Source organism: Phoca vitulina, unplaced genomic scaffold (genome assembly GCF_004348235.1).
Source record: "Phoca vitulina isolate PV1807 unplaced genomic scaffold, GSC_HSeal_1.0 scaffold40, whole genome shotgun sequence".
NCBI lineage: Eukaryota > Metazoa > Chordata > Mammalia > Carnivora > Phocidae > Phoca > Phoca vitulina.
Window position 1 is genome coordinate 3064624 of NW_022589743.1, and position 52061 is coordinate 3116684.

At 54.0% G+C, this 52061-nt stretch overlaps 4 protein-coding genes across 4 annotated transcripts in view; all 4 read right to left on the reverse strand.

Moving 5' to 3' along the window:
- The window catches only part of HOXB2 (homeobox B2), a 2241-nt gene extending 750 nt beyond the window's left edge, over window positions 1-1491 (reverse strand). The window contains exons 1-2 of the mRNA XM_032428979.1: window positions 1025-1491; window positions 1-255 (exon numbers count right to left, since the gene is read on the reverse strand). The exon at window positions 1-255 is cut by the window's left edge and continues 154 nt beyond it. Of these exons, the coding sequence (XP_032284870.1) occupies window positions 1-255; window positions 1025-1412 (643 nt within the window). The 5' untranslated portion in view covers window positions 1413-1491. The remainder of the gene's footprint in view (window positions 256-1024) is intronic.
- Window positions 1492-6924: 5433 nt separating this feature from the next.
- Window positions 6925-9050, reverse strand: HOXB3 (homeobox B3). The gene is made up of 2 exons (XM_032428907.1): window positions 8603-9050; window positions 6925-7760 (listed from the first exon to the last, which is right to left on the reverse strand). Exons 1-2 carry the CDS (start codon window positions 9048-9050, stop codon window positions 6925-6927), a joined length of 1284 nt encoding a protein of 427 aa, XP_032284798.1.
- A 24011-nt stretch (window positions 9051-33061) lies between these two features.
- HOXB4 (homeobox B4) lies at window positions 33062-34665 on the reverse strand. Its single transcript, XM_032428875.1, has 2 exons — window positions 34205-34665; window positions 33062-33360 (listed from the first exon to the last, which is right to left on the reverse strand). Exons 1-2 carry the CDS (start codon window positions 34659-34661, stop codon window positions 33062-33064), a joined length of 756 nt encoding a protein of 251 aa, XP_032284766.1. The 5' UTR covers window positions 34662-34665.
- A 14034-nt stretch (window positions 34666-48699) lies between these two features.
- Window positions 48700-50208, reverse strand: HOXB5 (homeobox B5). The gene is made up of 2 exons (XM_032429094.1): window positions 49647-50208; window positions 48700-48947 (listed from the first exon to the last, which is right to left on the reverse strand). Exons 1-2 carry the CDS (start codon window positions 50206-50208, stop codon window positions 48700-48702), a joined length of 810 nt encoding a protein of 269 aa, XP_032284985.1.
- Window positions 50209-52061: the final 1853 nt, after the last annotated feature.

The window sequence follows — 52061 nt, forward strand, 5'->3', positions numbered from 1 at the left end:
CTGGGCAGGCGGGCTCCCCGTCGGGCGGCTCTCGGTGCTGCGTCTGCCGCTTGTGCTTCATGCGTCGGTTCTGGAACCACACTTTGACCTGCCTCTCGGTGAGGTCCAGCAAGGCCGCGATCTCGACACGGCGCGGCCGGCACAGGTACTTGTTAAAGTGGAATTCCTTCTCCAACTCCAGCAGTTGCGTGTTGGTGTAAGCAGTGCGCAGCCTGCGCGCCCCGCCGCCTGCGGCCTCCGGCAGTCCCGGGCCATCTGCAGGGAAAGCGGGCTGGGCGTCAGAGCGGGCCGTGTCCCCGGCCCAAGCTCATTCAGCTTCAGTGAAGACCACCCCATCCGCCAAAAACAGTATCAGCAGTACCCCCCCTCCTTCCCCGCCTACCGAAGCGGTTCGCTCCCGCCGCTTTTCCGTTCTTTCCTGTCCCCCTCTCGCCGGCAGCCCCGGCCCGGGTCAGGGCAAAGCATTCAGAGAGCCACCCACGGCCCACGCAGGGGGTAGGGAGCGGCTCCCTTTTGCCCCCAGAACCTCAGAGCCTCCCTCCTGAGTCCTTGGAGTAGACCCCTCAATTCGGCACTTTCGAGCTCAACCCAGAGAGAGGGTTCATTAAGAAAGACTGTTCCTCGCCTCCTTTCCTCCCTTGCTTTCAAATCCCCCTCTTTTAGAGCTGGGGGAGGGGGGAGATGGGGCCGAATCTTTTCTTGCCCCCAGATTCAACAACCCAGCAACACCACTTTAATTCCTCCACACAGATAGAGGTGAAAACCTAAATCAAATCCTTTTCTTCTGGCAGAGAAAAAGCTCTTCCCCAACCAGGTTCCAAAAATCTGCTATAGTGGGGAAAAAAAAAAAAAAATGCTGGCAGCGGCCAGGCCTGAACCCCAGCAGCATATTCCGCTCCCTCACCCCTGGAATCGACGGGGCAAGGATCCCCAACAGGCTCGACACCCTTTCTACCTCCCCCACCGCTCTTTCTCCCCCTCTCTTCTAGCTGCCCCTCACCCCACCCCTACCCCGCTAACCGACCTGCTGGCGATCCGACCCCGGAGGCCGAAACGGAGGAGGCGGCGGCTGGGGGAGACGAGGCGGATTGGCTGGGTTTCTTGGCGGATTTCTTCTCTTTCATCCAGGGGAACTCGGGGACCAAGGGGGCGGCGGGGAGCGGCGGCGGCGGCGGCGGCAGAGCGGGCCCATCTTCGGCTCGCTTTTGGCTCCCGGGTCTCTGAAGGGTGGAGGCGCCGGGCTGGAGGCTGGGGAAGGTTTGCTCGAAAGGAGGAGGAGGAGGAATTAATGTCGACTCCTTGATTGATGAAGTTTGAAATGTCTCCAAGACAGCGGGGAAGGAAGTCAGACACTCGGCGAGCGATGGCTGGCTGTTTATAAACCCAATCTCCCTCTCAAATTCAAAATTCATGGCTTTCAATGGTGGGGGAGGGGGCCTGCTGGGGGGGGCGTCAGGAGGGAGGATCGGAAGGTACCCCCCCTCCTGCCCCCCCCAGGTTTATGTGATGGAGCGATTTTGGGAGGGGGAGATTTCGCTCTTTCTCTCTCTCGCTCTCTCTCTCTCTCTCTTTTTTTTTTTTTTAATTTTGGGCCTTTATAATTGTATATTGCTGATAAATACAAGCGTATGGGGACTCTCTCTATTAAACCCAGGACTCCGGCGAAATTGCAGGGAATTCATGGTCACGGGACTGGCCTCGGCCAATCGCTCGTCTGGGCCTGGTGGAAAACAGAGAGCATTATTTGCTTTAATTGATTCAAAAACTCTAGAGGACCACGACCTGGACACTGTGAGCCCCAAGTCCTACACTCCCTCTCCCCAAAGCCTCCCTTTCTCCAGAAAAGCTGGAGGAAACTTTCTCTCATCCCCTTCAGAGGATGGGAGGTTCCGAAAGCTGGGAAACAAGAGAATCTAAGGGAGAAGTCTTCCTCTTTTCCAAATATTTGTAATAGAATATATTAATAAATTCTTTACAATGCCAGCAGCATTTTCTTCCCCACCCTTTCCCCATTAAAAAAAGAAAAAAGAAGAAAAGAAAGAAAGAAAGAAAACTGAGTAAGGATCTCAATGTGGGAGAAAAAGGTAGTAGAAAGAGGCTTCCATCCTTTGGGAAAGGTCAGTGTTAAGGTGCAATAAGGAAGAGAAGAGATTTACAATCACCAGCACCACCATCCTCATCCCACCCCCCAAAAGCAACAGATAAATCTTGGAAAATCGACAGGCACTCCCAGGCTGACACGGAGGAGTGAGATAGATGGTGAGGGGCCCTTTTGGGCCTCTGGCAGCCATAGCTGTGTGGTCTCAGTTTCCTCCTCTGCCTGGTGTTTGCAGCAGTGCCCCTGCTCCTATGTCCACCTGCCTTCCTTACCTGGAGTCTTCATCTCACTACTTTTTGATACCCCACAATGGACAGGGTCTAAGGTGCATGTGCTCCCATTGGAGCCTCAAGTCTGTATCTACATCTATCTCCAGGGACACGAACAAGAACCGAGGTAGTGCGATTTAACTTAGAGCACTCTCAAACTCAGGTCAATGTGTGGGGGGAGGATTTCCCTCCCAGGACAAAGAGTATCCCCCCTCCCATTTTTGCCAGTGTGCTAGTTTAAAAATAATAATAATAATCCTTGGCAAGAAAGAATTCTCTGAGCATGGAGGGGGTAAAAACAATGAATAAGGAGATGATATTCCATTTCTGGCCCCCGGGGGGGGGGGGGGTTTTTTTTTTTTTTTTTTTGAGGGGATCAAGAGAGTGCTGAACTTTAGGGAGTGCTGTAATTTACTGGAGAGAGGGGACACAAAACTCGGGGCCCCAAGCAATTGGTGGGAAACTAGATCTCAAAGCAGAAAATGAAAAGTCGATCTGGGGGAAGATTTTTAAATAAGTGGGTCAGAGGGACGGAGAGGAGATGAGGCGATCAATCTTAGCCCCCTGACAGCTCCCTCCGATGGCATCAAAGAATTTGGCTCTTTGGGAAAGCAGAGGGAACAGCCGAAATTCCACATCCCTTTAAAAGGCCTGGGGGTGGGGGTGATAGCAAAAGAGAAAGGTGACTCTGGGAGAGCGGGGAAACAGATGGGAAATGGGGACAGAGGGAAGGACGCTGAGTTGGGTGGAAAGTTTGTCTGGAGAACTCCCACGGCTCTGGCCTCCCCTCCCCCTCCTCCTCTCCGCGGGCCCGGCAAGGAGGAGAAGGCTGGTTAGCAGAGAAATGGCAACTCAGCCGGCAGCTGGAACTAGAAACTTTCTGTCAATGTAACAGCCGCGTGGGTGGCGGTGAGTATTCATCCGCGTGGGTGGCGGTGAGTATTTAAAAAGGACAGAGAAGGACAGAGGAGAGCCAGTAGGGAGAAAGGGGATCTGTAGGTGGGGGCTGCAGGGACAGGGGGTGGCCGGCTACGGAGGGTTCAGAACAGGGAGAGCGGCTCTGAACTGCGCAAACTGGCCAGAGACCGTTGTGTCCCACCCCACTCCAAAGAAACCAGTTTTTGCCCTTTGGGGGTGGGGGTGGGGGAGGGGGGGAGGGGCACAGAAGAATCCCGAGTAGAAGTTGTCTGGAAGTTGTGCAGTGAGGCCTGAAAGAGGGTTCTCCGTCCGGCCACCCCCTTGAGAAGCCGGAGAAGTTTTTTCCACGGCCTCTCCAGCTGGCTGCAGGGTCTAGCGCTTCTCTCGGCACCAACTCCGGCCGAGGCTGTCCCTGCAGGAAATACGGCTCTCTTTAACCCTGCTGACAGATTTTACGGCCAGATTAGAGAAGAGCAGAAAAGTTGGGTGTTAAAAGTGGCCAAGAGAGCCCTCCTTCCCAGAGACACCGCGTCCCGCCTCCCGTTGTGCTGTGAATCTTACAGCACAGATATTTCCCCCACGACTTTGGCTGCTTAGCCAGCGCCTGGAATCTCGCAGAAAGAAGGGTAGAGGACACCAAGCCAAGTGGGCCCTTATTTTTCGTTTGCAATTCCAGCTTCAAGCCAAAGCTCTGCTTTTCAAACTCAAGCTAAATTCCTTCTCTTGGCCTGCCTCTCTCCTGCTAGATAAATAATCAATCCACTCCACCCCCAGAGCCAAACATGGCGCTTCATCTAGTCACATCATTCAGAAAATGGTATTCAGGGAAGAGGAAGAGGGAAAGACAGAAAGAAAGAAAAACCCTTGAGCGTTATTTGATCCCAATCAAACTTTGCACGCTCTTATGCCTTTAAATTATAGCCTGACCCGATGCTAAATTGCTTGCTGCTTGGATGAGCCGAGTCCAGTTAAAATCCTACTTGGTGAGGTGGGAGGGGGGAGGGTGTAGAATTCAGGTTGCTTTTTTATTGTTATTTATTGTTGCATAAAGACTGTAATTACTAACCTTGGACTGCCAGGATGCAACATAAAAATGAAAATCAGCCCTCGCTTTAAGGCTGAGGGCCTGGAACGATTCTCACTGACACTGCCCCCCCATCACTACCACCAAATATATGCTCCTAATTAAGCAATGCGGGCGCATCGCTTACAATTAGAATTATGCAACTCTTCAGCGCAGCCATCGCTCCTCTTTCAACGAATTAGCTCCATATTTCAGCCGCCCTGTCTCTTCGCTCTTATCGGCTCCAGCGACGCGGCGGTGACATTTCATCTTTGACAGACCCTCTCTATCCTCGCTCCAATGTGATAAAACTTTTATGGAACCACGACTAAGAAATGAAGTTTTCCCAGGGATCGTGGAAATGGAGCTGCACATTCGCCTGGGGACCATTTTATTTACGCTGGGATCCAACCGCTTCTCCCACCCTCCTTCTCTCCCCTTTCCTTGGCAGGGGAAATCAAAGGCGCCTCCTCTCCCTCCGCCCCGAGTTTTATTTAGTGATTTAATTTCACTTTAGTTTTAAGGTTTGACCTGAGAAGTCTAGGCCTCAGATTTTTTTTTTTAATCATTTTCCTTTGTTTTCATTTTAGACCCAATGGTGGTTGGGCTTCGGGTCACGTGACGACTTCTTTGTGGCTCCGGAAGAGAACTGTGAAGTTTAGGTTGCTTGGAAGAAGCAGTAAATGGCCAGATTTTGTTGTTGTTGTTGTTGTTGTTGTTGGGTAAGGGGTGGCCAGGAAGTTGTGGCCAAAGGAGCAAGAAGACAAAAGGTCAATGAGAAAAACTGAGAGGCAAGTAAGCCAAACAGAAAGGCCTAAAGAGAGCACCCAAGGGTCCTCCTCCCCCAGCCCCGCAACTTGTTACTTAAATCTTAGCTAAAGAAATTGGCAGAACGTTCCAGGCCTGAGGCACGGCAAGGCGGGGGGGGGGGGGGGGGGGGGGGGGGGGGGGCCTGAGCCTTGGGTACAAAATCCAGGATAGGGTCTTCAATGTCCTTCTTTCCTTGGGGGAAATTTGGCAGTCAGCGGCGTTGCTCTGCTATCTAAATTGGACCACCAGGACAAGATAAAATTGATAACAGAAAGTTTATTCAAGAATTGTTTGACAGACAACCCTTTCAAGTAAGGAAAAAAGTAACTACGGAAGAACAAAGAAAGTTCCAAGAGGGAATTAACTCTAATTCTACAAATTCAGGACTATACAGTGACAATAGGAGCTGAGTTCATGCCTTTTAGAACTAATTACAATTGCTCATAAGTACGAGTTTAACATAAATCTACAGCTCTTTTCTAGAGTACAATAATAACTAAAATAGCTGGTTTTACATGACAGGAAACACAATGTCCTTTATAACAAGTAAATACTAAAAAAGTACAGTTTTTCATTTTTTCCCTCATATAAATACATAATGTAGGGGGATAAATAATACAAAAAAGAAAATATTTTAACAGGCTATAACCAATAAATATATATGAAAATGTTCACTAGAACACACACTTTTTGAGCGATGCTGGATTCCTGCAGGCCCAGGCATCTCTCACAGTTGTTTTTATATCCATTAAAATGTAAACTCTAAGTGCAACAAAAGTGTCCTGTCAGGGGGTTGAGCAAGGCGCACAGGCCCAGCTGCAGCCCCTGCCTGGGACAGACAGTTTGTTAAAATATACCCTGTTTTCACGTTAAGTCAAGAGAGCAACAGAAGAAAAGAAAAGTGTAGAACCTCGTGTCGCCGATTGCTTTCTGTGGAGAGAGGGGGATGGTCCTGGAGCTGAGATGGGAGGCAGCAGAATGGGCAAACCTTCAGTCCTGACACCTTGCCTGCTCTGACCACCCAGTTTTCCATAAAAGAAAAAATATATATTTATAATATAGACAGCTCTGACTTTCAGGATCTCTCACCATCCCTGAGCCCTCTGAAAACTGTAATAGATGGGGGCGGGGTAGAGATATTAATGTCCTAAAGCAGAAAATATGGGGCTAGAAATGAAGGGAATGCCCAAGAAACCTCAAATAGATGGGAAGAAACTTGAGGCTTCATGGAAGTGGGAGGGGAGCGTGCTTTGTGCCCTTGGTTTTGAAATGCGCTCTTTTTTTTGTTTTGTTTTGTTTTTTAAAGGAGAATTGCAAGAAAAAAAAGTCAAGATTTGGAGAAATTACCCACAGAGATAGAAGGTAAGTTGGTTGGTGATGGCCTACCCATCTTGTTTGTTTTTTTAAATGTGCTTCTCTGCCTTGTTTCCCTATCTCCTCTTCCTCCACCCCACTCGGGAGCGTGGAATTCCAACTGGGTATTGCTGGAGGCCTAGGGTTGAGGGGGTCATCTCCACAATCTGCTGTGGATTCCTCTCCAACGGGTCGGCAGGCAGATGGAACAAGGACTGGAGGACCTTAAAAAGCAACTTCTCAGGCCTGGGGGAGGGAAAGGAGCTCCAGGCCTGGTCTTCCCAGGAAGCGTGCCTATCACCTCCTGGCCTCCTCTGTCAGACCTCCAGGCTGCCCTCCCAGAGCTCCACGGCCGGGCACCCCTCTGGCTCTCACCCACCCCGTGGCCTCGCCCCTCCGCCCTCCCTCTCCCATCACAGGTGTGTTAATTTGGGCGCTTCTTGGATTCTACCCTGAGGAGGAGGCGCATGGTGAGAGGAGAGGTCTGTGTAGGTAGGGTGGGGATCGCAGGGTCCGTGGTGCTGGTTGGGGGCCATAGGGGGCGCCCCGTTGTAGTCCAGGTTCCCCGAAGGGTGGTGGGAAAGGTGGTTGAGGCCGTAGAGGGAGGGGCCGGCAGGGGGCGGCAGCGGATCCGCGTAGCCGCCCCCGCCCACGTACACGGGGCTGCCCTGCATGGTGGGCGTCCCGTAGGCGCCCCCATTGGCTTGAAGGACGTGAGGCTCGTAATCGGGCGCCGGGGTCGGGGGGTACTTCTGCGGGGCGCCGCAGCCTTTGAGAGGGGGCTGGTAGCTGGAGGGCAGCGCGTAGGCATTCTGGTGGGCTTTGCCGAAGGCGGGCGGGGACGGGCTCTCGTAGCTGGGGGTCATGGAGTGTAAGGCGTTCATGAAGCCGGCCGTGGACTGCATGGGCTGCGGGGGGCTGCCGGCGGGGGAGGGGCCCCCGGACGACGAGGCCAGGCCCTTGGCCTTCTGGTCCTTCTTGTACTTCATGCGCCGGTTCTGGAACCAGATCTTGATCTGCCGCTCGCTGAGGTTCAGCAGGTTGGCCATCTCCACGCGGCGCGGCCGGCACAGGTAGCGGTTGAAGTGGAACTCCTTCTCCAGCTCCACCAGCTGCGCGCTCGTGTACGCCGTCCGCGCGCGCTTGGACGCCGCGGACCCCGGGGGGCTCTTGTCCCCTCCCCCGCCGCCGCCGCCGCCGCCCCCGCCGCCACCACTGCCGCCGCCGCCGCCGCCGCCGCAGCCCTCCGCTGGATCCGAGGGGGAGGGGTGGGAAGGGGACAAAATGAAATAAAAGATAATTACTGAACACGCCGAAATTGAATGCATGGTTTCTTAATAAATCCAGGCCTGGACTCGGAGCCACCGCCGCCCTCCCTTTCTCGTCCCCGCCTCCTCCTAACCGCCCCCCCCCCAACGCCCGTCGCATTAGCGGACACTCTATAATAGTGGCATTTATTAAGAGACCTGTTCTCCTCTTGCTGCCCCAGCTTATGAAAATTTGATCATGTCACGCAGACAGAGCCGCATGGCCATTTATTTAGAGCTGGATTTTCTCGCGCACGCTTTCTCCCCCCATTTCCCAATTCCGGGTTCTGGGAAGACCCCACCCCACCCCCACTCCCTCCCACACACACTTCCTGCCGGGTCCTCTGGACCAGGTGGGCGGCCAAGGAGAAACCCTGGGGGAATCTGGACATTCGGGGACAGGGCGCGGAAGTGTGGCTCGAAGAGGCTGCTTTGCCTGGAGGCCGGGACCCCGGGCCGCCCGAGCGATTGTGATTAATACCCACAGTAATCATACTTAATAATAATCAATCGTTGACGACTCTGCATCTGCTGGCAGCGTCTCGTGGCTCTGCGGCCTTGCCAAGGGCTGAGGCCGAGCAAGCGCCTGGCCTTCTGGAGCGCTCGGCAGCTCAGGTGGAGGTTGGCTGGCGGGACAGGGTGTTGGCGGGGTCAGGGGTCGTCAGGTGGTGGGGGGTACGGGCAAAGCGCCGCCGCCCGGGCGCCTAGGGGCTGGGTGCTAGAATAACAGTGACATTCCTGGCCCTGACAAAAGCTGACGACGGGGAAGGCAGAGAGCTGGTACCTGTGCCGGGGGAGTTGTTTTTCAGCTTGGACGTTTGCCTTGACTCTTTCATCCAGGGGAATATCTGTTTGGTGAGGGTGGAGTTGGAGCCGGGAACGCACTTGGGGGTGCCGCTTTTGCTGGGCCCGCCCCCATTACTGCTGTTGCTGGTGGTACTGGTAGGTGCGGCGCTGGGCGGGGGTGAGCCGGGTGGGGCGGGCAGGGGCTCGGGAGCCAGGCCGGGCCTCATGCAGCTGCCGTTGAGCTCCTTGCTCTTGGCATGCGGGGCGGCGTTGCCCAGGGACTGCAGCGAGCACGCCGAGCGCTGGTAGTCGCCCTCCAGGTGCGTGGCGGCCTGAAAGGGGGGCTGGGGGGGGCCGTCGTAGCCGAAGCCATTGCTGCCAGGGTACGAGGAGTAGCCTCCGAAGAGTGCTGCCGCGGCATTGTCGTAGTAGGTGGCTTTCTGCATCGCTGGGCGAGGCCCGGGCAGTGGGTGGCAACTTGCAAGAGCCTGATACCCTCACGACCGGACATTGGCACCCGCGGGGGTCACGTGAGGCGCCGGACCCCCCCTCCCCTTTCTGCCCCCCTCCTCCCGAGTCCGTTGGGAGCGGCTGACCTGCGGGGTGAGAGAAGAGACACAAGGGGGAGAAGAGGACTGGGGCTCGAATCCATCTTAGGAGCTGAAAAGGGAACTGACATCAATAGGGTTTTTTTTTTCTTCTCCCCCACCCCAACATCTTCAAAGCAGATGCTGAGGCCACTTTCCTGACCTGAAAATGATTTTTTTTATTTCTTATTTTAATTTTAAGGAAAAAGCCCACCAGGTTTTACTTCCACTTCTACTCCTTTGGGGACTGCCTAGGTATAGAATCTTACTACCGCAAAGGCCATGGTTTCTCTCTCCCGCCTGCATGCTAGCCCCTGACCTCTTCCTCCTCCCTCTCCCAATCTCCCCCCCCCACACACACACACCAACTCTGGGATAGGGTGGCTGGGGTGGGGGGGAACTAGGAGACTCCAAAATAAAAGCATCACCAACACCCTCCTCTGAGCTGAGATGCCTCCTGTCTTTGCCTCCCTCCATGTCCCTCTAGGTCTCTCACCCAAGCAGAGTCTAGCCTGAAGGAAAAAAAACAGAGGATCTCCGAAAGAGACAGGAAGGAGAAGCAAGTTGAGCAGGGAACCTTCTCCTGTGAGGAGCCCTCTCTTTCCCCTCCCACCTCACGAAGACAACCACAGCCTGACCTAGAAACTTCCTGAAGATTTTTAACATCCAGAGCCAGCAGAACCGAGCCTCCTCCATGGCCCTGCGGCAGGCAGGTACCACCACCTTCAGTCTGAGTCTCTGCTCAGCTAAGTCTGGGACCCAGCAGCTAGCAGCCCCATGGGGCCCCCAAATGGAGCAGGATTGTTTCCATTTCCCTGGCCCGACTGATTGGTGCAGTGACCATTTGGCCCAAGTCTCTCCCGGCTCCATTTTTTTTCATCAGACCTAATTTTTTCCCCACCCCTTTCCTTGACAGTCTGTTTCCTTTGATTTCTCCAAAAGAAGAAAAGAAGAGAGAAACTGGATAACTGCTGGACTTTTCTACCAAGAGATGCTAAAGTGCTTCCTCAATGAGAACACCTTTTCCCAAGGCAAAAAAGAAAGTCAACAGAGCAATCAGAACAATATTATTCTCTGGGTTGGAAACAGGGTATCTTGTTTACTGAAGTTTTCCAAGTAAAAAAAAAAAAAATCATTATTTTAACGCAGACTTTTAAAACTGTGCAGAAAAAATAAAGCTTCAAGCTGTCATAAGATTTTGTGTATTTCTTCTAAAACTTCTGATTGCATTTTTTTCCTCCCTGTCTTCCCGCATCTCTCACCATCGTATTTCATAAAACCTCCAGAGTGACCCTGTCTTCTGACATGTGAGTTTGGACTACTTAAATCTCATTCAGCCCAGCTGGTCAACTCCAAAGCAAACTAAAAATAGGAAAATAAAATAAAAGGAGGGCAGGTGAAGGAAGTCCCTTCCACACATAAAGCCCCTTCTTAATGGCAGCGATTTACACTCAAAAGGGAGCCAGGGTAGCCCTGAGTTCCGATTGGTTTCTGGGAAGAATTTGTTTCTGGGAAATACACATGGGTCTGTAGAGCAGCAGGTCCTTCCAGGGAGGAGAACTGGAGTTCAATTGACCAGCCTGACCCAATCCCTTTATTATTATTACCATTAGCCTCTGATGATTTAACCAAAATTAGCTTCGGAGCAGCCCTGGATGAAGGGGGAATTAATTAACAGGCATCAGTTGAGTTTGTTATTAATAGATAGAGAAGAGAATGAAATAAAAACGTTGGAAGAGGTTGGCTGGCTGGGCCCTGGCTTTATTTAGTCTAAATGATTGTTACAGCCGTAATGATGATGATGATGATGATGATGATGATGATGATGATAAAGCAATAATCTGACTAGACGCCTGGGGCCAAAATTCCTGTCGTTCCCCCTGCAATAAACCTGCAAACCATCGCAGGACAGAGGCCAGGCGAGTGTGGGAAGCGGAGAAGCCAGAGACGGAACAGGAAAGAATGGAGACACCGCCGGCGGCGAGAGAGGGCTGGGAGGTTTGTGGACGGAGCTAGCCCCTGGCTGCCGCCTCTGGGCTGTCTCGGCCGCTGCTGCCGTGGGGGCTGGTGACTAGCTAGGCTGCCCAAGGAGGCGAAGAGAAAGCGTCCAGAACGCCTAAAGGGCTCACGGCGGCAGGTTCCAAGCACACCGGGCTGAGGGCAGCAAGTTTGGGAGCTGGAGGTAACCGAATTAAAAGGCGCCTTAGCAACTCTGCTCCGGGACTTTGGCAGGCCCTGGATCTGCCAGAGGGACAGTGAGAAGAGGTTAAGGTGTTGAGGGGATCTGAGATCTAGGGGTCCAGGAGAAGAGGGGGTGGGTGCAGCTCTACCAAGCCAAACATGTCTATTTCCCTTGCCTCCATGTTGGAAAAATCCAGGCTCCATATGGCTTCTCGGGAGAGAGGGAGGGAGGGAGACAGTGGCTCCCGGCTTCCCCCCAGGGTCTCATTGGAGAAGGGCGGTGAGCCACCCCAAGAACCCCACCTGTCCAGGCACACCCCTGAAAAGAGCCGGGGCGAGTAACAATAGCTGGGGAAGCCCGGAGACAGGGGATGGGCCACCTTCCAGGACTTAAAAAAAAAAAAAATAGTGGAAGGAAGAAAAATAAAAGAACAAGAAAGGAAAAGGGAGAAAGGTTAGGCTCTTCTTAGCAGCGGGGGGATAATTCAGCCCTGGATCTGTCTGCTGAAAGAAAAGAGAGGAAAAAAAGGAGAGAAGCAAGAAAGGAGAGGGAGAGAGGGAGAGAGAGAGAGAGAGAGAGAGAGAGAGGGGGGGGGGGGGGGGAGGGAGAGAGAGAGAGAGAGAGAGAGGAGAGTCGCTGCGTGGAAGGAAGCTTAAAGCTTGTGAACTCTTCTTGAACCGAGATTGGAGTCATATGGGCCATAAATCATTGAGACATACTCTCCGCCATTCACAAACTGATAGCCTATTTCAGTCCAGCTTACCTTAGCCACCGACGAGGGGAGAACAGGCAGACATAATATATATTCACATCGAGCCCCAGCGCGAGCGGCAGGCGAGAAATCTCCCCTCCTTGAAGGCAAAGGAAAAAAAGACCACTGTTTAAAGCTGCGTCGCCCCCCCCCCCAAATAGCCACCCCGGCTGGGGAGCCCGAGGGGCAGAGCGGCCGAAGGAGCCGCGCGGCGTCTGCTTCAATTCACTCGGCTTGGGAGCGGGGGTGCTCAGGAGGGAGGGGGTGGGGGAGCGGGGAAAAAAATAGAAGAAGACCGAAAGGTGCTCGGGCGGCTCAGCTCGCTGCGAATCCAGCTCCAGGCTCCGGCTCGGCCAAGCCGCCACAGTGTGGTTGCCCTACAAGACTGGTACGCCCTACTCTCCGTAACAATGGCCTCTGCTTTTGCACAGGGAAAAAAACCACACAGACACACACACACACACACACACACACACACTCACTCACACACACACACACAAGCTCACACACACCCCCACCACTCCCCCTTTAGCAAGCTTAGATGCCTGATAAGGAGGGAAGGTGTTGGTGGTGATGGGGGAGGGGGACATTTTTTAAAACCCCCCCTCAAAAAAAAAAAAGTGAGAAAGGAAAGAAAGTAGGGATTTTTGTTTTGGGTTTTTTTTTTTTTTTAAACAGGTAAATTTTTAAATTGAGATTTTGGCGCGGCGGCGGGGGGGGGGGGGGGGGGAGGAAGAGGAAGGCAAGGCAAAGCCAGTGGAGTTCACAGCTCCCCGGCACCCTGCTGGTAAACCATTATGCTAACTGCGAAGTAGGTGGGGAGGCCTAGTCAAAGGCACCCAACGCGCCTGGGGGTGGGGGTGCTGGGTGCCCCTCTGTGTTCATTCGAAGTGGCAACACTAGGGCTTTTTTTTTTTTTTTTTAAGTAGTTTCACTCCTCCGGGACTGGTGGCTGGGTCTCCCGCCCTCTCGCCCTGGCTCCCCCTCTCCAAGTCTCCCAGGCTGTTTCTTCTCTTCCCCCACACCCTCCCTATTTCTTCTCTCTCCCCGCAAATCTCCAGGCTCAGTTTCCAACCGGTAGGGGAGACAGCCAGACCTTTTTTTTTTAAACACCCCCCCTTTTGAGAACAGACAACAAGCGGTGAGTGATTATTTTAAAAATCCAGACCATCTTGCAGGAGGAGGGGGGTTGAGGAGAGGGTGACAAAAGGAGCAGTCTGTTTAGCTCGAGCTCCAGACACGGCTGGCAATAGAGAGGCTGTAAGAACTTCACGGAGAAGTTTCTGTTAAGATTCTCACCTCTGGATAGGGAGAAGGGGCTAAGAGGTGACAAGGACATTTGTACTTCTAAGAAGGTGAGAAGAACTACCAAAATGGCTTCATCTTAAGTGCGCTGGCAGAAGAGAAGGAGGGTAGTTATTATTATTATTCAGAACAAACCTGTTTGTTTCTCTTAGTTCTGCAAGATTTATGACTCTTGGCACAAGTGAGGAGGACTACAAAAGCTAAACTTTTCTTAGGGTGTGTTTGAGAAGGGCAGGAAAAGGCGAGGAGGCCTGTAGGAGGGAGCCAAGAGCCAAGAATGTAGGTGTCTGCAGATTTGGGGCGGGGGTGGGGAAGAGCCACTCCCGGTGGAGGAGAGACAAAAAGAGGACCAGGACATCTCCCAAAGCAGGAGTGCTTGCAACTCTGCCTAACTGCTGACTCAGGGCTTAGGGGATAAAATAGAAGGCAGGGAGTCTCTCTTTTCTACAAAGCCAGCTTGGAAAACTTGTTCTCTTAACTTCGAGTAGACAGAGCCAGCCACTACCCTGTGACCTCCTGGTTAGAATGCTTGGCTTTTGCCTTCTCCCATCTGGATGCACCAGAAGAGATGGGACTGGGAGAACAAAGGTGAGAGATGGTTTCAGCTATTGTCTTCCCTCCAGGAGAGGGTGGCTGTGTCTGGCAAAGCTTCCCTCACACCCCACTCACAAGCTCTGCTTTGGGCTAAGAAAGGGTCCTGCTCTCTTAGCGAGTGTTCCCCGGGCCTCCTCCAGCCCCTACTGCTTTCAGTCCCGCTAAGTCAGTTTTCATGGGCTGGAGCAGCCAGTTTCTTGGGGCCTTGCTGAGCAGGCGGTGGGTGGGACCCATGGCCTCCCTGCTCTCCAGCAACAGGAACTACACGCAGAACCTCCCACTGTGATGTCCCAAGGACCCTACCACCTGGCTAGAGAGCTGGTGGCTGAAGGAAGGGGAGAGTGGTGAGGACAGAGGGTGGGAGCCATTTTTCTGTTTATTAAGTAGTATCAAGAAAAGAAAATGTGCAAGCCCAAGCCTATGTTGCTACTCAAGCCAGGACCCTCAAAGAACACCATTACAGCTGCCTGCGTACGTGGTTGCACGGAGCCTGTCCTGAGATTTCTAGACCCTGGTTAGGGACCTACTATGTTGGTTCCTATGTAGCTTTGGGCCTGGTGGGTTGGGGACTCAGCCCAGGGAGGCTTCTGGAGGCTAAAGGGAATGAGCACCTTTGGGTCTTTTCTCTTACTCCCCAAAATTAAAAGTCAATAATGTACCTCAGACCCTCCAGCTCTCCTAGCTGTTGCTACCACTAGCTACAGAAAGTCATTGCAAAACTGAGGCAAGAGGAGAACCTGGTCGCTATGGGGCTGCACAGCATTACCTCAAGGAATTAAGAAAGCCCAGAGGGCACCCAGCCAGCTGCGGGCCTGTGGGACTGGGCTGCAGGAGGATCTAGCCTGGAGCTGAGCTGAAGGAGGGTGGAGGAGCTTTCCAAAGACAGAGGTGAACCCCTCCCCTCCCAGAGCCTCCTCAACTCATTGTGGTCTCTTCTGGGGACACAAGGAGCTGGGGCATTTGGGGTGGGGGTGAAAAGGAGGACTGGGGATCCAGAAAGCTAACCTGGAGAAAAATTTCAGAGGACACACACCCCCAAATGCGGTAGGAGAAAGAGTGGGGGCTTCTTATTAATTCTGGAGAACAGAGCCCATTTGAACTGCTTGGGAGGCAATCAGATCCCAGTTTGGTTTCTTTCTTCTTCCTTTCTTGGAGATTTCTGGCAGGCTGGTTGGCCCTGGTTTGGGGCTGGGAAGGGGGTAGGTGGATGGGGGAACAGGCAGCTTGGAGGGTACCCGGTTCCTGTGAGCTGTTGCTGCAGGCTGGGACCTTTCAAACTTCAGGAGACAAAGGCCGGGCTCCTACTTGGAGTAGGAGACATCACAGGGGTGTGCGGGAAGACTGGGGTCTGGAAAAAGAGGGGGAAGAGGAGTTTATCACTCCTGACAATGAAGTGGTGATTTAGGGGCAGCCCAGAGAGAGGAGTGAACAATTTCTTCCTGGACTCAAGTAGGGAAATTTGGGCAACCTTACTCTGGGTGTGTGTGTGTGAGAGAGAGAGAGAGAGAGAGATTGAAAAAGAAAAATTGAGAAGAGATCAAGACAGAGACTTTAGGGTAATCTAACAAAGGCAGAAATTAATAATAAAGGTAAAAATTAGAAAAAATGGCCCCCTTCTGGGCATATTTTCCCCTCCCACTCGCTACAGCACTCCCCTCCCCCACTCCTAATCCGCACCCAGTACCAGGGGACAAGGAGCCCGTTAAACCTCTTAGAGCCATTCCTGGCTGCCCACCTTCCAGGCCTTGGAAGGATCATGTCTGTTTCCCTCTCCCCACCAAAAAAAAAATCTACCGAAGAGCAAACGAAAATTCTCCTCTCAATAAGGACAAAATGGCTGGCTGCTTTAAAATCGATTTCTGATATCAGCCTTGGGGTGACCAAAGATCTGGCCCCCAGCTCAACCAACCCACCGGCTCACTGAGAAGCTGGGACCTGGGAGCGGGGGCGAGGCGATTAGAGAGCTGTTTCTTCCTGGTCCTGTCTGGGCTCCGGGGCCCCACACTCTTTTCCAGCTTCACTGCCCAACTTTGTGGCCGCTGCGGAGTCGTGTGGAGTTCACACACGCACAGGAATGTCCATCTCTTCTTGCATATTAATAAAGATTTCAAAGCTGGCGGTTGTAAAATTAAATTGCTAATGAAGATGGCTCTTGGTATCTGGATTCCCAACCCCCACCTCTCTAAGACGCCTGTGCGGGAGGAAACAAAGAGGAAGCGGGAAGAAGATTCCGTGAGGCCGCGGAGGCCGGTGTAGACCCGGCTCAGCGGAAGCGGGGATCGAAAGAACACAGAGGCCGCCACGGTTGGAGGAGAAAAATGCAAGCTCTGCTCTCCCCCCACCCGAAGTGGAGGGGCGCGGGAGGGAAGCAGGGAAACACAGAGCAGCCACGAGGGTTCGCAAAGTGTCTCTCTCGGGGACCAGAGGCGGCCTGGATGCGCTGACCGAGCGGATGGCGGTGCCGCCGCGGGCCAAGTCACGAGTCAGGGACAGGCGGGCGCATCTGAATCTGGGGCCCGCCGCATCTAGACGCTCAGTCCCGGCCTGGCAGACCCAGCCCGGGCGGCCAGTCGAGACAAAGGTGGGCAGACTGGCGAGGGCAAGAGGGGGAAGACCGAATCCTGGCCAGCTTGGGGAGGAGGTGGGTGGCTGGGGAAGGGAGGGAGAAGCAGGCAAGAGAGGAACAGGGGCCCAGCCTGCTGCGAGTGACTGGGCAGGTCTCTCCTGACAGATTGGATGTCTCTCTCCCAGTGACCTCTGTTTAGCAGACAATAACTCACCGGATTAATGACCAATCAGCGGAAGGCCTTCCGAATTGCCTCCAAATATAAAACCCCAGAGTCAGAATGGGATAGGGCCAGAGTTTGGACTTGCCAGCCCTTTGGGTGTTTTTCTTTTTTTTTCCTCCCTCTCTCTCAAAACAGAGACTCTGATTTCCAGAACCCCAAGGATGAAGTTGTGCCCATCTCTTCCTCTCCTCCACCAGAACTCATGTACCTGACCACACTTCCCAAGGCAGTCTGGAAACCTCCGGTCCCCTAGTGGCCTCCCATATCCCTGACCCTACAAGAAATCTCCCTCTCACAACCATGCAACTTCTAAGAAGCCCCCACCTCTTTTGAATTTTATCTACTTCCAGTTGGGAAAAGAGATGAAAACAAGAGCAAAAATAGGGTGGGGGTCATATACCTCATAGGCCTTCTGTCTTGGCTGCCCTGGGAGGACACCTACAGTGCTCTGCTACCCTGTGTGTGTCCTCCCCCAAAAAAGAGAGGGCCCAAAGGGCCTGGGGTCAGGGTGAGGCTGGGGGACAGGCAGTGGACCACCATTACAGAATCCAAATACTGAAACCACAATAGTCCCTGGGCTGGAATAGAAAGAATTTCAAAAACTGAAATTTGGACAATTCCAGCCTCAGTCCAGTGCCTGGCAGGGAAAATGCCTTGCTCTGTGAGGGGGAACCCCCCTTTTCCTTAGTGCCCCCCCTCCAAATGCCAATCCCAGTCCAACCCAGCTAGCTGGCCCCTCTCCACTGACTTCTCACTTCAATTGCTCTCAGCCTGGGCTTCTTTGCTGAGAATAAAGACACCTTCAAGAAGAGGAATGGTCCAGATTCTAATAGATTTCCTAGCCAGTCACAGTAACTATCCACTGCTCTGGGTGCGTACATACTCCCTGGATATTGCAAATAAGCACAGAGTAACTTGTACACCCAGATGCCCTCAGAACTCCAGGACATGCACCAGAGAGTTTCCCAAGGTCAGACCTATGGAGAAACTCAGACACCGTCCTCTTCAACCCCTGCCACTGTTACAGACAGGGAAACTGAGGCTCAGAGCCAGGAAGTGATTGGTCTAAAGTCATACTTGGCACAGGCTCAGCAGTCAGGAGGCCTGGATTCTAGGCATTCCAGATTGGCTGTGTGATCTGAAGCAGTGAACTCCTTGGGCCTCAGTGTCCCTCTGTAAAGCCAGAGCATGTACGTGGAGGGGAGGGGTTGGCCTAAATGATCTCTCAGGTCCCTTTTTGGACTGACAGCTTGTGGTTCTCTGTGTGCTCATGTAAAAGTGAGTGACAGTATGCAGTAATAAACTGAGTTCAGACAATAAAGCGCACCACCTCTGCCAAAAGCAGAATATTTCTTCTTGGGATTTAAATGTGTACACCCCTACTGCTGAAAACCAACCCCACTCCTGGTTCTCCTTGCTCCCACAGAGGCTCATACACTGGTTTCTACCACCCTCTCTCTCTCTCTCTCTCTGTGTGTGTGGGGGGGTGTTCTCTACCTCCATCACCAAATCAAAAGTGCTATTTTTGGACACAGCAACCTGAGCAGTAAATAATTAATTTGTATAATTAGAGGAGGAAGGCTCTGACCTGGCAATTTTTAACTAGGAGTCAATGCACCCATTGTACCGGCCTGGCTTTCTCACCCGACCCCCAACTCTGCCCATACACCTACCAGCCTCTCCAACTGTCTCCCCCCAGTTGGAGACCAGCACTCCCAAGATGGCCAGAAGGGTTCAGAGTCAGACTCTGCTCCCTCCCCAACAAAGTTCCATTCTTTGCCTTGCTCCCCCACAGAAATCGGTTGGCTTGCAGCTGCCCCTCACAGCTTGCTTTCCCTACCCCCTAACGCTGTGCGGGCTCCAGGCCCAGGCTCGCTGCTCTTGGGACACATGAAATCCACCTCCCCAGTTCAAGATGCCCCAACAATGCAGCGAGTTTGCATTTCAAGAAACTCCCATTAATATCAATTTACTTCACTGAAACCTTGGGTTCTTCATCAAGTTGATGATTTATGATAAAATCAATTAAATTACAGCCACTTAGGGCCCAGCCGCTTCCTCTCAGATTTCATTGGTGCGGGGCCCAAGTGTCTGGTGGAAAAATGCAAGTTTAGCTGGAGGCGAGGAAAGACAATTCTGCGGCTGAGAAAATTTAATGCAAAACAATTTCCAGGCAAAGCCAGGCTTCTAGACAGAAATGCAAGAGCCACCAGTTGGCCTGAGGAAATAACTATCTGGGGTCAAAATATTTCTCTCCCCAACCCCCAGCATCCTGCATGGCTCCTTTGCTCTGTTCCCCTTTGTGCTCACTTGCCCCTTCCCAAGCAGAGACTTTGGAGGAAAATTCGAGCAGTAATGGTGGAACCCAAGCCTGCCAAGGCCCAGTGTCAAACCACCGATCTCTGCTACCACCCCAGGCCTTTTTCTGCTCTCCTCCTCCCCTCCCCATGCAGCCATGCTCACTAATTCCTTATCCTCCCATGGCAAAGTTAAAGGTTCAAAGTGAAGATCAGGCAGCGTGGGCAGATGGCACAGAGGGGCCAGGGACCAGGCCAAGTGGACTGTCTGCATGTGGCTATGGGAGGAAAGAAAGCACACTCGGGACCAGCACCACCCCACGGTGAGGGCACAGGGCAGCAAAGTGTGTCTAGAGCTACCATATCAGAGTACCAGGACCAGAGAACTCTTGAGCCTCCCTCCCAGCTCCCTGTGTGCCCACTCACAAAGCGATGCTGCACCCCCACAGACCCCAGCCCAAGCGCATGTGTGCCCCGGTGTGCAAACGGCCTCACACAATACACAAACACATCTCCACGTGTGCATGCTTGCACACTCTCCTTATACATCACACAGACCCACCACATCCTGCGCCCGCAAAGGGACAGTTCCCACCATCTCCCCACATCTGGGAAAATAAATCCCAGCGAATGAACCTGGCATCGCCTCCCACTCCTCGGAGAGGGGCTCCTCCCGCCTCTGCTCTGTTTGGTTTTTGGTTTCCAGAGCAGTCTGGGAGTAAACATTGCTTCTCTGAAGCCATAAATCACCCCCCTCTCCTACCTTCTCAGTTTAACACCCGGCCTCACCGCAGCCCTTGTAGTTTCAGCTTCAAATAACCCGCCAGGTGCTAAAAGGCTCACCATGGTGGCAGCTGGACTGTGGGAGCAGGGCCCCGCTGTCCCCCCAACCCCAGGAGATGCCCCCACATTTCCTTCATGACGCACAGCTTCCAACTCCCCTGGAAAACCCTCCAGAGCCTCCAACACCCTTCCTGGGCCAGAGAGCTCCCCCATCCCCTAAGCGGTTCCCGTCCACACACCGGGGGCCTACAGCCCCACATTCCTCCACGTTGCCCCACACACCCGGATCCCTCTACCCCCGCAGCACCCACCCGCCTCTTTAAGGTGCGCCCATCTTTGTCTTCCACGATTCGGAGCCAGCCTCCTTCCTGACCCAGGAGAGAGACCTGGGGGCTTGAGTCTCGGCCACCCCCCCCCACACACACACACCCCTCGCCGGACCCGGGCCGCTTGGCTCCGCACCCCCACTTACCTGGGCGGACTCCCGCTAGGGCGCAGGCCGCGGGCAGCCAGGAGCAGCGGGCGCGCGGGAGCCGACTGCCAGGCCCGGGTCCCTCGGCCCCAGCGGGGGCGCCCCGGCCGCAGCCCGCCGCATCGCGCTCGCGCAGACCCCAGCGGCCCCGGAGCGGCGGGCGGCGCGGGGAGAGGCCCGGAAGCGCTCGCCCCCTCCCCGCCCCCGCCCCCGCCCCCGGCTTTGTTCGGCCCTCGAGGCCGCGGGGCGGCGAGGCGCGCGCGGAGGCTGCGCTCGGGGCGCGGCCGGGGTCCGGGCCGGAGCAGCCGGAGCGCCCCCTCGGCGAGGGCCCGCGTGGGGCTGCGGGCGGCCGGGCGCGCCTGGCACCCAGCCGGGTCGGGGCCGCGAGAGCGGGCCAAGCTGCCGTGCGGGAGGAGCCGGCGAATGACGGGGGGCACGGCGAGGCGCGGGGAGCGCCGGGGGCGCCATGGCGGAAGGCGGGCGCACGGGCGGCTCTTCAATGTCACCAGCGAAATGGGTTCCATATGTCCGGCCCAGCGGAGAAGGGAGGGGAAGGGAGAGAGTTCTGGGCAGGACGGGACGAGAGGATGGGGGTGGGGGTGCGCAGTGGAGGCAGAGAGCAGGGGCGAGGGCGTAAAGGGACGGATGGGAGAAGCGAGAAGGTTTGCATTTTCCAGGTTCCCTGGAGTTTTCTAAAGCTGCTTAGGCTGGTAGGAACTTTCTTTCCCTTTTTCCTTTTTCCTTTTCTTTCCTGAAAGATGGGGGAGGGAGGAGATTAGTAAGGTTAGCATCCGTTTGTTCATGCTGGGGGTTCAAGGGAGGAGATGTGGATTGGAGGTGAAAGGGAAAGTTCTTAGGCAGCTGGTAGATCAACTTCTTCTCCCCGTCCCTAAAGAGGGAAAGAAGAGACCAAACCCGCCAGGGGGAAGAGAGGCCAAGGAAGGATTCCGGGGTCCAGGTGTGAGCGCCTGACCCCAAATACCACCACCACCCCAGTGGAATTCTGTTTTGGGAGATTCCAGCCATTAAGTTACTGATGGTGGTGGTGGAAGAGGAGACTGACGGGCTAAGACAGTCTTGGCCATTCCCTGACACTTCGGTTCCTACCCTAGCTGCCTCACACCTGATTTAGCACCCCGGAGGGCCTACTCTAGAGGCAGTTGCTTCTGGGACAGCCCTGGCTTTGGGCAGCTGCCTGGAAAGAAAGCACCAAGTCTGGAGGAGCTTCCAGACCCCCTGCAGCCCTCCCCTCTCCCCTTGCCTGGCCTCCCCAAGGGGTTGGGCTCTTTCAACATGTCTCTCTCTTCTGTCTCTCCCTCTCTTTCTCTTTCTCTCTCTCTCCCCCCCTCTGCCTTTTCTAACCATCTCTGTTGTCTCTGTCCCTTTCTCACGGCCTCTTTGTCTTCTCATACTCTGCCTCTCTGTCTTCTGTAAGTTTGAACTGAACCTACGAAAGACTTAGCAGTATCTCCAGAAATCACTTCTGGGCTCACTTATTAGGCTGCTTCTCTCCCGGGGGCAATGTGGAGCTCTTGGCCTCAGGGCCCTTTCATCTGCTGGGAAAACACATCCTTCCATCACAAAGACATTCTCTTCTACAGAGAAGGGGGCAAAGTGAGTGGTTTCTTTTCTAGTTCCCTCCTTCTCACTTAACTCTGTGTGTGTGTGTGTGCCCATCCAAGTTGTGGGGTTCCTTGTCCCAGGACAGCCTCCCTGCCGCTCTGACCGGCCTTCGTCTTTATTTTCCCTGTCATCCTCTCCTTGGGCTCTGCCTTAACTTCTCCCCTCAGAAAAGGATCCTGCTGCTTGTTCTCTCTCTGGGGCCCTCCCTTTTTCCTTCATCCTCTCTCTCCTCATCTTTTTATTCAATTCCTCTGATCGCTAAAGCATTGGCAGCCCAGCTTCTTAAAGGCATGGGGATAAACACTCTCATTCCTAAAGAAGGACACCAGCAGAGTCTGGAGAGAAGATGGACTCAGCAGCTTTCCGAAAGCCCCTTCCACCAAATACGTTCTACCTCATCCCCTGAACAGCACAAAAGCAAATGGGGTGCATATGTGCAGAACGGATAAGAGGCTGGGTGCTTCGTGGCTAAGTAAACCAAATATTTATATATATAAAACAACAACAACAACAACAAAGTCTTTCCAAACTTGCTGATATATGCCTGGATGGAGGGCATCAAGCCTTACGTGGAGAGATTCTGCAAGGAGCCAGCAACTAAAAGATAATGGTGGAGAGGGATGGTCTCCCCGCTTTTGTCTCTCCTGGGGGAAGACTCTGAGTGTGAGTTGGGGAAAGGAAAGGGGAGGGGGTATCCCCACGGCCAGAAGAGACAAAGACCTGAAGCGGGCTGACAGAATGGAGAGGAAAAGGGGGGATCAGATCGCCATGTCACAGGCAAAGGCAGCAGGGGGAGGGGAGACAGAGAAGGAGGATAGTTGGTAACACAGGGGTAGCGGCCTGTAGGACTGGCTCCCAGCTCACCCCCCTAGCTCTGACCTTCCCAAAGAGCAAATCCTTCAGCCTTCCTCTTTTGTTTCCCATCCCCCAAAACAGGCTGAATTCAGAAGCTAATAAAACACAGGTTTCCCTCTTCCTTCTCTTGTGTCCCTCCTCCTCTCCAAGGAAGAGGTAATCCTTCCTCCTTCTCTCAGGGATTCCAAGACTTTGGCCTAAGTTCTGGAATGCTGCTTTGGGGGTGAACTCACCCTTCCCTCATTTACATCCCCCCCCACAACTTCCCAGGTAAGGGAGAAATACATACTCGCCTGTCACACTGAGTGTGTGTGGGATTCTCCAACACCGAAAGAGGGAGGCCTGAAGGGTTGGAGCCCCCATCCCTCAAGTCTGCCTTCCCCAGCACCTTCCCCCTTCCTCACAATCTCCAGTTCCATCAGAGCTGCCCCTGAATCCACACTCTCCCCAGTTCCTTTTATCCAGACTAGGTAACACCACACCCATCCCAGCCTAGGGTCTTGACCTCTCCTTCTCTTTTCCCCTAAACCCTTTTCAATCCATACTCCCAATCTGGGAGGCTTCCTCCACCACCCACCCACAAATCTGCCAGGTAACAAGGATGGGGCTCAGCGCCCCTTGGAGCCAAGCATGGGAGCGAGCTCCTGGATGCTCCAGGACTGAGGCCTAAGCCGCCACTCCATGAGGCTGTTGCCATGAATAATTAACACCTGAGTGCTGCGGCGTCACTCTAATTTTTCTCCTCGAAGGTTTACACTAGCAGGCAGAGTTAAATATCACGGATAATAGTAGCTATAAAGTCACTTGGCCGGGCTCCAGCCAGAAAAGGAAAAGCCAGCGGCCTGGACCTTACTTGGCAAAGGCTCTGGCCCTCTGCTCCTCATCCATCACAACTTTGGGGTACAGTGTTGAATGTCCCCAGAAGCTACCTCTGGCTTTGCTCTTGACCATTAGGCTCTTCCCTAATGGGGAGGAAGTGACCCCCACGTGAAACCCAAGGGGAAAGTTACCAGCTCTCCCCTTCCCAATCTGCACCCCATTTGCTCCCTCTTTGGAGGGGGGCTTACGGAGGGGAACACACCCTATGTCCTGGAACCCTCACCAACTTTCTGGGACCACCTGATTCCTGGAACATTTCTTTTCCAGAAAAACTTAGAGAAATTCTCCCTGCTTTAGCCCCAAACACAAAGTCCCTCACTGCTGAGGAAACTTTCTTTGTTTCAGGAGGTCGAAGGAAGGCTACTGGGGTGTGAATTCATTTCCTTGTTTTGTTAGCCAGTAGGGTGGGGAGCTTTCAGCTTCTCTCCCTGCCCTTCACCCTCTGCCCCCATTGTCTCCCCCAATTTGGAGAGCTCCTTCTCCACCCTCGGTACCGTGCCATACACATCGATCCTACAGATGATACTTTAGTACTATGACTGAATCCTTCCCGCCCCCTTCCCATTGCAGAGGGCTTCAATTTGGTCTCCATTGATTACAAAAATCTTTGCCTTCAACTCCAGCCATTTCTCCCTCCGCCTCCACCTCTCCTGCCCCCAGGCTCCTTCTGCCTTCAGATTTGGGTTCTTTACCCTGGGCTGGAGTCAGAGCAGCCAAACTCCTGGAGGGGAACCGCTGAAAAATGAAGCTCTGTCTGCTGCTTTAGGAATGTTGGCTCTCTCAGGCTTGCAAATATAATTTTTATATTAGGTTGTGGTCTTTGACTGGGTTTATATGCCAATGAGGCATTTCTGGTTTACCAAATTTATACAAATCTCGCCTTAATTGATAATCACAGATGCTGTAATTTAAGACCTCCAGCCATAGAGCTTTCATATTAACTGCTGATATATTACTGCAAATCGTCTGAAATAACCAACTCCTGGGAGCAGAGCAGAGAGGGGAGGAAGTGGCTCCGAGAGCGAGTCTCTCCCGGCCGCAGAAATAGCCTAGCTTCCACATCATTTTCCGTGAGAAATGATTTATCGAAGACGTGGCCATAAACAACACAACTTGCTCACAAACACACAGACGTGCGCGTACACGCACGCACACACACACACACACACACACACACAATGGCCGGCATGCCGGTCGAGAAGCTGACACCCATATTGCTATAAATCAAGAAAAAGGTTGGAGGAGAGGGAGAGAGAGACAGAGAAAGAGAGAGGGGGAGAGAGAGAGAGAGAAGAGGAATATTCCTAAAATCTCTATGCAATGCCTCAATGGGTATAAACATACAGAACACCGTGTGAAGAGAAATGGCAGGAAATGAAGATGGCTATTTGTCACATTTTACGACAATAACATTAATAACAAACAATAAATTTACATGGACATAGAAGACGCGGTAGGTAGTGAGAAATCCCTTCTACTTACAATACCCCAGCCCGCGGTGTGGCTCCGGCTGCGGGGCTGTTTTATTGCTGCCTCCCTCTCTTTTTCTCTCTCTCTCCCTCTCTCTCTCCCTCTCTCTTTTTTTTTTCTCGGGGTACAGGCTTGTTTTTCAAAGGACAGTTGAATTGCACGTCAGAAACAGGGAGACCGAGCCTGCGATTTTCCTGACGAATACATATCTATTCTGCAACCTCGGCATTAATTATTTAATGAATCACGTGACCAGGAGGGGGAAGGGGGTCTTTCGATTTCAGGCTCAAAGGACCACTATGACCTTCCCCTTCAGGAGGAGAAATTTTCCTGCAAAATAGGTTCCCCCCAACCCACCAATGGAAGAGTAGTGAGTTCTTCTCTCTCCCACATTCGCATCTATACCTACTCTACCTACAGCTCCCTAACCTCCCCTCCCCAGACACACACTTACCCACAGCCCACCTCTCCTCTCTCCCTTCTCCTCCTGCTTCTGCTTAGTTCGTGGAGGTGCAGAAATAGTCTGCAGGGGCGTCTGGGGGGTGGGGGTGGGGTGGGCGCGGAGCCCTGCTCCAAGCCCCTGGATTTCTCAGCTTCCAGTTCTTCTCTCTGCATCCTTTAAGATCAAGATTCCCCCCAACTCAGTTCTCTCTCTCACTCCTAGGATATTGATTTTAGTGCGACCCACTCCCCTCTTCCTAAAAAAGCAACAACATTTCTAAAGGGACTAGCTTCAAAACAAACACTTCATAAGTCCAAGTTACATATGTATAAAGAATGGGGCTTCTGGCTTTAATTCTCCTTCTGCTCTTTTGTGGTACCTTTGGAAGGGGCAGAAAAGGGACAGGGTGAAGAGATTACTCTGGGGCTCCCACAGCTGAGAATAACCGCAAGGGGGACTTTTTTTTTCCGTTGTGTTATTACCATCACAGGGAAACAAATTCTAGTGACCAACTGAGAATACACTCTAGAGACAAAGACGCCAGACTAAAGTATCTACACAAAAGAAGTGGACACTCAGTAGCTCTCTACCTATGTCACACCCCATATCAGTGACCCCCTCCACCCCTAACACACCAGTGAAGACAGCCGAAGATTTGAACTAGAGAGGAAGGAGAGGGAAGAAAGAGGCTTTGAGGTCGGCCTGGCAGCCCGGGGTCCCTATTTCCCAGGTGTTAATATTCTGAGCTCCCAATCAGCAGACAATGGAGTCTGATCGATGGGGAAAGATTGGGGTGTGTGTGTGTGTGGAATCTCATAATAAAGGGTTAAACACAGGGACTATAGGAGCAATCCATTCCCTAGGCCTAGAGAAAGGGACACACACTCCTTCATCCCAGATGTAAACAAAACAAAACAAAAAAATCCCCCAAACCTTCACTTACAGCTTGGCCCCAGAACGAGCAGACCAGTTACAACCAGAAGCCGAGTCCTGGGCCACCGTGAGGGGTGGGAGTGCAAAGGGGAGCAGAAAAGACATTCCTGAAGAAGCCCCGCTCGGCACATTCCCAGCCTTATCTTCAGCAGCTCCGCGCGCAGCCTGGCCCGCGCCGCCAGAGGGGCAGGATAGGAGAATAAATTCGGCTTAGGGTAGGGGAGCAGGGGCCGAGGGGTCGCCACCGGGTTGTTTGGAGAGGCCTGAACCAAAAACAACTCAATGGGGAGAAGGCTGAGGACCCAGATGCCTTAGCAGCCCCCAAAGAAACAGTCACCCTGCCCGCCGGCCCCGGTAAGTTCCAGCTGGGGCGGCCAGGCGGCCCCTGCCTCCTCCTCCGGAGTCCCCGCTCCCGACGCACGGGTGGGGCGCCGGCGGGGCCCGCACTCTGTAGGGGGGTGGTCGGCTTTGATTGTCCAGATACAAAACACAGACTGGTATTGAATTCAGTCTGCTCCCAACGTGGGCCCTGCGCCTGGCTCCAGTCAGGGCAACTCCTTGCAAGGTCCTGGCCACAAATCCATTAAAAATGGTCCCCTTTGGGAAAACAGTCCCCTATAGTCTGAAAGAAAAAAAAAGAGAAGGAAAGACAGAGCGAGATAGACAGACAGACAGAAAGGAAGTAATAGGCAGGAGCATGGGAAGACAGCAATCTCTGAAACCGAGAAATTGTCTTTAAGGACAAGAAAAAGAACAGCAGAATGACAGGAAGGCACGCCAGGCAGGTTCTGTTAAAATGCCCACACTCTTTTCGGATCCTGGGAATGTCCATGTTCAAATAAACAAGAGCCTGAGCGCGAGCGGAGCGCTTTCTTGCTGCCGATAAAGCGAACGTTCATTCTGTGAGAAAGGCGAGATTGATTTACGAATCTGAACGCGCCGGTTTTATGGCTGATCACAAATCCGTCAGCGCTCAACTCACGCTGGGAAACTTCCCAACTCTGTTTTCCAACCAGACTCCCCTCCCCGGCTGGCCACTCTTCCCAGGGAGACCCACCACGGGCGCTGGAGCGGCCTCGAGGGCTCTGGCAGGACTGGGGCAGCCCCTCTGCCCCCGGAGGTGCAAATAGGAGGGCCAACGGGAAGGGCCCGGGACCTGGAGGGAAGAGAGGGCAAAGATGAGGAGTGCCGCTGGAATTATAGAAGATGAGCCCATCCAGCTGGGGGAGCCTGCTGGAGGTGCTCAGCCCTGAAAAGACTGGGGGTCTGGGAGTGAGGGAAAAGGGAAATCTCGAGGCTCTCGCCTATGGGGCTGAAACCCTGGAATGAACCCCAACCTTCCCTTCCATTGTTTCCCTCCTCCTTCCCTTTGATGGACCCCTCACACTGCAGAGAGCTGCTCCTAAAGTCCCAGGTGACTACAGCTTCCTCACCTGGGCCTCTAGAGGGCCCACAATTGGTTCTCTGCCCTTATGAGTGATGGGTGCATATCTTACATGAGCCCCAAACATTTGCAGTCCAGGAGCGGCCCAGCTCCCTTTCAACTCACTCCCTCTCCTGCCCGAGGCCTCCAGCCCCTGGGTGTATTCTGCCATTCAGGGACAAAGGACATGGTACCCACCGATGCCTGTTATTTCTTGCCTGAGTTAGAGTCCCCAAGTTACAGGAGACAATTTACAAAATGCAAATCAACACCCCACACACATCCCAGCAAGGTTCTGTCTCTCCTAGTTTTAACTGAAGGAACATTTCCTCTCTTCTCAGCTGGAGTCTCAGTCTGTCTGTCTGCCTGCCTGTCTGTCTGTCTCTCTTTGTCTCTTTCTCCTCCTAAGAGAATGGCTGCTGGTGTGGATTTTAAGATGCATCAAGTAGAACAGAGATTTGGAAAGGCTCCATGTTAGCAAATTCTCCACCCATCTCTTAAAATTAAAAGTTGCTAAAACTTTGGTTACTGTGGCAGAGCTGTCCCTGGAAATGGGCAGAACAGCCTATCCTGACCCTTCTCGCATCTCTCTTGCTCCTCTGGTAGGGAGGTATCCATGGGTCCTGTGAGTAGCTGGGGTGGGACTGGGGATTAGGGGAAGAGGGCATAAGTGATTATAGGAATAGCTTCCTAAACAAAGGAACTTCAGAAAATGGGTTGAGAAGCTGTGGATTTGGATATGAGACCTTGAGAGAAAGTAGCCTCCAAGGGACTGTTGCGGGGGGGTGCCTCCTCCTCTTTAGAACCCAGGGGCTTGTTCCCTTAGCCCTCTGAAGCCCTATGGACCTATCTTTTCACCTCCCTTTGTCTTTCTTCCCTCAGCTCCCTCCAAGAGAAAGAGGAAAGAAGGAGGGATGAGCTGGATGGGGGGGGGGCGTTTAGAACCTGGCCTAGGAAAGGAGTTCTACACAGAGGGCCGGATCAGCACCCTACTTCTCTCCCCCAGCTGTACCCCTAAGCTAAAATGCTTACTCCTTTTCTCCCCAATGGACAGTCATAGAAAAACAATCCAGAAATTCCCAGATAGCAAAGAAGGGGTTGGGGGCTGGAGGGAGATGCAGAAGGTGGGCCACACAACAGCCCAAGGACCCCTCCCGGCAGAGGTGTGAATTTCCCTCCTGGGCAGGAGTCAGGAGCCAGGAGCCAGCACACTGTCCAGTCTCAGAGAGGTCAAGGGGCTTCCGAGGTCATTTTGTGGTTCTAATACTGAGCTAATCGCCTAGAAAACGTGGCCTCTCCATGAACTCTCTCTCCTGCCAGCCTCCTGCCTCCAAACCCACAGTGAGCCCCAGGGTAAAAGGGCCAGCACATTCAGGTCTGAGGCAGAGCCCCCTGGCTCCCTTGCCCCCAGAAGCAGGGCCCCACAAGGGGGAACAGAGCCCCTAAAACAAGAGAGCAAAAGGAAACCAAACTGAACACTGAGCCTCCAGGAAGAAGTGGGGGGGGGGCAGAGTTGAAGAGGAAGATTCCGGCATCAACGAACCTTGCCTGTAAACGGAACAGTTTCCTGCTTCAGAGTTGCAAATATTTAGTCCAGAATCCCAAGCTAGACACAAAAAGAAAGAAAGAAAGAAAAAAATGAAGACGTCTACCTATACCCTGCTCCAAGCCTGGGGCATTCCATCCAAGAACTGCATTCCATTTTTCCAGGAGGCAGCAGTGCCATCTCCCCGGTAAACAGACATATGGGACACAAGCCCCCAGTGTAGACAAGCGAAGTCACAGAACACACGGGCCACATGTGCGTGTCGCTAAACACGCACACATGCTGGACCTCCCCAGGCCCGCCTGCATTTTCCAAAACCTGAAAAGCACTTCTGAGCAGCCTCACAAACAACCTTCTCTGGGGTTTTTCAGGGGCCCTGACACCTCAGTCCCAAGCAGTTCAAACACTCTCCAGGTGCAAGGCCCCTCTCTCTCTCCCTCTGACCCAAGCATCAGTCATCATAAAAGGCAGCAAATCTGACCAAGCATCCACCATAAAAAACCCCGCGAAGAAAGTTGAAAAAGGAAAAGAAGGAGGCGAGAGAGTTTCTTCTTCCCTTTGTAAAAAAGCTCATAAAACGATAAAAAAAAAAAAAAAAAAAAAGACAGCCCAGGCGGGGGCTTTGTTACCTTTGCGCCTCTCGCCTCCTCTGGCCTGAATTCCGCGGATCCCATTCATGACGAAGGGCTTCTTCCAAACTGAGAGAAAAAAGTTTTCAACTTTATGGTTCCAAATTTTTTCCCCCTCGCAGATCCGGGAGAGCCAGCTAACACTTTTTTCCCCCAACAGCCGGTCTGCGGAGATTTGCTGTTGAATAATAACAAAGGAGAGAGGATACGTATTTAAAGAAAAGAAGTGATTAATGGTTTTCTGTATAATTCTCACATTTTTCTTAGCTCTTGTCTACACAGAATGGCTGTGAACTTTAAGCTCCATAGAAATCTTTTTTTATTCTATTCATACCTTCCAAGGAGCAGCTTTGATTTGGTTCTATAGAGACATTCCTGGGGGGGCATATGCTTTTTAAGAACTATTTCCCCCCTCCACTAAGGGCAAGCCGCATCCCCTGGCAGCTAAACATCACACCAAGATTCGACCGAAACAAAGCTCGCCGCTCTGAGCCTCCAGGTCCGGGCGATTTTTTATGAGGCTTCCAGCAGCATTGCAACAGGGCCGTTCTATGGCCCTTTCCCGCGCTGTGGACACCGGCCCGTGTGTCCTGGGCCCTACCCAGCCTCACACTCCCCGGGGGCGCTGCAAGCCGGAGGAATACAAAAGAAATAACAATAAAACGTGCTGGTGGAATCAGCTATGTTTATTTTCTGGAGGGAGACGGGACCGAAAAACGACTTTTAATTGCGTATGCTCTCTTGAGCCCCAAGGTTTTTGGAGGCGGGTGGGTGGTGGTATCCTGGCCCACCACAAGACCAGAGACCCTGAGGTTGGAGCCCTCAGACCTTAGCACTTCTCTTGGGTGCTGCGCCAAAGTGGCTCGAGCCTGACAGAGCTTGTGAGGGTCACCGGCACCCCCTTCCCATTCCCCCACTCCATTCTAGGGGTGACTGGGACCTCAGAGACAGAAAGCTATTTGGTCCCCGGTCGTATTTCGATACTTTCTATGAGAAAGAAAATGAAAATTAATACAGGAGCAGGGCTTCACAAAAGAGGCCATTTGTCTTCTTGATTATCTATTTGCTTGTCAGAGTTTGAGCTATAGCACCGGCTAGCTCCTTTGTAATATAAAAATACTCTGAAAACCTGCAAACACCCAGAAACATCTGTGCAAAAAATTAGACTCATTAAAGCTTTAAACACCTCAGAGGAAAACGATACCTTCTTAGGCGGGAGGAAAGACGCCGGCCTCGCAGAATCCTCCCTCCGAACCTTAATAAGCAAAGAGTCGTCTGTCTAGAAAGAGACAGCTTAACCGCATTTTATTTGCTTATGACAAATAAATCACGATATGAAAGGCTTTGCCATACTTAAGCCTCTCGTGTCCTACAATGAAACATTCCCCCCCCCATTGGGGATTGGAGTCAGCCCTCCCAGTACTTTCAATCCATTTTTGGACTGGAGGGAAAAAATTAAAAGCCCCAAACAAAACACACCCACCCCAAAAGGAAAACAAACAAGTTACCACAATTTGGAGTCCTCTGAGACAGAAAGTCCCTTTGGACCCTATGAAAAAAATCCTCAACCACATCCAATATGAGGCCGAATGGACTGGGATGCTTAACATATACGCTGGGTGGCATTTGTCTGTATCTTTATATCAAGGTTTCAACAAAAACACGCCGTGCTGGTCACAAGAAACCAAACATTTATTTCTATTGTCACTCTGTACAGGACACAAATTTTCACGCCAACGAAGGGTTCTAGACTCAGGTAGCCCCAGAACTAGGAAGGGGCCTGGTTTGGAATGTCAGAGAGCGAACAGGAGAGAGGACGCACATGACATAAAATAATAATAATAATAATAATAATAATAATAATAATCAATGCAAAACAATGATAAACTATGGGAGAGGTCTCTGCAACATCATCTCCCAGACCGGGAGGGGCACCCTGTTTTATTTGCTAGTTTCACATTCGTTTGCAGTCTAGGAGAGAAGGCCTCGGCAGAACAACTCTAGATTGGCGACAGGGTTGCGCCCAGCTCCCAGAACTCAACTGGCCTCTGGCTCTGCCAGGAACGGCCTGACCTTCCAGAAGAAGTCCCTCCCGTGTCTCCAGGTCTCTCTTTTTTTTTTCTCGGACTCAACTTCCCTGCCTGCTCCTGCACCCCCGCCTCCACTTGTCCCCTTCCTGCTGCCCCCCAGCCCAGCCTCTTGGTCGAAGGTGGGGTGAGAAGTCAGTGTGCCTGTGCAGGGGCACTGAAGGGGAGGGTGTGTGTGTTACCGTGGCCAAAACACTGCGCTATCTGGCAGTCACAGGGTGCTTTCGCTGGGTGTCAGGAATGGGGGACAAAGAAAGAAAATCCAGGCTGTGTTCCAGCGGCGGCAGCAGTAAAGGCGGCCGAGCCGGGCCTCATTTGTTAGCCGGGTGTCGAGGTAATGGTCGCCACCGAGGCCCATCCTCTCCTCGGCAGAGTAAACAAGACAGATGGGCCTGGGCCTGGCGTGATTAAAGATGAAACGTGGATCCATCTTCGCCAAAGCTGAAAGCAAGGAGTGCAGCCTCCTCCTATTTCTCTTTCTGTCTTCTTCTTTCTCTTCTCCTTTTTCTTCTTCTTCTTCTTCTTCTCCTTCTTCTTCTTCTTTTTAAGGAAGAAAGCAAGAGACTTGAACCTTGCTTCTGGGGGGGGCCTCACCCGGCTCCCTATTGTCATTTCTATAAATAAAGCTTCCCCTCCCCCTCCTCTGCGTTTATTCGTGTAAATAGATAAAGTAGGGGGAGGGCAGGTAGGCTTTTGCGGACCCAGGCCCCAGGGTCCCCTCCCGCATCTCCCCCCGCCCGCCCCCACCCCCGCGCTCACAACCCACCCCCGCCCCGAGGTTCGCGGCTCCCGTGCGGGGGGGGGGGTGCACTAGAGCGCGGGGGGGCCTCCGTTGGGCCGGCCAGGGGGCCCTCCAGCTGCGCCTGCGGTGCCACCCGAGCGGATCTTGGTGTTGGGCAACTTGTGGTCTTTTTTCCACTTCATGCGCCGGTTCTGGAACCAGATCTTGATCTGGCGCTCCGACAGGCAGAGCGCGTGGGCGATCTCCACCCTCCGGCGCCGCGTCAGGTAGCGGTTGTAGTGAAATTCCTTCTCCAGCTCCAAGACCTGCTGGCGAGTGTAGGCTGTCCGAGAGCGCTTGGGCTCCCCGCCGGCGTAATTGGGGTTTACTGGACACACACAGAGAGAGGGAGAAAGAGAAAGTTTTATTGCCCCGAAAGGGAGGAGGGAGAGCTCTTTCTTCCAGCTAGCACAGTGTCTCCCTCCCTCCCTCTCCCGCCACCTCTTCTTCCTCCAGAGGGGGGTGGGGACGCCAAGGGAAGAAAGTGGCCCCCAGGAAGAGATAGAGACCTCAAAGTTTTGGAGGGTTGTGTTGTCTCCACGTTGTTGTTTGGGTGTCTGGAGAGGGGGTGGGGGAGTAAGGAATCTTCACAAGGTTTTAACCGCTCCTCTCTGCCCCCTTGGCCTGGGGCCCGGGATGGGAGAATGAGGGGTGAAAGAGGGAGGGGGGCTTCCCTAAACCTTTCTTCTGCTAGTTCCCACCCTCTGTGCTCAGATTCCATGTAGCGCCTGCCCCCAGTAAAAACTTTTGCCCACTTCTGAAGCCAAGGAGCCAGACTAGAGGAAAGAAAGGAAAAAATAAATACTGGGAGTTGACTCAACTCTCCCTTCAAATACAGATTACCTCCTCCTCCTTCTCCTCCCCCACCCCACACACCCCTCCCCAACTTGCAACTTCACTGAGACTGCATCTCCCAGGCGAAAAAGTCGCTGGTGAGAATGGCAAAGAGGATGGGGCAACCGACTTCAAAGGCGCGGGGCCCACCAGGCCATAAAAATTTATGGGGGATGTAATTATGTGGCTCTGAAAACAGGCGACCGTAAATCTCCGGCAATGGCGAGTTTATAGCGGGGACAATTGGCTTCCCTCAGCTCCCCCCCCCCCATGCCTCCGAGGTCCCTTCGGTGTAAAGCACCGGGGGTGGGAGGGGGAAGGGGTGCCCACGCACTCACCCGTGCTCACGTGAACTTTGCGCATCCAGGGGTAGACGACGGGCTCTTTGCACGCGGAGTGGGACGGGCTGGGGTGCAGGGGGTTCTGGGCGCAGGGAGGCGGCGGGGGGCTGCTGCTGACCGCCTCGCAGCGCTGGCCGGGCTCCGGGAGGAGGGCCCCGGAGGGCGGCGGCGCAGGAGCCCGAGGGGACAGCCCGGGCGGTGGCGGGGGCGGCGGGGGTGGTGGCGGAGGCGGCGGGGGCCCGGGGTCCCGGCAGGCCGCGTAGCGCTGCACGGTGCACGCCGCGCGCCGCCCGAAGCCCGCCTCCGGCTGGAAGCTGCTCTCTCGCCTCTGGCCGCCGGCGTAGTACCCCGGCGAGTGGTCGCTGGGTAGGTAATCGCTCTGTGAATATTCCTCGCACGGAGGGAACTTGGGGTCGACATAGTTTGAGTTGATCAAAAAAGAACTCATAGCCATTAATTTCTGGGAATTGCCCACAAAATATACTAAAATTTATTCCGACCCCTGACTCGTTTTCCTGTTTCCGAAAGCCCTCCTACTTACTGTCAAGTGAACAAAGTTAGGGGCCCACGTGATCCTCGGAGCCAATGGCCGCCCCGCCTGCGATTCCCGGATAAGGAAATCTGCTCACCCGGACCCTACTCCAGCCAAAGAGGTTTATTTCCCCTTCTTCTCTTTTCCCCCTCCCCACCCACCCAACACCAGGATTTACATAGGGCTCCTGCAGGGCGACCGCCTCCTCGCCTAGCTCTCTCCGGGATCAGAGAAAGAGAGTGAGAGAGAAAGAGGGGGAGAGAAAGAGAGGAAGAGGGCAGGTTGCCGCCGGAGGGCCTGTTGGGGCGCTGGGCAGAGAACAATCCCGGGATCCCCTCGAAGTTGGGGCTCTCGGGGCAGCCCCCTCCTGTCCGGCCTCACCGCCCCGCATTCTCTGCCTTCCATAGGCCCCCCACCCCCTCCTCACGACGGGAAGGAGCCCAGGAGGCTGTGTGGGGAGTTAAGTTGAGGGGCAGACTGGGGGCTCCGCCTAGAGAGAGGAACCCACATGGGGGCGAGAGGGCACTGAGCACCGGGCTTTTCTCTGCAGTCGCCTGGGGAGGGGTAGGGAGTGAAGAGAGGAGGCGTCGGGAGCAAGCAGGCGGGTGCAGGAGGGACTTGTCAGAGATGAATGGAACCGCGGGCGGATCGATAGGAAATTCATGCACTAATTCGGGGAGACCTCGCCTTCCAAATCGCATTTAGCTGCGCTATTAGTTTGGCTGTGTCAGTCAGTCCTTCCGTTCCCCTCTCTTATCCAGTCCTCCCCTTACCCCACACGGCCCACGCCGAGAAACGACTTGGTTCCCCACACTGAACATGAGTGCTGGAGTAAAAATCTTGCAACTTTTGAGAGCACACTGAATAGCAATTTGCTAATTCCAGAACCACCCGAGCAATGCTAACCACGGTGTCCAGCCGTTCTAATTGCCGCTAATGCAGCTGCGTCTGCAGTGAACAGAAATCTCACATCCTTATGATGCTGGGGGTAGGAGCCCTAGGGGTGACCCACACACACAATAACACCCCTTAGTAATTGCATATTTCCAGGGCATCTTGTTCTGATCCCAAATGAAAAGGCAACCTCAACATCCGTTTGAAAAACGATTTTCTTTGCCTTCGCACACTGACAACAATAGTCATTTTTTCCGGATTTTCAGTAAAGCCTCCCTGATCCCAGAACAGAGAATAAGTGGGCTTGGGGGAGAGGATAAAACACCACCACCAATATTAACCTATTAAGAGAAGTGAAAAGGGACCAAGCCTTCCAGGGGCAGGCATGGGAGATTTCAGGTAGATGATTCCTCCATCTCTAACCAATGAGGGAGGAAAGGAAAGAGGAAGGAAAAAAAAAAAAAAAAGGAAGGAGTCTTCGTGTGGTCAGTCACCGGATGGTCCTCTTTTTGGGAAAAAAAATTTCTTCGGGAAAAAAAATGAGCGGAGTGTTTATGTCAACTACATATTCCCCTAGATACGAATTTGTGACCACAAAATTCCTTACACAAATTCGGATCTACAGGGTATATACAGAAGACAGACAGATCTTCTTGGCCCAGAAATTTTCCAGTTCTCCTACTTTCCGCGCCTTCTTCGTTTGGGGTGTGGTTTCAGTGCTTTGATTTTATTTCGTTTTGTTCTACGTTTGAGCTCTGGGAGCAGAAGACACTGCGGGTCCATTTTGGGGATTACAAGGTTTTCAACTCTCTTTCTCTTCTATCAGAGAAATAGAAGGAGCCGGTCCCGCAAAGGGACGCGAACCTCGGGGCCGCCGCACAACCCTGGGCGGCGCATGAATTATGAGATGTAAACATTAGCTAAGCACAAAAGGAGGAAGGGTCATCCCGAGGCTGCAGCGAAGTCAGAATCAGGCCCTTCTGGGTGCCCTCGTGCCCCTCCCCTCCCCCCAGGACTTTTATTTTTTTTAAAGAAAAACAAAACCCCAATCGGCTCCTCCGTGCCCCTCGTAGCCTTTAGTTTGCCATCAAACGAATATCTAGATATTTTCCAAGGCGCCTCTTGGTGAAGGGAGGAGGGAGAGGTGGCTGGGTGTGAAGGAGGTGTCATAAAAGTCCTTTTGGAAAAATTCAATGGTAAAAAGAGAGAGAAACAGCTGTAAAGAAAAATGCTGGGAGACCAAACAGATGGGGCCCCGGATATTTAATGACGGGCAATTCCGTTTACAACCTGAGAAAAAGATCAAAGGCGTTTCATTTCCGAATGAAGGGCAATGAGGAGCCATAAAAGATGCAGCCAGATGATATTCCAGCCCCTCCCAGCCTCCAGCACCTCCTAGGGCCAGAAAAGGGGGATAATCCCTGAAGTGTGTGGAGGAACCCCGTTTCCCCCACCTCCCCAGGCCCAGGCAGGCTCTCTCTGTCTAAATTTGCTCATTCCGCCACCTGCTAGGGTCTCTGGCAGTGGGACCAAAATGGGGATCTGGTAAACCTGGGGGAATCTGGGGTTTACAAATGAACTTCCCAAGGGTCCCAGTAACCGCTGAATTTACTAAACTGGGAGCCTGGGATTGGGCTGGAGGGAACTGAGTCCTAGACTGAATGCTGAGACCATCACAGGGTGAGGGGAATGGGCACAGAGAAAGCCTCTACCGCCCAGACTCCCTACCCATCTCCCTGAGAAATACTTGCATCCTTAGTGATGGAGTCAGAACGATATCAATTTCATTAACAAATACAGCAACAACACAAAAAACAACCTTCTAACCACCACATTGCAGAAGTCTCTCCCCCTCCCCAGTCCTGGGACTCTTGCAGGTGGGTAGGAGGAGTGCTCCCTCCCACTTGCCAGAAACTAGGTCCAGAGACCTTTTGATTTTTCTATCCCAAATCTAGATTGCCAATTTTGGCCTCGGGCCTGATTTCTAACACCAACATTCTCCCAGCCAGGCTGACTTGCATATATTTGAAAAATCACACACACACACACACACACACACACACACACACACACACTCTTATATTTTAATTACCTTTGCCAAGAGAGGGTCCAGTAGACCCCCATCTGGGCACCTAAGGAGACTAGAGTCTGGCCCTGGGCCCACAGACAAAATGCCTGGGTAGAACCGCCCCCCCCAGCCCCCCAGCGTCAAGCAGGGATCTTTCCAAGTCTTGTCAAAGGCCACTTCGTCAGGGGTTCCACGACCCATTCCAACTGGCCAGGCCCCTCCCCCACCCCATACCTCCTGTCCTTCTCAACTCGCTCTCTGAAACCCGTCCAACTCAGCCAGCTTTTCGGAATTTGGGGAGGGCCGCTAGGCTGGCCACCGGGCCTCTCTGCTGCTCTACACTTCACAAAGGATGCAGCCCAGGTGCTCGGAGCACCCCAAGAGAGAGGTATGGGAGGCAGAGCCACTGCGGGGCTGGGTATGGCTGCTCCTGGGGACAGAGCGCGGAGATTTTCTCTGCGGCGCGCTGGGAGCCGCCACCTGCCCATCCCACCGAGGCGCCGCAGCCCCCCACCCCAGCCGAGTGCAGCCGCGATGGGTGGGGGACAAGGTTTATCAGCGACTCCCCAGACGGATTTCACCAACACCGGAGGCTGCCTCTCCCCTCCGACCCCAAAAGAATACGAACACGAGTACTCGTAATAAAAATAAGAAAAGGCAAGGGCTCTGCGCGCGCGTCCCGAGCCACCTCCCCTGCGCTCCCGGGTCGTTCGCTCGCCGGCTCGCCGGCCGCCTTCCCCTGGCAGCCACAGGTTGCTAAAGTGACCTCTCGCTGCTCAGCCCCCTCCGCTGTCCCGGGCGCGCCCAGCCCGCACGGAATCATCTACCTTTTGTCGCCAGGGAGAGAGCACAGAGCAAGGGAGGGAAAGCGCAGGGCCGAGGAGGCGAGCCCCCAGCCGGCCGGCGCACCGGAGGCCGCACGGAGGAGTGGAAGGCCCAGAGGGGGGAGCGGGCAAGAGTACTCACCGGGCGGCTCCCCGCGCCCTCCGGCCGCAGACCCGCCCGCGGGCCCGCTCGGCCCCAGATGAGCTCGCTCTCGTCCACTATTGTGTGTCCGGAAAACCGAACCGCGGCTGCGGGCCCCGCCGCTACGGGCCCCCTTGCAGGCCGGAACAAGACTTTTTTTTGATGTGTTTTTGTTTTTGAAGCGCAAGTTTTCGTATTAATCTCATACTTTGGCAGTCTTTGTTAAACAGCTAGGCGCGTCACGAGGCTCTCGAACATTTTAATAATTTTTAGACGCCGTGACCTACGGTTCACCCCTCTCCGGGCCTCCCCCACGAGCAGGCAGTTACTATAATACACTCGCACAGTTCGCTCGGTCATATTGAATTTTGCGCAGGTCATTACTTGGGAGAAAAATGACGGAGCAGGAATTTGATTCAGCTCATCCTCTTCAGCTCGACTTTTTGCCAGAACCTTCTCTTCCCTTCACCCAACCCCACCCCCAAAAAAGTCCCAGGCTGGTAGTACTCAGCCTACCCCACCTCTGCCTTGATATTCCATCATTCCTATTTTCTCATCTGTTTTGGTTCCTTGGGCAAGGTAGGAGAGGGTAGGATTCCATAGGGGTTCCCTTTGGGGCCTGGGAGGGAGGATGGTAGGTGGAGAAGTGGAAATGTGGCCTTGGGACTTGGGGTCCCAGAGAGCAGGCCTGAGCCAGAGCCCCCTTCCCTCCTGCCTGCCCTATTAAATGGCTGCATTGGCAGGGCCTGTATCCCTGCCCCCTTGCACACTCCCTCTGCCTTATTCCCTCCCCCAGTGCCAGAGATATCCCATTTCTGCTCAAACTTTGGAGGTTCCAGGGCCCCAGGAATGACTCCTCCACCTCCTGGGGCTGAGATTTGGTCCCTAGGCCAGCATATCTGGGGAAGACAGAGAGAATCCTGAGAGAGGAGCTGGACCGCACTGGTCAAAGCAGGAGGACTTGGTTTTCAGAGGCTTTAATTTCCCTTTAAACACAAAACAATACACCCTCCCCCCAATTTTTGTTTAAAACCACTTCTCATCTATACAGTAACACTTTTGCCTACCCCTATCACCACCACAAGGACGTACAGGAGCAAAGCAAGGAGACATTAAAAATACTCAGAGATTTTCTCTGGTTTGTCTCTCAAGGATTAGAATTCTTGGACTGTCAACAAGACATTTTCCCCTTTCTCTAGCCTCCAAGGGACCAGCAGAGGTTAGTCAGGTGACTCCCCTACCACCCAGTTTAAGTCTAGGGGGAATGTCTGCAGGGAGAGATCCCTCTAGTACAAGGAGGTGAGAGAGACTATCCCAAGGCACCCAGTTTGGCCGAGGATGGCAGAGGACCCTCTTTCCCCATCCTGAGGCCCCTCCAGCCCAGGCCCTTTGGCTGCTCCAGGCTATTCCACAGAACCATAAATTCGCTAGCATTCTGTCCTGGAAAAGGAGGAAAAAGAGACAGGAGGAACAGAAGGAAACAGAGTCTCCAGTTCAGCCTTTGACCTCTACCTCTTCTGGACCTCGGGAATTCCTTCCTGGCTTGACTCCCCAGAGCAACTTGTCTCAAGGCTGAATAGAAATGGGGACCCACACCCAGCTGGTTTAGTCAAAAACTGGGGCAAATTGATTTGCAATTTGACATTAAGTTGTTGTCTCTTCTGGCCATAATTCAAAAGGCGTCTTTATGAAAACTCTCAGGTTATCTCTATTCTGGCAGGACAAACACCCACAGCGCACCTCCTATATCCAATGCTTGGAAGAGAATGTGATCACATTTCATAACACGACAAACAGTCATTTAAAGACCAAAAATAGGCATATACCCTGGTGTTATAATTACAGAGTCTCTGTAAACATTTTACTTATGAGCTAAGCCTAATGCATAGATTCAAGGTTCATTTCAGGTCGCTTGTTTTAACTCCAGTTAAAAAGATCTCTGTGAGGCCATTCAGTATTTTTCCTTCTCATTTCTCCTCCCTCCTCCAAATAGGAAGAGAGGGATTCTGGATGAACATACAAGTGGAGGTTTGGGAGAGAGTGCGAGAATTAGCTAGCCAACCTTCTTTCAGTATCCAACTTCTTAAACCCAAGCAATTTGGAAAGAGGAATGGGAGTTTAGAAACCCTCCAGCCCTGGCCCACTGTCCTGGACTCCAGCTGCCTGGACCCAGCCTGGGGGTTAGGAATCCCTGAAGAATAGGCCTGCCTGAGGGATAGGGGGAGTTGGGGGAGTCAGCTCTTTGGACCCTTTGGGGGAAGGAGGGTGGGTCTGATGTTGGTGAGAATCAGGCCTTCACCTTGGAAGCCTTCTTTGGCCCCATCAAACGTCCTGCAAGGACGCGTGGGTAATTGGATTTTTTTAATGTGTGCGGCTGGGTAGGTTTTAATTAAATTTTATATGGTGACTCAAAGGTTATCTTTGGGAGAGAAAATTGCGCAGAGGATTCGCCATGCCCCCAGCGCTCTTGTGCAGCTCCCCACCCCACCAGCCCCGCGGCTTTTGGAGAAGGGTTTCTCCCCCACCCCAGTTTCTCCTGCCCCAGATAGCTGCCTCTCCTCCTCCCCAGTTCTGCTCCCCCACTCCCCAAACACACAGGTCTTCCTTACCTCCCGCACCCTCTGCTCCCTCTCTTCTCTCTCTGCTCACACAGCCTCCTCCCCTTGCCCAGACCGCCCCCACCGCTAGACGCCGCCGCCCGCTCCCGCACGCTGTAAACTTTTGACCCTCCAACTTTGCGACCCCTCTGGCAATAACACTGGCCTCACGGCCCAGGGTCTCATTCTGCTGCGCCGGCTGCCAAAACCCAAGCGCAAAACGCCTTCCGTGCCCCTCCCCCCTCGCTACCCTCCCCAAACCCCCACTAAGGGCCTTAGATCTGGGGAAGAGGAGTCTTTTGATTATTAAATAACTCCTTGGGAAAAGATGCCACCCCACTTCCCGCATCGACCCCACTTCCCGCATTTCCACGGGTCTTTCCTGTGGAGTGCCTGGAAAAGCTTTTGATGACCCACCCGCTCCATTCTTGTCCCCGAGCGGGGCCGCGGTTGCTGGGCGTGGGGACATACGGGGTGCAATACGACGCGTCAGCTGACCTGGAGAAGGGAGTTTCTGGGGTGAAGAGTGGAGAGAGCTTGGAGCAAGGGTTCCTTGAGAGCGGAGGGGGCCACAGTCCCCAAAGGGCTGGAAAGAGAGAGCTCAGTGTCCAGGCCATGCGAGACCCAGCGGGCCCGGGGCCACCTTGCACGGCCACTCGCTGGCGCCTCCGAGGCCCCAGCCTGGCTGTGAACTTGGTCTAAGGCGGACTCTACTGGCAGCTCGGGGACGTTACAGCCTCTGCCTCTCGGCCGGCGCGGCGGCCGCACGAGCGTCCCGCGCTCTTTCGGTTTCCCTTGCGCCCAAATATCCCCTCCCAGGACCCCACTTCTCACAGGGAAGGGTTCGTTCCCCCTTCCCTAGGGGCCTTTTAGGGGTCGGAAAGCAGAAGAGAGCGAATTAGAGAGAGACACACAGAGAGAATGGAACAAGCCTGCAGAAGCTCCAAAATATAGGGCTTATCCTGCATCTCGCCTTCCAGCCCCAAGGGGAGACGTTCCCACATGCTGGCACTTTCCCTCCACTTTTCCCCCAGATGCTGCCTTCCAAGCTGAATCCTCCCCTTCCCACCTGGCCTGGGTCATCTCTTGACCAAGCAAGCTGCACTGGGGCCTGCCAGGTCCCTTTCCTCCCTAGATGCATTCATCCCTACCCGACCGGGCTCCGAGGTCAGGGATCGCAACAATCAAAGGCAGCCTCGGTGCTCAGAGGCTGCAACCGGGGCGAAGCTATGTGGGCTCAGCCCGAATCCACACGGAGAGCAAGGCCAGAGAGCGGCCCGGCAGCCTGGGAGCCGTTTCCAGGGAAGAGAGGCTAGAGGATGCTGCAGAGAGTGCATTTTCCTCTCGGAGAGGAAATTTGGGAAGAGAAGAGACAGGACAGAAGACGCCTTAAACAGAGAAAAGGAGAAGAAGAAAAAAAGTGGGGGAGAGATTAAAACTTGGAAAGAGGGTGATATTCCGGTCCGAGAGGTCCCGAATTGCCCGAAGTCCAATCTCTCCAGTCTCCTAAATCTCCTAAACTTCCCCCGGGAGCCCGCCAATCTGGGTCTCAGTAAATTCGCCAAAAGGAAGAACGAAAAATCAAAAAATCGGCCTAAACCTGTCGGCATGCCGGGGCCCCGGTCCGGGCCCGAGCGGCGGAGGGGACGGCATCGCGGCCCGAGGCGCGTAATGTATGCGGCAGCGGCGCGGAACCCCGAGCGCTCCGGCCCCGTCTGCTGACCTCTGCGTGATCCCGGACTCTATGAATTATTGATGAGATATGAGCGTTGATTTCCCCTTTCAGGATGCAAACTCCATTATATGGTTAAAATGGCGATTTAATCGTTGAGAATAGCTTTGGTGTGGGTTTTTTCCCCCAACTCATTTGCGCCTCCTTCCTTTTCATTTAACTGTCTTAATTAAATCCTTTAACAGATTTTAATCACTTTTTGGAGGGAGGGGTGAGAGGAAGGGGGAGGCCATCGCTACCACCACCACCACCAAGCACTAAAAACAAAATAAGCCCCCAGGCCATAAAAAGCTTCTACCTTGGGGAAGTTGGGAAGAAGGTGGGGAGGAGTCCTGAAGCCCTCTAGAAAGGACGTCCTGGGAACATCCACCAAAAGATCCATCCATCTGAGGGCAACCTACGTCTGACAAGGAAGAGTCAGGCCTGAGAGGTGTTTAATTCCACCCCTGAGAAGATTTGTGTGTGGACTCTGACTGTGGGGAGTAAGACACACTTGCCCCTGCTGAGAAGTGCAGGGACCTCAAGCCCGGAGAAGGCCACATGATTCTGGTGGGGAAGGACTCTCCAATCTGGGCCCCAGGGCCACTTAGGGAGAAATGTCCATTTTCCTTAAGGGGCCCCCATTTCTTCTCTCCTCCTCCCCAAGCGGCTCAGTTTCCAGGCCGGTGTCTGCGTTAATTAATATGGATGTGTAACAGCACTGCAGCAATCGATAAATCCTGCTGTGGGCAGATCCCAGCCTCAAAATCTGATTACTTCTAGAAACTCCAAAAATGGAGAGAGTGACCCTAAAAGATGGGAGGGTTTCTTCCCAGCTCTGTCCTCCTTGGTTGATCCAATTGGTCCCCAAGCTGAGAAGCCCATGCAGGGGAGCTTCTTCCTCTCTACCCTGGAAGGGACTGAGTTTGGGAGATTGTTCTAAGTGGTCTGTCTTCTCTCTTGTTCCAAATCCTTGGCTTCTGCCCCAGCATCCAGACTCCAGGGATGAAGGAACCAGGCCAGGAGAGGAGCTCCCACTTGGATCTTGCCCCCACCCCCTGCCTCCCCCCCCCCCCCCGTGAACACGTTCTCACAGCCAGGGAAGGGTTAAGTGTCCCCGCTGCAGTTATGGAGAGGAAGCCGATGAAATATGGGCGCTCGGAACTCCAGGGCCGGCTGGCTTTCCTGTTTACACTTCTTTATACTTCCTCCCACCCCGCACGCAGAGAAACAAAACAAAACAAAACAAAATAACCAAATCAAACAAAAAAATCCAAAATCAAATTGTCCGCTGAGAGGTGGTCAGGCAGGCCTTGGAGGGAAAAAGGCAACTGGGGCCTTAATGCCCGGCTGCCTCCTCAGGCCTGCCCAGGTGGAGGGTGCTGGGTGGCTGGGTGGCTGGGCGGCAGCATTTGGCTGCAGGGTGCTAGCCTGGAGCTCAGAAGGTTGAGGCCTGGACCCAGCAGGGGAGGCGGAAGCGGGTGGGCGAGGAGGGAGAAAAGAGCCCTCCAGATTGAGGAGCGGCTTCCCGAGAGAATGTCTTGGGGAAGGCAGGAGGGGAGGGCATGGGTCTGTGGCGGAGTAAGAGTTCCTTTGCACCAGAAACCCCTTCTCCCCTCTCCCCCCCCCCCCCCCCCCCCCCCCGCAACACACACATCCTTATTAGGTTTCAAGGGAGACCATTGCCCAGAGAACCTGAAGCAGGGAAGAGGAAAACCAGCTAGGGAGTCTTTTCCCGGAACCCCTTAGAGCAGGAGACCCTTCAAGGGTTTTGACCTCCGGGGCGGAAGTGGGCACCCTCCCCTGCCCGGGGCTGCTCTTCACCATTCCGGAAAATCTGTCTAGATATGCCCAGCAGATGTCCCTGGGCCGCCAGCCCCACACGTTCTTTATCAGAGTTTGCAGAGCGGACATAGAAGGGGACAAAAAAAAGTCTTCAGGGGCAGGCCTAGTGGTCTGGGGTTTCTGCAAGAGAGCTCGGCATTGGAGGGAGGCCAGGCGCATGGGAATGGGGGTTCCCAGGAGGCCCCAGGTCAGATTCTGCCCCTGCTGCACCCTTCCTCTGCACCTTACTCAACTCATTTGCCTTGTCCAGAGTGGAAGCCTGTGGAGGCTGTGCCTCCAGAATGTATTGGTATCTTAAATGATGCTGGGGACCCTCTGGGAGCTGACCAGAGTCTCCTTTCCAAGGAATACAAATGTCTCATCATTCTTGGGGGGATTTGTCTTCAAATCAGGGTGAGGACCCCAAGCTCTCTGTCCTCTTTGCTCTCAAACCCGTGAAAGTTCTCCTGTAAGTCAGGCCTGGGCAGGGACTGGAGAGCTCAGGGAACAGAGAATGGCTACAGGGAAGAGGGGAGAGAGGCAGAGAGTGCAGATGTCCTTCAAAGGGAAATGGGGGGAATCTCATGGCCCTCCCCTTGTCCCAAATATCAGAAGCTCCTTAAGGTGCCATATGTCCAATTCTAGGGACTATTCACAGGAGTTGGTAAGCCAAATCAAGAGACGGAGGGCTAGCAAAAACAGGACTGACAGGGTGGTAGACCCCATGGGTCTTAAAATCGGGGGTCAGTTTGGTGGAGAAGAGGCCTCTAGTTTAGAAGAGGGTGATTTACCCTTAGAAAATAACAGGCCCCCTGGGGGTCAGATGATGAAATCCCTCTGGGTTTGCGGTGCCACAAAACAAAGGGGCTTTTAAGGGTCTGGTAGGGAGAGGAGAAGAGGGAGGGAGAGGAGAGGAAAGAGAGAACATTTCTGATTTTTCTCTCCTGCTCCTGAGTCCCTTTTTTCCCTCCGGACAGTTGGGGTCTGTGTTCTTGAGCAAGTTTTATTTATGGAGGGCCTGCCAGGGATCTGCTGAAACACCTAACTCCTCCAGGCAAGGGAAAAAGGCCCCCCCTTCCCCTCACTCCTGGCCAGGAATTAGGTTTGGAATTTGAGGGGATTGTGCCCCTCTGACCCTCCTCAGAGCCAAGCGGAAGGGGCTGGCTTGGAATTAACAGGCGGAAGCTGCGTGCAAAAGCGCCGCACACCCCATCCTGGGTAACCCCCTGATGAGGCCGTGGAGAAATGGGAGGCACCCCCTTTCACAGGGTTCAAAAATCTGAAAGCCAGAGAGAGCCCCAGTGCAAGGCGGCCCACAGCAGCCGCATTAGCCTTCCCAGTGCTTTTTCTCAGCTCAGATGTATCCAGATAAAAGTGCCCAGCGGCGCGCCCCCACACACCCCTGACAAATGAATGTCATAAAGTTTCTTTCCTGGGGGTGGGGAGAGGTCTGTCTGAAGATATCCAGCAGTGAAGTGGCCCCCCACAAGGGGCCCTTCTTTCAGGAGTACACACCCTTCCCTCTCGCCCCCGAAATTTCCAAGGACACTGAAGGAACCCACACAAGCCCCTTTCCCCCCACAAAGAGTCAGACAGTCCTGTGCATAAAAACCAGGCCCCCCCTACCCTTGAGGCCTTCCAGAAATGAGAGCCCCCACGTCAGTTGCCCAGCCTGTCAGAACTTGGTGCAAAAAGCAGACGAAATGTCCCCCACTTGCTAAGCTACAGCCCTGCCGGAGGCAAGATTTCCTGCCCGGGGTTCCAAGCCCCAAAATTGCAGGGGGAGAAAGCGAAAGCTGGAAGCCACTTACCGCGGGAGTGCCGCCACTGTCTTCTGGGCTGGGAGAGCGCTCACCTACCTCTGCCCCCTTCCCCACCACGGCGAGCAGTTAAAGTGTCACTTAACATTCTGGAGAATGTGAAATATACCGCGCGGTGTCAACTCCCCAAAACCATAAAACTAACTTTATGGACCTCACGTGACTTTCTCGAGCCAGTGAGGGGTATCTGTCTGACTTCTCGGCGATTTTTACGATCTAACTTCGAGATAAAACCCCTATCCATTTGACATCTAAATGTCATAGCGACTTTTGGGATAGTTTGCTATGGACAAAGGGGGACAAAGTCAAGGGGTGAGGGGGAAGGAGGGCCCAGTAGAGCCTCTACGACCCTTGGCTGCCTCCTCACCAGCTCCCCCTCCCCCCAAGTCCTGTAAGAAGTTGGGCCAAGCTGGAAGGGATTGACCGGGTAAGTGTCCAGACTTGACTCTTGCACTCAGGGTGAAGGCGGACTTGGATGGAGGAGGACTGGGCCCTAACCCTGGGCCACTCGGGCTGGCAGGGGAAACAGGGGTGTTCCAGGAGGGACCCCAACTCCTAACCAAGAGGGAAGGTCAGTTGGGCCCCTGGAGAGAGGGAACCCTCGCTAAGTACAGAGAAGACTGAGGTTGAGAGGAAAGCTTTGAAATTGAGCTGATTTTTTTTTTTTTTTTTTTTTTTTTGGTCTTAGTGGGTGGCGGAGCTGAATTGGGATTTGGGCCAGGGGACAGGGGGGCTGGGCAGGCCTGTACCACTCCCAAAAGGCCAGGAGCTTCCTGCTCAGGACTTAGGCCCACATTACTTTCCCTGAAGAGGTTTCCAGAGGCTTTTCTTGCTGGCTGGTGGAAGGCCAGGGTGAAATCTAGCTCACCCTTTCCCTTGCCCCACGCCCCACATGGCATTTCTGGGCCTCTCAGTCCCCCAGACTTGAAGGCCAATCCCCTGGCCCAAGTACCGGTTGACCAAGCGAGGGGTGTAGGTGGCTGAGAGGGGCTGTTGGTGAGCATCCTGCTTTCCCTTCCCTACACCCCAGATCTGTCAAGAGTGGTCTAGGGTGTGCCCAGTGATGGGAGAGACAGGCCCCCAGAGAAAAGACAAGTGGAAGGGCAGTGGAGTGGGGGAAACATTTATTTGACTTCAAGGAAAGCTACAAACAAATACCAAAAGCGAATCACTGAGACAGGCCCGGCAAAGGCAAAGACAGATTCCACACGTAGCACAGCATCCACTCGCTCACTACAAATGGTCTTGGAAGCGAAATGGGGGGGGGATGGGTCTGACCCAGACTGTCCCCATATTTACAAGCTTTGGGCCCTCTACTCCAGACCCATGGATTCACAGAGAAATACACAAGACATTTTACACTGAGGATTATTTTTGTTTCCGTACACTCCCAGGCCAGGCCTTGTGGGGCCTACCCAGGCGGCAGGAACTGAACTCTCACGGTTTACCTTCCCTCTTCTCAAGATCACCCCTTTGGTCCTCCAGGCCCCCTTCCCACCCTCGGACCAAGCCACTGGGAGACTTGGGCCTGGGGAGTGGGAAGGGAGGAGGAGGAGGAGGGTGGAAAGAGACAGTCATGGACTCCATCTCCGAGGCCAGCTCAGCTGGGCCCCACACTGCGGCACTACCCCACCTCAACAGCTGCCCCTTAGAGAAGTTTCAAGCTGAAACTCAAAATACAGCGACCATCCTTTATAAATAAGTTAGAAGAACACAGATGGGGAGGGGAAAGTTCACGTTAAACATGCGAGTTTCTTTCTTTCCTGGGGGAAGGAGTGCAACCACAGACACGAACATTCAGAAACACTGGCGGATTTGGGGTGAGTGGAGGGGCGTGGGGAGCAGGGAGGGAAAATAATAATAATTATTATTAACAATAATAACAAGATTAACCAGTCCAGGAGAGAGGGAGCCACAGGAAGACCTAAGACCAAACGAAAAATCGTAACACAAGGCCGGGGCGAGGCAGGCTCATGGGAACCGGTCCCCAGCGGGCAGTGGCAGCGCAGGGAGGCTTGGAGGGGCCAGGGCTGGGGGGCGGCAAGGGCTCTTGGGCCACCCAGGGCTCCTCCAGGCGGGCTCAGGGCTGGAAGGCGCTGCCGGCTGTAGCCAGGCTCATACTTTTCAGTTTGTTGTCTTTCTTCCACTTCATGCGCCGGTTCTGGAACCAGATCTTGATCTGGCGCTCGGACAGGCAGAGCGCGTGGGCGATCTCGATGCGCCGCCGCCGCGTCAGGTAGCGGTTGAAGTGGAACTCCTTCTCCAGCTCTAGGGTCTGGTAGCGGGTGTACGCGGTCCGGGCCCGTTTCCCGTCCGGCCCGGTCATATCTGGAGCAGACAGAGTAGAGCCGCGAGGCAACGTTAGTCCGGTTAAGGGAGGGGGCCCTGGATGGGAGAGGGGCGTGGAGCAGGACCCAGGCGTCCCCGGCACCCAGCTCACCGCAGCTCCAAGCCTCCCCACTCCAGACGCCCGCATCCGAGCTCGCTCCTACACCCCCTTCTCCTGCAGCCCCCACTTCTGCCGGCTGCGAATGCGCCCGGCTTTGTCTCTTGCTCCCTCCCTGTGCCTCACCCTTCGCTGGGCTCAGGCGGCCGCTCGCCCCGGGAGGGAGGAGAGCGGCTGCACTTTTGCCCTGGAAAGCTCCTATTACTGCTCGCCCCTTCTTTGCTAGCAGCAGCGTCAAAATTTCGGGGGTAAGCAGGACCCTTCCCCACGTTACATAAACCCCATCCTTTATCCCATAGCTAGTACAGCTGGGCGAATAAAACCTTAGCCGAAGCTGGAGACAAATGATTAAAAATACTCCTCCCCAGCTAAAGACCTAGACCTTCTTTGGCTCTATCCCCCCGAGCTGGGAGGACCCTCTTAGAGACTTCTCCACCTCTGGAAAAAAAATAAATCTATATTTGAGGAGAAGCCAAGCTCTCCTCGCCTCCCTCCCCCCCCCCCCCCCCCCCCCCCCCCCTGCCCAAACGCAGAGAAGGAAAGCCGAGGAGACAAAAAAAGGGAGCGAAAGCGAGAATTACCATGGCTGATGTGAAGCTTCCTCATCCAGGGGAATATCTGCGGAGTTTGCCCCTCGGGCGCGGCTGTGGAGGTGGCCATGGGCTCTGGCTGTGCCCGAGCTAGGCTCGGGCTGCTTAGCTGCCTCGCCGCTTCCTCAGGCTCCGAGGACGCGCTGGCCTCGTCTATTTCGGTGAAATTGGCGCTGGAGCTGGCCGGGGTCGCCTGGTCGGAGGGGGACGAAGCAGAGGGCTTGGCGCTGTGGCTGTCGCCGTTGGTGCAGGGCAGGGACTCGGGCGAGGACAGGGAGCAGCTCGACGCCGCTTGCCTGAAGCGGGGCTCCTGGGCGGGCGCGGGGAAGGCGCGCGAGCTCTCGCCCACCGCCCCAAAGTGGCTGGAGGAGGCCGAGGAGCGGTTGACGCTGAGGTCCATCCCATTGTAATTGTAGCCGTAAGAGCCGGTGTGCATGGCAGCGGGATCCCTGTAAGAGCCGCTTAGAGAGCTGCCACTGCCATAATTTAGCAACTGATAGTCCGGGCCATTTGGATAACGCCCCGAGAAGGAGTTTACAAAGTACGAGCTCATTTGGGTGATTTTGGAGGGCTTGATTTGTGGATCGTGGTCGTTATAACCCTGTGCTTCACGATTTATGATGTATTAATGAATTATAGCGATGCACTGTACTTCGTTTTGCTATGTATGCGGCCAAATATGGGGGGGGTTGGAAGGGGGATGGGGGGGCGTTAGGGAATCACGTGCTTTTGTTGACCAGTCGTAAATTCTCGCTGATGACCTCAAGAGGTAATTCATGCTCTATGGTTACAAATAATGACGATCCGAGAATCGTTAGGGCCGATTCAATGCGAGCCTCCGAGAGAGGGGGAAAAACGGAGAAGGGGGAGAAACAGGGAGAAGGTTGGCGGCGGCCTCTGAGCAGAGCGCGCCACCTCCCGGCGATCGGCGGGAGCGCGGGCCGCAGACTGCCATGGCGGAGACGGCTGCCTCCCTGCTGGCTCCCTGCAACCGCCGGGCGAGAAGGAAACCGGCCTGGGCTCACCCGCAGAGTTGAGTCTTTTAGAGGAGGGACCCACTTGAGCCTTCACCCACTTTCTTGGGAGTGGGGTTAGACTATCTGTGCCCTTCTCCCTGTCATTATTATTATTATTATTAGTGTTATTATCATCATTATTATTATTTTCACTCTGGATGAGATGATCAAAAATTGAGTTGCTTTTCCCTCACTTGGGCTTTGCAAGTCTCCGTGTTGGGGGCGGAAATGGGGGGGGAGGGCTGGAAGATGTGTGTGAAAAACAATTACTGCAACGCGTTTCCCCGTGAGCTCGGCCTGGCCTGCTTCCTGCCGGGGCTGCAGTGGCCCACGCATAGCGTCCAGGCGGAGCTGGTATGGCTGGGCCGAGGGTTCCACGGAGAAGCTTTCACTTCTGTGCCTCTTAGAAGTTTGGGATCCTCTTCCTGACTTTCTCCTCCTCCTTAGCCCAGGCCCGGAGAATGGCAAAGCAGGACAGGGACCCCAGAGGACGTGCAGGGCTGGGGCGAAGCGGCCTAGTTGCAGGGGGGAAACGGTGGCAACGACAGAACCGGTGGCTGGGGTTTGGGGTTCTGAGAGTTGGGGATCAAGGCAAGACCGTTTCCCCTCATCACCAGATGCCCGCTATTGCATTGGGAGGCCCCCCTCGAGGCCCCTCGCTGACGTCTGGGTAGTTTCAGAATTTGCCCGGCGGCCCACATCTTCCCTGGAAAGGGGTTCCGAGGACCAGCGGCGCCTTGCTGAGCACGCTGGGCGGCCAGAGACCGCTGCAGCTGGGCTCCTTCTGCCGGGCGGCTATTTTCTTTAAAAATAAAAAAGGGAGAGAGACGGAGGAGGAAGAAAGGAAAACAGTGTCCGCAGCTTGCCGCCTGGGGGGGAAGGTGGGGGGTGGGGAGAGAATGGGTCGTTTTTTGGTTGAGGGGATGGGACCAAGACGCCTCATCACCTGGACTCCTGCCCTCAGGTCTCCAAGGAGCAGCGGAAAGTCGTGCCCTTCGCCCCGTGCCTGCCGGCCGCTTCGAATTCCTCTACTTGTCGCTGAGCTCCTGCTCGAGGCAGGAAAGGGTGTCTGGAGCCTTCAGCTCCGGGCGGAGAGACACCCGGTGGCCCCGATTTAGTCTCCGGAGCCACAGGCCCCGAGCCAAGGGCCAAGGCCGGCGGAGATCAGGCCATGTGGGCAGGCCAAAGGCTGCGGGCCTCGCGAGCGTGAGGACAGAAAGGCGCTGCTGAGGCGCGACACCCGCCTGGCTGTCTCTGCAGGGGCTCCGGGCTCGGGGCCTCGGCGGTGTCCCTCGTGCCACGGACAAACGAGGAAAAGCTTAGAGAATAAGAGGGAAACGGCCCTTCTCTGTCCCCCAGGTCTGCACCAGGAGAGGCTGTTGGGAGCCTC

What these genes read in the sequence shown, in the direction of transcription:
- HOXB3 (XM_032428907.1), bottom strand. Translation starts at nt 9,050, where the DNA reads ATGCAGAAAGCCACCTACTACGACAATGCCGCGGCAGCACTCTTCGGA. An exon ending in AAACAACTCCCCCGGCACAG is followed by an intron (nt 7,761 to 8,602) that starts GTACCAGCTCTC and finishes CCTCGGATCCAG; the next exon opens with CGGAGGGCTGCGGCGGCGGC.
- HOXB4 (XM_032428875.1), bottom strand. Translation starts at nt 34,661, where the DNA reads ATGGCTATGAGTTCTTTTTTGATCAACTCAAACTATGTCGACCCCAAG. An exon ending in CAAAGTTCACGTGAGCACGG is followed by an intron (nt 33,361 to 34,204) that starts GTGAGTGCGTGG and finishes GTGTGTGTCCAG; the next exon opens with TAAACCCCAATTACGCCGGC.
- HOXB5 (XM_032429094.1), bottom strand. Translation starts at nt 50,208, where the DNA reads ATGAGCTCGTACTTTGTAAACTCCTTCTCGGGGCGTTATCCAAATGGC. An exon ending in GAAGCTTCACATCAGCCATG is followed by an intron (nt 48,948 to 49,646) that starts GTAATTCTCGCT and finishes TGTCTGCTCCAG; the next exon opens with ATATGACCGGGCCGGACGGG.